The sequence below is a fragment of the Trachinotus anak genome, unplaced genomic scaffold (assembly GCF_046630095.1).
Source record: "Trachinotus anak isolate AG129_WGS33_773 ecotype Australia unplaced genomic scaffold, CSIRO_AGI_Tana_v1 ptg000032l, whole genome shotgun sequence".
In the NCBI taxonomy this organism is placed as follows: Eukaryota; Metazoa; Chordata; class Actinopteri; order Carangiformes; family Carangidae; genus Trachinotus; species Trachinotus anak.
The window spans coordinates 2793817-2854764 of NW_027273883.1; the positions used below are offsets into that span (position 1 = coordinate 2793817).

Consider the following 60948-nt stretch of genomic DNA (forward strand, 5'->3'; position numbering starts at 1 on the left):
CACCACATGTAAACAGGTCCAGACAAAGACGTTCGTTAGACGAGTGACCACTCACTCGTTCACTGTGGATGCATCCTCCGTGTTACTTTACTTGTTCGTTCATCCCTTCCTTTCTTTTTCCCCTTCGTCGCTTCTACTGTATCATCACACTCCTGCTTTAGCTCAGCAGGAACACACTCATACACACACTTACAGTATTTTGTCATTTTCACTCTCTGTCCCAGCCTGTGTTGTGTTGTGTTGTGTGTGTGTGTGTGTGTGTTTGCAGCTTCAGAGGGGGGGCACACTCATGACTTCCTCTTCATCACTAATCACTCTCATCTGTTGATCTGCTTGATCTCAGATCTGCTGTCTGATGCGCAGCAGAGCGCCACGGCCCCCTGAGACGCTTTAAGAGCAGGAGAGGGTGTGTGTGTGTGTGTGTGTGAGAGAGAGAGAGAGAGAGAGAGAGGGAGAAAGATTGTGGTTTCATGGAATCAGGCAGGACAGTAGGAGACTGAGTAGAGTTGGAGGGCATCGTTTGTGGTCTGAGCTGATGGTAAAAGTGTGTGTGTGTGTGTGTGTGTGTGTGTGTGTGTGTGTGTGTGTGTGTGTGTGTGTGTGTGTGACAAAGAATGGTTTCGCGGAATCTGCTGGAGATCAGTTGTCCGGTAAAGTTTTGTCTATTATTGGAACAAACAGAGTGTTTGCTGTTGGTATGGAGACGCAAACAAACTGATGAAAGAAACGTCCTGATGGGGATTCAATTCTTACACAAACTAAACAACTGTTGTTTCAGCCTGAATGACACATTCATTCGTTATTAGTGTTAGATTACAGGATAAGAGTGGTATTCTTTCATCTTTTTATTACAGTCAACAATTCCTCTAAAGAAAAATAAACAGAATTTTACCCTGATTAGTTGCTGTGAAGAGATGTGGTTTCCAGTGCAACAATAAAGATCTTATCTTTGTTTTTTTGATTTTAATAAAGTAAACTGGACAACATTAAATATTCATAACTGAATGTGAAGAAATAAAAGTTCAGAAGAAATATTATTGGTTGTTATTAAGAATTTGACCATCAAGCCTCTGTGTGGGCGGAGTTTAATCAGATTTGATTGACCGTGCAGAAACAATCTCCAGCTGTCATCACATTCTCCGTCCAGCTACTGGCTACTAGCGGGGTGCACGCTTGTCTGAGGAGGAAACCGGAGGACCTGGAGGGAACATGCAATCTCCACACATAAGGGCCCGGCAGGTTCGAACCCAGAGGCAACGGTGCTAACCACTGCACCACTGTGCCGCCTTAGCGAAGGTCCCATGGGATTAAGGAGGTGGAAGTTAGAAAATGGATGAAAAGATAAAAGACTGGTTCACAATATTTCAAGTCTGTCTTTAAACAACAGTCAGGTGACCAGATGAACATTTAAAACAGGTTTTGCTTGTAAGTGATGGGAGGAAAACAATGCACAGCCCCTCCCAGAGGAAAGTACAGTTGCAAATAAGGTTTTTCTTCTTTGTCTGGCCTATTCCTCATAAACATAACTGAGTTCAATTTAACATAAATATAAGATTTTATCCATTTTTTTCGTATTTCTTCATTTCAACTAATAAGAGACAACCTTCCTTGTGTCTCAGTGCAATTTAAGTTCAACTTAAAGTCTTTTTTTCTCATTGCTCTGAACTTCACTTGTCTGAAATAATGATCTCTTCAGACAACAGTAAGACTGTGATCAAATGAAGATCTCCTGCTTGTCGTGTGTTTCTCCTGTTATTCTCAAACTGGACAAGATCGATTTCTCACATCTTTATCGCTTCTTTTGCTCCTTATTTCTCCTAAAGGGGGGCGGGGGCTTTAGGAGAAATTCAGTCATCTCCAAATAAGAGCTGATTTATTTCTGTGTGGTCTGAGATTGACGAATTTCAAAAATGATGATCTTTTCCTCTTTATCTTCCCACAGACGCTGTGTCTGTGCTGAGCTGTGGTGGTGGGATGGTGACACTCGGAGGACGTGAAAAACAGGGAATGCGTCCTTTAATTAGGTGTAGGAAGCCTGGATAGAAAATTCTCAAGCATGGCAGAAAACATGCGAGAGGACGTGTTAGCTGTTTGCGGCTCTGTGCAGCTCTTTAGTCTCTGCGTTCGGTCTGAAACTGTGAAGGGGGACCACGAGTCCTGGGTTGATTCACAAAGACTGTGATGATGTGTTTTGACTAAAATCTTCACCCCAGCAGGACGAGGTCACCACAGACCTATGGTTTCCAAAAAAAAAAAAAAAACTGGTCAGTGTGAGTCTTGACAAACAAAACACAAAAAAACAAAGTTAACTTTTCCATGCTGATTCAGGTCAAAAAACTGCAGCCCTGCTAACAATTTACCTTCGCCTCATTCCATCCAAACACCTCACTCCCCTCTTCTTTTATTTCCCATGTCTCTCGCCCCCTCTCTCTCTCTCCTCAGGGTGTCGTACAGTATGGGGGTGGGACGGCGGCTCGGGAAATCCCATAAAAGTGTGTGTGTCAGCGAGATGACAGAGTGAGACAGACTCTTCATCACTGTGTCTAGGGCCGCAGTGTGTATACAAACACACACACACACGCACAAACAAACACGTACTATACCCCACGCCAAGGCCCGGGTTCTTGACTCAACACCATAAAATTACAGCCATCCCATCATGCTTGGCGGCGGCAGTGGCGATGAGGAAGCCTGATGTGATGACATGATGTATGACATCACTCACGCAACACACATAGAAGCTTTAAATTAGCAAACTGGCAAGAGACGAGTGTGTGTGAGAAAAGACAGGCAGAATTCCTGGGTGCCTTCACACACACACACAAACACACACACACACACACACACACACCTGTGCAGTGCTATAAATGATGTCTGTAATTATGTACACACACACACTCACAAATCACATACTTCACACTGTACAGTTCTGATTCTGTGAAACCAAGTGTCTCACATTGAGACCAGCACACACACACACACACACACACACAGTGACAGAGCAGCCTGAGGCCTGTCTGACAGGACAGTTTAGTGGTCTCATTAGCAGCGGGTGGAATGCCAACAGATAATTAACCAGGAGAGATGAAGAGAGGGAGGGAGGGCGAGTGCCAGCAGTAAAACACATAAGAGAGAGAGATGTTCTTTATGAGGTGGATAGAGAAAAGATGTTGAGGGAAGAGGAGCCGACTGTGTTTTTTTTTTTTGTGGTTTTTTTGTGCTTGAAGCAGCAGACAAGACAATCAAACACTTTCACTAACGGTTCTGATGGTTTTTGTCTTTTCACAAGGTTTGTCGACAATTAGAAAAATACAGAACGCCACCACCTTGGTCCTAATAGCTGGGGTCGCCTGTAAATGACCTGTAGTTAGCAGGAGTGATTACTGACCTCCACTGGCTACACATGCTCAGTCATTCAGGCTTCTGCTCCTTCTGGGCCGCTTCGTTCCTGGCACTGCCATCCCTGCACACAAGACAGTCTCAGTCCAGACTGCTCTGGTCTGGGGTTCCCGATGGTGGAACGAGCTACAGAACACTATCAGAGCAGGGGTGTCCCTCTCTATCTTCAACAATATCTTGAAGACTCATCTCCTCATCTCACCTTGAACACCCTACTGTGTCTAACTACCACTTACTATGCACTTTCGGTGCACTTCTTTACCACATCTATTGCACTTATGAACAGATTTAGTTCTTACACCAAGGTCTCCTACTGAAGCTTTAGTGTCGTCCCTCGCTGGAAAGCATCTTGGATTAAAGGGTCGGCTGAATGACTAAATGTTGGTACTGCAGATGTCAGTCCAGACACATGACATAAAAGGCTCAGTCAAGATTCTCTGTCTGGTTTATCTGGACCAAATGTTTCCTAATTTAAAGGTCAAATAGTTCCTCATGTCAACAGCAACATCTCCCTCCACAAACACATGTCCACATTACCCTCGGTGCGTCGTTGTGAGCTTGGTTGAACTACTTTGGGCCAAAAAAACAGTCTCTATGAAATCCTGCCCGAGCTAACTGAGAAAATGCTTTTGTTGTGATTTTTCTAACATGCGTCCTTTAAATTTGTGCAAAAATGATAAAATCTGCAGCTGTTTGTGTTAACAAACGTGCATAATTTTGCCAAAAGGGGAAAAAAAAAAGACTCAGCATAGGAGGCTACCAGAACAAGTATTGTTTTGGTATTGGTATTGAAACTCAGGTAACGTATTGTTATTGGTACCGAAAACCTTTAAATGACTCCCAGCTTTAATAAGTAAGGAAGGTGATAATTTCAATTTCATTTTCATCACCTTGCTGGAAAGTGAAGGTAACTGAGGTTGAGCTGACGGCACAATGGGTACATGAACATTTTAATTGAGAAATACAGGAAGAGCATCTGGAATGTAAAAAAAAAATATATACATTTTTACTTGAGGCCAGAGCATACAGTGATTCTGATGACCCAACCTTAACAGGTCTTAAAAGAGATCTGAAGAATCGATCAACTGATCAGACTCAGATGCAACTGATGTTTGATGTTGTGTTTAAAGCTGCCTCACCTTTTTCAGGGCAGTGCTACGAAATGTGCATGTTTAAGCACATATTGTGTAGTTTTTCCTCTTCACAATCAATAACTAGATTCTTTGACGATTAAATATTTAAATCAGCTCACTTTTATTTAAAGTCACTCTGGATAACAGTGTCAGCCGAATGCTTTAAGTATCAGTTTATTTCAGTATGAACAGATGTGTTAAAAAAAAAAAAAAAAAAAGACAGAGAAGACAAGATGCAAACTTTGCTTTAAAAAATGTGATTAATTATGGTCCAGCCAAGTAATCGGATCTAGGCGGCCCTCAGCCAAAGTCAGTGCTCTGTCAAAATTCATATCTGCTTTTTTCCCAGTTTTCAGGACATGTCAAACAACAGCTTGCACACTTAATGATAAATTCTCCTGATGTCTCTCCATCTAAGCTGAAAACAAACAAAACCAGATGCTTATTTAAGTTTGGCAGCAGACAAAGAGGCTTGAGCCAAATTTGACAAAAACAGACAGTAAAACAGTTTAACTGTGTTGTATGGATGGAGAGAAATCAACACCTGCTATTGAAAACACGTGTGAAGTTATTTCCCATGAACCCCCTGCAGAATAAACATGTTGCCTCATAAATAGCTTGATGACGCTCAAATGTTAGCCTTGTGAAAAACTCGTATCTCCATGTGTCTTGTGCAGAGATAGTGAAACGACAGAACAAGTCAAAAACAAAACACCAGGTCAATTTCAGTTCATCCATTTGGTTTTGATAGCTGCAGAATCCCAAAACCTCCTGAGGACCATCTAACCATCCCGATTATTTGAACTATGAAATTGAGAGGCTGTATGACGCTGGAATTGAACAATTAAAGCTGCAATTTAATGTTGATTTGCGGACAGTACCAGATGATGGCTCCTGGACAGTTTGTCTGCTTGCGATGATCAGTGATGATGCTCAGTCCACTGGAGTCAAATCAAGTGTGTCAGTCACTGTCCTCATCCTTTTCTTAGTCAAGCTCACTTTGTCAAATAAAGCCAAAAAAAAAGTTAATCCAAGCAAAGTAACCAACAGGAAATCGTCTGGAAAACGTTTCTCTAGGCTCTGATGTAAACTCAAGAGTGACTTTGTGTACATCCACACATTAATGCAGGAATGATGAGGATGCTGATGATGAAAATGCATAACTCAAGGCAGCTTCAGCAGGCCTGGACGCACCACTCCCCGAATCCCCCAACAAACGTGTCTCCCTGTCGACATGACAGTCTTTGTCTTGGACAAGTCAGGGAGAAAGGTGTACGCCAGGACGGATGAAATGAGGGATCTGTTCGCCTCCTCTCCTCCCATGGAGATGCTTGTTCATAGATGGCAGAAAATTAAAGGTCCTCTGCTCATTCAACCATTTCTTCACTTACAGAAGTCTTCTCCTCTTCTGAGACCAGAGGAGGAAGTGTTTACATCCTCGCATCCTAAAAACAAATTTTCTGCAGAGTAAAGAGGAGCAGTAGTGGTAATAGGAGTAGAAATATAAGTAAACAAGATGGACAAGGAGGTTTGTAAAACACCTCCTTCACGTCCTTTTTTTTCATCTTTATCTCCTTCTCATTAAAGAGTTTGTTACTTAAGAGTTTCCACCGTCAAGACGCTACCGTTTCCTGGGACATCCAGCCAACTGGGGGCTCAGCTTGTCGGTCGGTCGTCACGGTGCCAGTGGTGGTCGGGTGGCTGCGACCTCAGTCAGTGGGGGTGGGGATGACGCAGATGTGCAGGAAGTTGTCGGGGTGGCTGAGGTGCTCGCTGAGCCACTGCAGAGGAGTCTCCAGCAGCGGCTCGATGCCGTGGATCATCACCTGGTAACGCTTCTCCTCACCTGGGTGGAGAGAGAGATGGAGGGAGGGGAAAATAATTTAACAATGGTTCGTTAATAAGTAGTACCTTTTAAAATTTGTTCTTATTTTATTTATATGAGGAGGGGTAGAAAAAAGAAAGAAAATGAGACAGAAGAATGGACTGAGGAGAGAAAAAAAATAAATTCAATGACTGAGGACATAAGAGAAAGAGAAAAAGACGAGAAAAGACAAGGAAGGAAACAAGAAGAAATTATAGTAATAAGGAAAGGAGAGGTGAAAAATGAAGACTGGTAAAGAGAAGAGGAGGAAATGAGTAAGTTAAAAAAACAGCAGTGGGAAGAAAAGAATAAAAAGAGGAGAAAGCGTGAAAAGAGGAAAATATGTAGAGGGGAAGATAAAAAAAAAAGATAAAGACTGAGAGAGCAATGGTGGAGAGAGAAGAGATGGTAGCATGAGGTGAGACAGACCACATCAGAGACTACAGTAATACCACGGGTGTGGTGGGTGAGAGAGAGAGAGAGAGAGAGAGGGCGAGAGAGAGAGAGGGCGAGAGAGAGAGAGGGAGAGAAAGTACGAGTGTAAAAGTGAGTGTGAGTGTGTTCGGTTATGAAGCGGAGTGAAGTGACAGTTGATTGTTTGAGTGTTCGTCGTTGAGCAGATTCGAATTGTAAACTTTCACTCTGACAGGTTGTAGTTTCAGACTGTTTGTGAGGTGTGTGTGTGTGTGTGTGTGTCTCCGGCCCGATGGCCTCCTGCAATTGAGCCCGCCCGCTGCTGAAAGGCCACGACCGCAGATCAGCCGTTACGAGCAGCAACATTCTCAACCCTCTCGACCTTCCGGAGCCGTGTGATTTGCAGAGCAGATATCTGATGTGATTTCACTGTCGGTTACAGAGACTAAACGTTTGAGCTACAGCGCCTGTATTCAGGCCTTCATGCAACGCTTTCAAAGGTGCACACTGCCCGTTTTCCTCATGAGGATCATGTCACTGATCAGGAGGAGCAGGCTGTTGGCTGACGTCTCCGTGGCTCTGGAGCTTTGTCAAGTCTGAGACAATAGCATAAATCAACATAAAATGCGTGTTACAAGCAGGGTGTGAAGTCAGACTGACATGACTTATTTCCAGAGGAAACGTCAAATGAAAGACACTATTGAGCTGCATTATGGGAAATGTGAAATCCATCGCTCTGGAGCTTTACTCCCAACACTCAGGATATCACAGCCTCTTCTTCAGTTTCAGTCTTTGTGTGACCTTTTTAGCATCTCGCCCACCTTTGTTTCCTGTCAACTTTCCACTACTGCTCTCTAATGAAAATGCCAAAAATAAATGAATAATAAGTACCTACAAGTGTTAACATATTAATCTAACATGTTTAATCTGGTTCTAGAAGATTTTTTTTTTTTTAAATAAATTTATTATTTCTAAAGTTCTACATTATTATTTGAAAAGTCAGTTGATAGTTATTTAGAGCTCCCTCCCTCCACATACAGAAGTATCTCATGCTCAGATTCACATGATGACTTGACTGTTTTCTAACAGCTGAGGTCACAATAATTTCAGGATTTAAAAATAAGTCAAATTTTAAAAACTATTTACATTTTATATGACTAAGCTTAAGGTCTTGTGAGTGTTTCCCTCTTGTAGTTTAAATTCTATAAAAAATATTCATAAATGTCCTCCTTAATTTAAACAAGTCTGGATTAATTCAGTTATTATTTTTTTTGTTTATTTTATTTTATTTTTTAGCAAAAAATGTGCAGATGTATTCAGGTGGTTGAACTTGCCTCTAATGCATGTTGGTCTGTTTTAATACAAGTGACTGTTTTCTGTTGACGTTTCACTCTGGTTTCTTTAGAAACAGATAAAGCTTAGAAAACGCTCACCTGTTACAAATAAGAATTTAATCTCGCCTCTCGACTGATTCGTGTTTCAGTATAAATATTTTTGCAGTTTTGCAGCGAACAGGCCGGAAGGTGACACATGTTTTGATCAGCTGTAAAACAGAAACTGTGTTTAACAAGTGAATTAATGTGAAAACAGTTAATGCAGCTGTTTCCACTTTGGTTGGTCTCTGAGACAGATATTAAAGTTTATGCTTTAAGTTTCTATTTTGTTTTAAAATAATTATTTAAAATAGAAATTAATGTGTTAAATACTTTAGGATGTAGAAGTGACACTTCAGCTTTTAGCTTATAATTGCAATTCTTTCACACTGTCACTGTCAGGATGACTATATGTGCGTGAGAAAGGCAGACAGTAATGGGCCTTTTCCTGTCTACCACCCTTGACCTCACACACACAAAGCTTACCCTCATTCACGCACCTTGTACATGACATTTTCGTTCCACGTAATATCAGGAGGACGGTTGAGGCAGAGGGTTAACTGTCGGTCTGAGAAGCGACTCCGCCCTACACCTGCTGACTGGCTGGCAAACAGCAACATGCACGAAACTAATGTCAGGAAAACTGTGCAAGACATGTGCTCAGCAAAGGCCCTATGAAAATGTACAGATGTGCACATCTAGGCCAGAGGTGGGTGGAAGAGGTGCAGGATGGGAGGGCTGCCTTTGCTGGTGGCTGCTGGAATTAAAAAAAATGAAATAAATATTGCTAAAATACCAGCTATAATTGTTTTTTAATCTAGATTAAGACTAGGTAAAGGCTACAACAGAGTGACATCCCTCAGATAGTGACTGCTAGATCAAAAAACAAGCCACAATCTGTAATATCTTAACAGATAAACAGGTATATTTATTTGCAGGGGCAGAGAAAGACCACAGATGAGGCAGGACTCGTCTTTGCAGAAGACTTAAAAGGGAAACCGTTTTTATTTTACCACCTAATTTAACTGACTTTTGATTGATGCAGGAAAGTTGGTGAATGCAGGATGTATAAATGCAAGCAGAGGGTTAAAGGTCGCCTAATATCTGTTGCTGAATTAGAAAAATGAACCTTAAATGTTGGATTTTTAGCTGCTCAGGACAATTTCATAGGTCACTAGAGCAAAGTACAAGGCATTCAGGTGATGGGAGGAGAAAACCAGTTCATTCAAAAACAGAAAATATTCTGGATTTCATAAAATAATAAATTTCATGAAAATTTAGCGATGGTTTGGAAAAAAGAACAAAATTCTGTCACTTTAAGATGGTAAAATAAATGCATTTCTAAATTTGGAAACAACAAAGTTTAAGGGGTGAGGGTGGATTACTTATTTGCATCGTAGTCTTACTGCATTACTGCACTAAAACCACTGAACCACAAGCTTGAAAAAAAAAAAAAAAAAACGACTAATCAAGCGATTTCCTCTTGACTACAGGGGAGCTGAGGAGCAGCTGAAGAAGCATTAACTGTAAGAAGAGCAGGAGCATTACTGCACATGTAATCTGACAGAAGGAAAAGGTGAAATGACATGAGAAAAAATGATGAGGCGCTATAATGAATGAAAGGGTATTAGCTGAAATGAACCAAGAGGAGCTGGATTTTCAGATTAAGTGTAAGCACATAAAGAAGTTGAAGAGTAAGTTAAAGCATAATAAAAGATTTGACTGTTGGTTGGTAAGCACTGGAACACACTAAAAGGAGTTGAAATTTATCTGTTGCATGGTTTGAACGCTGAAATATGTGCACAAAAACTGCAGTCATCATAAATTTCACACTTTTTTTGGGTAAGTTTGTGAATTTTTTGGTATTTCAAATTTGGACATTTATAAAATTGTCAGGTATTTAATTTTTTTCAGCATTTAAAAATTTTTGGTACTTAAATATTTTTGGGGGTAATTTTTTAGTATTTATTTTTTGGTGTGAAAAAAAAAATCAATGATACAAATGCAAATTGACTTATACAAATACCACAAACAGTGCAAATACTATGCCATTTAAAGGTTTTTCATGTTCACTCTTTTCTTTTTCTCCCTGTTTTTTTTTTTTGTTGGTCTCTCAGAGCTTGTTTTCTTTTCATTTTGATCCATTAAAATAATAAAATCCAGGTTTTAAAAGAAAATGTGTTAAATTAATTTGGTAAAAGCTGAAAATAATTAGCCTCAATCAGTGTTTTTTTTTTTTGTTAAAACTACCATTTATTTTATTACTTAGTGGCACAGTAGGTGCTTTTACATGTTTTTTTTTAAATTGGTATTTATCTTATTCATTAATGTGTATTTGATTAAAAAAGTTGTTAACTGATGATAAATTCAAATGAGCTGATTAAGTCGGTACGTGCAATTTGATTGAAATCTTGACAAAATCTTTAGTTCAGAAGCACAGAAAGTAAAAGGTGTGATCCTGCCAATACAACAGCAATAGTGAGAACACACTTTCTCTGGTTCTCACACACACACACAGTCCATTTCTTAGTGGCGTTTCATACCCATCTCTAACCTTTAGCCCTAGTCTTGCCTGGCAACAGCGAGGCAGAGGTGGGCGGAGTAGGCGTGTTGTCACAATCTCACTATGAGAAAAGGGGGAAATTCACAATGGACCACGCCCCCAAACACTCACGCTCTCTCTCATACACACACACACACACACACACACACACACACACACACACACACACACACACACACAAACAGCCCACTCATATACATATTACTGTAGATCATCACGATGGCCACCCGTACCTCCATCACCCAGAAACACATGTACAGTCATGCTGACATCCACACGGATAAGTCAGTCTCGACTGTAACTGTGCATGGTTTATCGTACTTTGGTCATCATCCTCAGTGTGAATTCCTGCAATAAACACGTTGTTAACAGCCACGACATCAGAGCAGCTGAGACTTGTTAAGTCACAAAGCTGAGGCAGCAGAGAAAAATCCTTATTATTTATTTATTTTTTCATTTTTTCACAGATAGCGTGGCACAGAGGCAGTTCTTTCTTTTGTTTTATTTTGGAAGGAAACAAAGCTGCTCTTACCATTTCCAGTAATCTTAATGAGTGAACTTTTAAACTTTCAATCCACTCACATACTCAGACTATTACTGGCAGCTGAGAAACAAAACAGTCTACCAATAAGCTACTTTGTTAGCTGAGAGCTACAGGTGGTGCTCCTCTTAATTCTGACATTTCTGACACCGGATGGCAACAAACAGAAATGTGTAATTTCAAGGTGTAATCAGCTGACAAATGACCTGTAGTGATTTACTACTTCCCAACATTTTTACTCATCAAGTTCAGTCTGCATGTCATGACGACTTCCACTCAACCTCAGGAAAAACAAAACAAAAACAGTTCAACAGTCAGATGATGTCATAAGGGTTATTTTCACCTGGGCCTGGAGACTTAACAATGTCATGTAAAGTTTAACATAAACCCTGTGTGACACACTGAAGGTGTGGCGTTTTAGAGAAACTGGTGTTCACCAAGCAGGGAGGGTCTTACAAAAGTCTCACAAAAGACACAAAATGTAGGATCTATGAGTTTTGGAGCTGTGAAGTACTTTTTAAGGTATCTCTTGTCTAAGATATCTATAGGTGTCGACAATGAGCTGCAGCGTTTCACGTTGGGGTGGGGATGTTTGTTGCAAGTCATTCCCCTTTTCACTCACTGCTGTCAGCTGTCTATTAAAGGCATTTAATGCTCAAAAAATTAATTAATTAAGAGAAAAAAAATCCTTCCAGTAGCAAATAACTTGTCAGGCAGCAGTTTGATGAGAGCAGTGACCTCTTACTTTACAACGGTCATTACAGTGAGCGTGGACCCTGTGGCAAACGTACAGGTACAACAGCTGTCAGCAGATGTGTCACATAAAAGAAAACAATAATGAGGAATGTTATACAACAACGGAGGTTTACAGAGGTGTTTAGTTTAGTTCTGTGATTCATTAGGGTTTGACGGCGTTGACCATTAACAGCACAAACAATCAGATTTGAAGCAAATAAAGAAGTTTGAGTGTTTCCACTCATAATCACGTACTGATAACAGCTTCATATAAATTTCAATTGTGAAGTTTACAAGGATTAAATTACTGGTGTAAATTAAATAAACAGTCCACTGTTTCCATAAATCCTCAACCATGTGGTTCCATCTTTTGCTTTTCATACAATTATTAAGGTACAGCTGCTCAGTTTTGATGTCCACTTCTACTAGAGTCTCGAAAAACCGGCATCTCTGTCAGGCAAGATATGTATTTTAGGATGTTTAGGACCATTTCATGAAACACCAGACGAAGAGCCAGTGGTTTGAAAGCGTAAAGTGTTCAGTACATACAGCAGATTCAATGAACCTCCTCCCAACCACAAGTAAATCATTAATAACTGGTTTGTTTTGGAAAAGAGTAACTGAATAAAACTGGACTCCTTCATCCACTGACACACACACACACACACAGATACACACAGATACACACACCCTGTGGTTGAGTGGTGCACGACTGCTGGCCAAGACGACATGTTTTGTCAGCCGAGCGAAGCCAACCACTATTTAGGAAGACCACAATGCAGCGCTCTCCTCGAAGCCGAACACACAGTCTGACTGCACCACTAGTGGCTGGTCAGACTGACTGACTGGTTATACTGGCTGACTGAATCAACTGTTGACTGACAGGTGGGCTATAAAATGTTGAATTAGTGGGGAAAAAAAGCCCATTGCAGTTTCACAGAAACTGACATAACATCTTCCAATTGCTTGTTTTGTCCAACCAATAATAATTAATAAACTTTCAGCTCACATTTTGCATGCAACACTATTCTGAACGCGTCCACTACACCAGTGTTATAACTGGTTGAAAGCAACATTTGCAGTATTTCATTGATGTTGGGATGAAGAGAAGAGGTCCAAATTCTGTACAGAGCTGTCCAACAATCCACTTGGAAACTTCTGTTTCAACAAAATGGTAAGGAACACTAAAAAAACCCCACAGGAATGACACTCTGATTTAGGACCAACTGTAGATATAGAAATAAATTGAATGTTCAACAACTTAAATTTCATGTAGATTATACTTTAAGAAACCCACAACTGGTGCTGATAGTCAGAGAAAGCTTAAGGTTGAAACGCACTATTAATCTTTGGAGTATTTTATACAAATAGAGAGCAGATCATTTGTGAAATGTCTCTAAGTTGTGTGATGTGATACTTATACAGTTTTCCTTAAACCTATACTTATTTTTATTTATATTTTACTTAGTATTTTTTTTTTAATTTATATCACAGTTTCTATTCACCTAATATTGAATTTCTGTATCTTCATATTACAATTCTGCTTTAGTTACTTCTGTTCACTCTGTATATGAAACACCTATTGAATATCTGCACATCTTGGATCTATGGCTGAGTATTGTAAGGCTTTTTAAATTTATACTAGGACAATATGATGCTGAGTTTCAGTAGTGTTTTCTAGAGAACCTTTGACCTTTGACAAAACAAAGAAAGGTTCTTACATTTTAAATGTTGTCTAAACCACCACAGAAGAAAAAAAAAAAAAACTAGAATTACATCCTTGAGGTTGTATGACTCCATGGGCCAACCAGCCCATGATGATGTCACAGTGACGTTGACCTTGGACCTTTTGGATATAAAATGTCATCGCTTCATCAGTTTATCCAATCAGACATTTGTGTTAAATTGTGTCATAATTAGGATATTAATTCATAAGTTATGACCTTCAACCTTGACCTTTGACCACCAAATTCTAATGAGTTCATCCTTGAGTCCAAGTTATTGTTTGTACCCAATCTGAAGAAATTTCCTCATGGTGTTACAGAGATATCGCAGTCATGAGAAATAGACAGAGAATGACAACCAGAAAACATAATGCTTGTGTCCCTGTGGCATAAAGAAACCAAACTGTCAAAATTTGGGAATTTCTTGATTCAAACTATTTGATCAGAGAATAAGTAAATAAGATGATGAATCTGACCAGATAATCAAAGCCTTCTTTGGCAGTTTGGCAGCGTGTGATGCTGGGTGCTGCTGACACATTTCAGTAGGTGCCAAAATGTTATATGCCTGAACCTGCGTTACTATTTTTTGTGTTGTTTTTTCATAACCTGAAGTGAGGGTTCAAGGAGTACGAGTATAAAACCCTCTGAGACAAACTTGATTTGGGACAATGTTGGTAAAACTGACATTTCTAACATTTCCAATACTACAAGATAGTAATAATAATATTACTGATCTTCACAGATGTTGTTAGTGAGAATATCAACATGTTTTCCAAATGTTCCATTTTTGCAATTGTGCAAGAAACCTCTGCCCAAGTGTCTCCCCAAATTCCACCAAAACCTTCGCAGCCGTTTTACAGTAAAGCTGTTCGGATATAATTAGATAACATACGATCTCAGCTGACCACATTTTAATCAACAATAGAGCGAGTCATAGAGTGAGGCTTTCGAGCCACTCTGAATTCCCCTGTCTGGTAGACATGTCACACGCCCACGCACATGAACCATAACCCGCTATCTGCTGTATCAAAACAGCCACTGAAGCCTACACATCCCCCCTCAGTCTCTGAAGTGAGCCGACCCGTTTGATGAGTACAAGCTGTATTGGCTCCTGATGCAGCCAGTGAGGGGAAGCCTGCCAATAGTGAGTGGGCTGTACCACAGATGTGACTGAGATGGGGGGAGGGAGGGTGTAGGAGGAGGAGGAGGAAAAGGGGGTTGGATGCTCAAAGTATCATTGGATTTGTTACTCAAAGGGGAGGGAGGGGTCGGGGTGGGGTTGTAGTGGGGGGGTGGGGAGGGGTGGGGGGGTGGGGTGACATGGGTGGGGGGTTTCCTCTTATTATTCACAGACAATAGTCAATGTGGGTTTTTTCATAACTGGGCTAGCCTCCGATAAATCTTGAGAAAAGAAAAAAAAAGCTTTCCTTATGAGAACTGTCTGTCAATACACATATGTCATACGTGGGCAGCATCACCCTTCAGTCTGTGATTTATGCGGCGAACCTAAGACAAATTCCTGCCAATTCCTACCTTGCTCAATCACACACCTGGCTCAAAAGCACACGAGACAGCTTGAACAGACGTCAGTGCTGACCGCCGGTTACAGTAACATGCTGTTTTGGGTTTGTTTCCCGCAGTGCAGAGGGAACATCAGCCTCACGGAGACACAGACCTTTCAGCTATTCCTGCAGAATGATTTGGGAATCCCCTTCTTTTTTTCTTCTTAACTCTTTGTTTGCTGCGACTGGTTTTTGGGTCCCGCAGGGGTCAGCACCAATCCTATCTCAGATATAACAGAGGGGGAGGCTGTTTTGAAAAACCTTGTTATTTGATGTTTGAAAGATCAGAGAAGTGGAGCACCCCAGATTTTCTTTTTGTTATATGTTAGGGTCCCGACAGAAAAGAAAAAAAAAGTCCTCTGAACTCTTCAACAATCCAATCCCCCCCCCCCCCCCGCCCCGCCAACCACTGCTGCCCCGCCCAGTCCCTGAACACACGTCCCGGTCTCTCTAATCCAAACACGCCGCCATAATCCCCGGCTATCACCCGACTCATCTACCAGCCGAGGAAGAGGTGGAAACCAAACAAACGACAAGAGACAAAAGAGCCACTTTCACCTTGATCAGCCAGGCAGGCTGGCAGACTCCTCTGGGAGGGAGGAGAGCAGAGAAAAGCAGAGACTTAGCGTCAAAGACATGAAAGACATCTACAGCAGACAGGGAAGATGTAGAAGACTACACCTGAGAGAGAGAGATAGAGGATCAAAGAGGAGAAAAATAGCCTTAGATCAGGGAAAACGGAGAGAAAGAGGAAAAGAGGAAGAGACAGTAAGAGGATGTCTCTGTCTCAACCTAACAGTCACGCAAATTTTAAGCAAACCGTGAAATTTGTTGCTCGGAAAACCTTACATATAAACGTCAGCACAACAGCAGATTCTCATCAAGCAGAAAATGACAATTTTCATCATTTGATAAATAAGTTGTCTTTGGTATTTAGTTGTTGGTAGTTACAGCTGATCAGTGAGCCTGGAGGTTGGACCTGAGGGACATCTCTGGCTCTGTAGCTGCTGCTGTCTGGATGTTTTTAGCAGGGATGTTCCTACCAGGTTGTCTTGCCCCAAATTCATATATTGGTTTATTTAAAATAGAGACAGTGTACAATAAATGTATTGCACCAGCTATAGCACAATGGTAATTTCCATTTGTCCATTTGTTGTCCCTGGGCATTTACAATGCACATATAACAATTAAACTTGATAATAATATTATACACTCACACTCTCATTGTCACTGGCTTTTTAAGTGGGATGCTGCAGTGAAGGGCCTGGTCCAGGTGGACAAAACACAGTGAAAATGCAGTAATGAAAGGGTTGAATTTTGATTGGCATCATTTAACTGATGGCAGACCACTGAAAGACGACCATATAGGACGCCCATAGGATTGGCTCAGGGCATCTCTAGTTTTCTGAGCTTTGAACGGTGAGAGCGAATCAAGTTGTAGGTTGGAGAAACTCAATATAAAGCTCTAAACATTTTGCTCTTTGTGATATTTATTCAGCGGCATCTTTTTTTGACGACACATTTCTCTTATACTAACTGCTAAAAAGTATACAAATACATTCAGTATATAGAACATGTTCTGTGTTATATGAAACTGGGACATAGCTCACACTTAGTTTGCCCTGATCTGAATTAATCTAAAGAATGAAGAGATTTGTGATGTTTTGCATGAGTGTGAGTGTGAGAGCTGAACAGTCACCATCACTATGGTGACAAAATGAGAGTGAATGCTGGACATACAGGTAGGCAGGCAGACAGAGGAGGGGGGTGCTGATGGTTCTGTCTCCTCTGTGCAGGTGAGTCTCCTGCGGGTCCTCTGTCCTAACACACTATTGTCTCCTTATCTACTTCCTCTCTCCTCCTCTGCAGACACTGCCTGTTTAGACTGCCGCTTGCCCTCTCTCTCTCTCCTCTCATCTCTTCTTTCATTATCACCACACCTCTGCCACGGCAGCAACTAAACTATACGTCGTGAGTGCACACAAGGAAATTCTGCTGTCACACAGACATTAAAATGTCTAGCCTACATTTTAAACATAGACTAACTTGGATAAAATATATTATATATGTGAATTACCAATAAAATTATCTTTCAATCCACCAATATTTTGCAGTGCGTTGTTTTCTTCTGCACAATATTTTTTTTTACAACTAAAACAAATTGCCTGTTCATGTACTGGTCTTGGTGTCTGGTCATTTATTCAACTGATCTTATTTTGTTTATTCTTCCACAGAAGTATATCATCAAAGCCTACTTCAGTGTATGGAATAAAATGTTTATTTTGCATTGATTAGTTAGATGTTTCATTTAGGAATACAGGATATTAAGCTAGATTAATGTCCCATACATTGTTTTTACATCAGGGTGTATAAGCTTAAACATAATCCTAAAGTTTCTGGTGACAAGCTTGCTGTTGCAGTTTTTATAAAGACAGATAATTAAATAAAATAAAAGAATTCAAAATGGAAAATAAAAATTGAGCAAACATCTCAGAGACAGATATCTAAAAACCTGGACATAATAAAGTGCAGAAATCTCTGCTCATCTTTAAACCCCCTAAAACACTGTTTTAAACATAGGAAGGTATATGCTCTGCTTGTGCTTGTCTGACTATGAATGAGACATGACTGGTTTTGACTTGAAGTGGACCTGTTCTTGTAACTCACGTCAGTTATTATTGCATCGACCTGTTCAGACTGCAGCACTGTTCACCTCCGACTTTACGTCACATCTGCAATTTGCTATCATTCTCTTTTCCTCACCGTGCCTCTTTACTTTTTATCTCCTCTCCCCATCATCTCCTCTCCTCCTCCCACATCTTTGTTCACTTGTTCTGGCAATAGCCACTATTTTCCCTCATCTATATGCCCCCCTCCCCCAGGTGGGTGTATTATCTGAGAGAGTAGATCTCTGACATGCGTTGTGTGGCTGTGTAAATAAAATAAACCAGAGAGGAGAGGTGCTATTTTCTTCTCACTCTTCTGGAAGACGACAGGGCCCATATTTGATAAGGCAGCCAAAAATCAAACATGGCTGATAATGTGCTTCTTGCTGTCAGCTGCTGGTAATGTTTGGCATAATTGAGGCCTGTGTGTTAAGTGATACTTTCTTTTTATTCTTGATGACATTAATAAGATTTTTATTATCTGTGATCACTTATGTTGTTCAAAATTAAGTAATGGTGAAGTCAGAGTGCATTTCTGTGTGTGTGTGTGTGTGTGTGTGTGTGTGGCTGGGCGTATGGCTGTAAGTCAACAGACTTACCATCATTTGGTATGGCAGCCGGGTACATCTCTTTCAGCAAGTTGCCAAGGGTGTGTACGTTGCCTTCAGGTGAAATAGGGCGAAACAGTTTCTGGATGAACGGCCTGTCGCTCATCGTCTGCAATGAATTAGAGCACCGCAAATTAACAAGCACAGCAAACATATATACGAACATCCTGCATCCAGTACATAGTAAAGAAGGGTTTGGGTAGTGTATTGAAAAAAATACTGATTAGGTTACAAAGTGAGGACTTCTTGGACTTGGAGATGTTAAGTATCCACAAAATGGGCCAACTTATAAGTTAGGTGAAGAAGTTTAAGAAATTGTGTGATGATGTCGGACAACTGTGTACAGGAGCTCATGTTTACATCCTGTCAGTCTGCATTGCTTAATGCTGATGAAAACAAAGGAAACAGGAAGGAATAAAGAGGGAAATTCAGAATTAGAGCTGAGGATGATGCCATGTCTTCCAAAACGCATATGACAAAAAGATGAATTGAAGCATTGTGAGATACACATACAATTTGAAGTTTAGTTTAGTTAAGGCAACTAAAAAACCTTTATTAAAGTGATAGTTCAAGTTATTTGATGTGGGGTTGTGTGAGATACTTCATGTATTTTGTCATAATAAGCCTATGAATTCTAGTTCACAGTGGCTTTGACGTTTGACCACATTGAGTCCAACTCAATGTTTATGGCAAATTTGAAGAAATTCCATCAAGGTGTTCCTGAGATGCTGTGTTCATGAGGGACTGATGGACATAATTCCTCCGGCCAGGACTGTCACCAGTGCCGAGGCATAAAAAGTAGGCTGTTGACGGGTGTTGTGATGCATTCAAGCGGCGTCTTATTTGAGCCAGACAATTTTGTGTGGCTGTCCATTCCACCTGACCTCTTCCCTAACAGGTTTACGGAAAAGTCCACCTACTTTTTCTTTTTCCTCCTGAGAGAGGACAGTTATAATTTGCATGGCCATGAGAGATGTTTTTCTGATCAGGACAATATTAGGACAATTAGGACAACATTAACGCAGAAATTTACACTGCTAAGTTAGTAGTGAGAGGAAGTTCTCCTCTAATACCTGTACTTCAGCCTTCAGATACAGAACAGCTCAATTATTTTTAAATTCCATTGCTACAGATTTTACACAGCCAAACTTGGTTTGAACCCACGCGACAAAGTTGAGTTCTGAAAATTTTCAAACATACCAAAAGCTTTAGGCTGATTTACATCCATCAAAACATGCTGAGATTCCCATCGAAGCTAATAGAGCAGCAATAAAAAAAGGGCCATTGAGGATTTCAATATTTTACTCAGACATGATTTCAGTTCACGGAACTGCTGGAAAAAAAACAACTAACCAAATGTCCTGTAAATGGGACAGTTTCATGTTAGATCAGGGGATATTTTGAGGTGATTAACAAGAGTTCACAGGGTCATGAATAGAATCCACACCAAGTTGCACGCAAATCCTGTGAATGAACAGTGTGTTGACCTGAGCTGGGAATGTGGTGCTTTGATGAGCCTGACTGCTCAGAATGTGATATTTTGCAATTCACAACATTTCAACACATGTTACAAGTGACGCTGACATGTTTTCCTGATCAGGATCAGTCTGGAAGTCATTAACTTCTGCTTCAGTAGAGGTATGTTTGGCAGAAACGTCAGCTTCTTCACAGGCTTTCCTAGAGGTTCTCAGATACAGTAACACAAACTGTACAGAAACAGTTGAGCAAATCAAAATATTACATTGTTCCCTGAAAAGGAAATCCCCTTTTTCCCCTTTCACTGCTCCACAGAGAGGTTAGAGGTCATGGAGATGATAATGTTCAAGAGTTTTGTCCGAGGACACTTCAGCAAAGTGGATGTTTTTTTGCTCAAGGGTTTTCCTAACCAGTATGCTACCCTGCTGCTCCATAAGAGACCATCACCCTAAAAACTTGGTTAGAAAACAAAAAATAAAACATTTCATTGAAAAGATACAATATACATCTTTTGGGGAAAAAAAAGAAAAGCTGGCAACAAACTGGACTACCTCTACAGTCCTCTTGTAAAAATGCATTGCAGAGATGAATCCTATCTGCTCTTCCTCTCATTTTTTTTTTACCCACACCTTCCACAGTCAGAGGCATATTTGTCGCAATGATGTAGACCTGACCTGCAACCTCCTCACAATCAGATGTTTATCATGGTAGTGATCTAAGATGTTATCCTGCTGCTGACCACAATGGACTCTGGGTAGCAGTGACCGCTAAATGCCTAAAATCTAAACTGAACAAGTCATGATGGGAGAGCTAAACAAATGTGACGTATGCAGCAAACATCCTCATGACTGTGCTGTGATGGTAAACTCGGCAGCCACAAGATTCCATGAGTGAGAGGAAATTACCAGCAGACACCAGACAAAAAGTACGTCCAGTGCTGGTAATGGACTTTGACTCAAGGGTCTGAGGATAGAGGGTCTTGCATTATGTACAGACTGGTATCACCCTACACCTTCTGTGAAGGCTGGGTGTAAAGCTCCATCTGACAGTTGCCTCCAGAATATTATGGTTAGGGCTTCCACTCCTGCAGGAGGAAACATCACACAATGTGTCATGTGCAAGTAATACCTGCTTCTATCTATCTTTTTGACATGCTTTATGTTGTGCTGTAACCTCCTATAAATCCGGTTCCTGAATCTGATTCTGGTTTGTCGGCAGGTACGTTCTTTGTAAATGTCAAAAGTCTCACTGTCACTTCAGTGCCAAATTAAAAATTCACTGGTTCTAGTTACTGGGTGACCCGTGTCCTCAGGGCAGGAGAGAAGGCGCCAGGCGCTGGACATCGTCCATGTGTTGCCGTCAGGTGGGGACTTAAGTACGCTATCTGGTTAATCAAGCACCTTACTTCAGTAGATCTCAGCTATGTGCCATAGTGTCTCAAGAGCTTATATGTTTCACCAACTCATTTGACTAATTAGTTGTGTTTCTTTGACTGAAAGTGTAATAATTCACAGACTCAATAGGAGAAGTGTTTGACTGGAGTAAAAACCTAGAGGCTTTATTTGCCACATGCATTGGCTGAAATCAACATCACAATATTAATAACATCTGGTACTGAGACAATCTAGAAATTTAAGAAATGCAATAATCAATTAATTGTTTAAAACAATTTATTGAACAAAAAAGACAACTATTTGGATTTTGCAGCATTTCTCTTTCTTGTATCATTATAAACTGAATCCATTTGGGTTTTTCAACTGTTGTTCAGACACACTGGAAATTCAAAGATTTGACCTTAGACCTGGGAACATGCAAAGGGCATCTGTTCTTATTTCCTGATATTCTGTAGGGTAAGAAATCACTCATATCATTGTCATAATATTACCAAAAAAAAATCATTAGTCGTAGTCCTAATAACATTATTTTTCCAATGTCAGTGTATGTCACAAATCAAATGTTGAATACATTGAACTGAACGCAGTTGCATCATGCATTACGTGAGGCTAAAATATTCACAAATGCAAAACAACAAATCATCAATGAATTTTCATGATTCATGATTACAATTAGATTTATCGTCCTATCATTATAGTCCTATCAATCAATTTAATCGTATCACTACAATTCGATTCCACTCACAGCCAAAAAAGACTGCACTTTACTTTTATTAACAAATTGCTTTAAAGACAGAAAAAGGGGCAACAGCAATTAAAAACAAATGAAAAACAATCATAAAACAGAAATAAGTTACACGAAAATATAAATTGTTCGTTTAGTGGGAAAATAAAACACAACACATATCAATATTCATAAATGCTTTTGGATAAAAGAATGTTTTAAGAGTTTTAAAGGACACTAATGATGCTGGCTGTCTGATCTCAACAGGTCGACTGTTCCATAGTTTGGGGGCTCTAACAGCAAAGGCCTGGCCACCCTCAGTCACCAGTCAAGACCTTTGAATAACCAGCAGTGGGCTCAGTGGGATTCAAACTGAGGACAAGTAATGTCTTACTTTATCCAGCATAAAACAACGGGAGAAACTGTGGTATCAAAGGGAAATATGGTGCAGTCAGATACCCAACCTGGTGTCAAACGGAGGGTCTGACACACAATAGGGCCTAATCATGAGGCTTTGAAAAGGAAACCGGCGAGGGCAGGGATCGAGTAACTGAGCGGTAACTACACACCACAGGGCCAAGCGCGAAGAAGCAAGGGGAAGGTGACGGTGAAGGCGCGAAGCGAGCGCTCAGGTTACACAGAAACACTGAGTCACTGACAGGAAGCACAGTGTTTCGTGCGGGATCATCGCCGAGAGCCAGAGCAGAGAGAGTGTGCTAAGTGACAGCTACTTCGTTGCATTTTTAAATAGCGAGCCCTGAATAATTGAGCTGGTCACCATACAAAGAAGGGGCTATTGATCCCTAGGGAGAGAAGCGCGATACTGCTTGGATGAAGACACTTTCTTTTCAGGTGGCGTGACACCTTAGCTGGCACAGCGGCACATGGCGACACAAAGAGAGCGAGGTGTCATTAGGATTCAGGTGAAAAGAGATGGCTCGCTCTCACCGAGTGAAAAGAGCAGCGGAACTCAAGACGTCGGCTAATTGATGGAGGGGATTCAATCCGCCTAATTGATGGTAAAACAATGGTTGGAGGGGTACGGTACTGTCAATCAACGGGAGTTTCCACGAATCGTGAGGGGTCAGAGAAAGCATTTCCACTGAACTCTGAGACCATCCATTCGTAAATTAAAATTCCAACCTCGTTTTTAGCAGTCTTCATTTGCTCAGAGCTTGAAATGCACACCTGTGGAGGAGAAACGCCATCAAGGGACACTGAATTGAGTTCTAAATTATTCATTGCTAAGTGTTATGCTAGGTTGACCTGTGGTACTTCAACATTCACTGTCATATTTCAGTGCTGATCAGAATTTCTCAGCCACATTGGGGTAGCGTGAGGATTTGCATTTGCCTGTTCTTTTAAACTTGATAAACAAAAGCGCCATTTGTCACTTTACCGGAAAAAAGTATTGTGAAGCAACTTGAGTGAATTGTGCAACCACAATCAACAGTTTGCTTTCAATTCATTGCAGTTACTCAATGCATTGCAGATATTTCATGGTTTTCCGATTTTCTTATTGACTTAGCTGTACTGGTATTAAGCCAGACAGATACATTGCCATACGGAGTGTAAGAGAGAGAGAAAAATCTCTGTATCAATCTCTGTGTTTCTATGAAATTTTCTGACAGTTTATTCTGCATATTATCCAAGGTAATGCGGACATTGACTCTATTGCTCTTCATTTTTTTAGATGTTTTTTTTTAATGCTGTGACAGCCACAAACAATACTCCATTCACCTCGAGTACACATGGGTGGACATGTAAAAAAGCATCAGTGGTATCAGCAAACCTCATCTCACTCTGTATTATGATGTACAGATGTACCAGATGTGTTTGCCAACACCACACAATAAAAATCTAAAGACTTTTAGCCTTTTAGCTTCTTAGCAGCAGTGACTGATTGCAAAACCTTTTTGTCTGACACTGTCACATTTATTCTAGGAAGCCTTACTGTAAATGTGGCAACATATTCTTCCCCAGCACAACAGGCATATCACCTGTTGCCTATGGCATGATTACGCACAACTGTTTCCAGCATTCCCATGTTTTGTAATTGTCTGTGTAGTCACCACCACCCCCTCATCTCAGTCAGCCATTACAAGATATCTGGGAGGCAATAAAGCTGCATTCTTCGAATCAGGCTGCTTCCATAGTACCACAACACAGAGGTGGGTGAGGGCAGACTGCCTGCTCTTGCATTGGGGGTTTGTGAGTGGGAACTGAGTCACAGAGCGGTAACAGAGAGGTGTACCTGTAGAGCAACATTGTAAGCAGTAGTAAGATAGTAATTTTCACTTTCCGCACAGCAAGACCGTTGACTCCTTCTGGCTCTTTGAATCACAGAGCAGCATGATGTACCAGGAGCCAAACAAGCCCCCACCGCTGGACAGAGCCAAGGGTGCGCCAGGCCATGCACAAACATGCACAATAACACACTTAAAATGGGCAACGGGATACAGAAGCTAGGCCAGAAAAATGTATGTGTGCACACGGAAACACACATGCAAGAGCGCATATAAGGAGAGGTATGCAACAATCGCCTCCAAAAAACTTGTATGTGGATACATACAAACATCCAATATGTGTATTCCTCACATCTGAGTAAAATAAAACAATATTTGCACTGTCACAGATATCTGTATATTATGTATAAAATAAAAAAATATAGTTGTCAATTCGAGGTAACGAGGATATAAAATGAATTGATATCTAAGATTTATGGCAAGTCAAGAAAGGAGGTCAAAGTTTTTTAACCTTCAGGATATGAGGCAGACACACACACTACACAAACATTCAAATGTGTCGTCCATGCCCATGAGGTGTCCTCGTCTCCATAAGGAGCGCAGGCCAGACGGAAATGAGCCCTCTGTTATTTGGACTGAGTGTTGTCATTAATTCTGTCTGCATCAAACACAGCACATGTTATTTACACTAAAGACCACAATCTGGCTTTGAAGGACTCTGAGCGTGTGTGTTATGTGTTTGTGTGGGAGGGGGGATCTTTTCCCCTGTATCAGGCAGTCTCCTGTTAAATCATCCACAGTGACTTCTTAGTATCAAACGGTTTTGTTCTTCTCAGTGTTTCTGCACCGTTTCTACAGTCTCCTGTCTTTTTTTAGCCAAAAAAAACAAAAACAAAAAAAAACACTGGATTTTATTCTTAGCAATAAAATAAACTCTGGACAGTTCCTACACAACTTGAACAGAACAGATTTTAGTTCTTCTGCTAGTTTTGGTTTTTTAATGTCATGTGTAGATCTTTGATTAAAGTCCAGCTTATTACAACCTGGGTCCCTTTTGCTTGGTTCCAGCCATCATTCCTATGACTAATATTAAGACTGTAGCCACTAAGCTAAAGTCTGAGTATGTGGTGACGTCTCAAAAAACAAGAACCACAACCTAATGATCAGACAGGTGGTAAACAAATGGGCAAAACCCAACAATGGGAAACGCTTCAAAAATAAGAAGAACAGAATGAATCAGAATAATCTTTTCACTGATGCCAATACAGTAAAAATACTTGTCTCAAGTAAAAAAGTTGAGTAATGCATGTGTAAAGTTTTTTGCAAACATTTGTGCAAATCTTAAACTTCTGTGAAGCCTAAAAAGGCTCTTTTGGACAGTGGATTCTGTTGCAAAGTGCCAGAGAAAACTGCCACTACAGGTACTTTTAAGATCATAGTGAGCAGATTGAGTTTCCACGCTCCTCCAGACTCCCCAAGCCTTCTCTGGCTGTAAATATTTAGCAGTTTGTAAGATGAAAACCACACCATCTCCGTAGTGATCCAGACTTTTCAAGAGTTATGCTTTTTTTTCCTCTAATGTGTTTGTAAATTGCACAGTGAGGTTGCCACAGGCTTTGATGCTTCAATTGTCATGGAACCAACTCAGCTCATAAATGTCCATGGAAACTTTCAATTCAGCCATGAAAAACACTCAAAACTAGAACGCTCTGGGTTTCTTTCTACCCGCCAGCACTTCCATGGTTTTACAGCTGCAACAAGTGCATGTCTGAGAGGGCGGCTCGTGCTGGTTGGACTGCGTGTTTCAGTCCGCCACTTTAAAGGGTTATGTTTTACTGCTTGACACAAGAATGTTTTTGTTGAAGTGTAAAATGGTTTATTTACACGCTGAAGATGTGAAAGTAAAAACAAAAGCATTTATGAGCTTTTTCGATTTCATGCAAAACAATCAGCGTCGACAGTGACAGACAGCTGTTCCTCCGCCCTCGCTGTTGTGCAAAAATGTAAATGCAGCCATATGTGGAGACCTGCAGGTCTTATTAAAAACTTTACGCATTCAATAATAATTCATCACAGTGGGAAATTACCAGCAGACACAGCAGATATGATTACGGAAAGATGTGCTTGGTAGGAAAGTTCTGAAGTCCTGTTCTTTTCTGAACATCCACAACATCTCTTTCTGTTTCATAACATGAAAAACTCTTCTCAGTCATCTGAAGCCAGATCTATCTTCTGTTCTGTTCCTATATTTCCTAACATGTCTTGACAGGCCCTAAAGTTTAATTCCTTTACAGGACTGACAGCGAGGGGCCTTTCTGTTTGCTGTGATTTGAGATCAAGGCTAGATGCATGCACATTCAGCCACTACAATCAAAGCAGACTGTCAACATGTTTTTATTGTGAAGATCCAGATGTTTTCCAAATCTGTATTTCCTTAACTGGATTGGATGAGACTCTTAAGTGTCCAGTAAGATTATAAAGACTTTAAATTACATTTAATCACACTGTTGCTTCACATTATTGCCTTAAAATGCCAGGTTTTATATTAAATGAATCTCTTTTGTCATTTTGTGCAATCCCTGAACCATTCCAGTTGTCAAATAATTCTCCACACTTTTCCAGCCTTTCCTGATCAGCGCAGGAACCCCCCAACATTTGACTCAAAGCATGGCACATCCCACTGTCTGGCTCGCCGCATGCTAATGTTTTCCAGGCAGGGATCAGCCGCTTATTCATCCTCTCTTATTTCTTTTTTATGCTGCAAAGGGAATTTTCACCTGAGTCAGGATAAATTTGCAGAGGATTGGCGGAAACACCCGACGTGAGGCCACTTGTCTGCCAATGTCTCCTGATCTTGAACTGAACCCTGACGCTCGCCCACTGGCTCCTCTTGGTTCAATGGAATTGCACACAAACTGGGTAGAGTCATGGATATCACAATTACAGGAAAAAATGAATTACCTCCTCAAAGAAAGTACCCAGGCATAGCAGGCTCTTTGTGACTTGGATGCTGATTATTGTCAGAGGTCACAAAACAGTGAATTCCCAACCAGTATTCACATGCTAATATACATAAGTGATGTTTTTCTTAATCCTTCACTTGAACATGAGAAAATTATAAGAATGGCACCGGAAAAGCAGGTTTGATTGGTTATTAAGCTACAGGTTAATCAATGGCTGTCACTGTGTGTAGACATATATGCATCACATCAGGAAAAAAAGGAAAATAAAAAAACACTCAGACACTTACTCATGTTGTTTGAAGACGGGTATTATGTCAGACATGAATGCACAGTTGGTTGGTTTTTTGGATTACAAACTCAGATAAAACAAGAGAGTATTATTGTATTTGTTTTTTCTGAGTGATGAACAGATCAAGAGAAGGTCATGCACTCTTCGGTTGTGTTACATTATGAAATGCTGGCAGGTGTGGCGATGTTTTGTAATGGATCCTCAGACTGACTGCAGGTGTGTCAGTGTCAAGCTGACGCAAGACTTAAGATGAGCAGAAATGATTACCTGGAGTTCTTTCCATCACTTCCTAACCACAAACTTCATGTGTTGAATAGAGCATGAGAGTGAAATATCTTATCAGAGCCAGTGTCCAGGTGACTTCCCTGTTAAGGCAACACCGGATCTACACAGAGGGTTTTTTACACGGCTATCTGGCTCCATCTACTGGGCTGACAGGGCAAACTCCAGCTCAACCCCAAGACTCAAAATCTATTGCTGAAACTAAAAGTGCCATTGTAAGGCCGTTGCTGTCAGAGGCTGTGCTGATGTGTGTTACCTGGTATATCCTGAAGGGGATGTATCTGAAGCCTCCCTCCTCAGTGGGGTATTCCATCAGCTTCCTGTTCATGGCCCAGAACTGGTCAAACTTATCTGTAACAACACAAACACACACAGTTCATTCATTGTAAAATATTCCAAGACATGTTGTTTTCATATAATTGTCATCATCCCTCTCCACCATGCATCCAATGGACGATATAAATACCAAGAATATATCACCCTTGAGTCCATTATGTTCTTGTAACAGTTAAGGATGAACCCTGTGGCTTCCTGGACACAACTGCATTTTAACACAGTCATCTGCAGGACTTGGATTCAGTATATACTCAACATTAGCTCCTCATTGTTCTTTTCATGATAATGTGTGTGAGATGCAATTTAGACTAACACAAAATTAAAATCTCATGTTCTCTCATTTATGTGTTCTATGGAATAATACCCCTACAGGTTTTTGACGTGGGGGTAATGCACGTCAAGTGAGCAGTGGTCATCTGTTCCTGCCAAGACCAGGAAGAAATTGTGTGAGGAGAAATGTCCTTTATAGAGCATGTTCTGCTTGGAATATGGTCCCATCTATATCAGACAGACCAGAAGTAGATTTTCTTTCGCTAAAACAAAATTTGATGAATATCGTACAGATGTTATTGTGGTTTCTGTACCTTTGACTGTTTTCATTTTCTTCTTGTTTTGTGTGTTTGTGGCAAATCTTAATTTGTTTTCATTCTAACTTGCTGTTATTTACTGTCTTACATGTATAGTTATTTTAATTATTTTCCTTGGTTCCTTGGTTCCTTGGCTTGTTTTGTTATTCTGCTTTATTGATACAGTTTGAATTGTTTGTTTAATTTGTGTTGTTTTTGTGTGTGGACACCAGGAAGTATAAAAAAATAAAGTTGTAGAAGACTAATAATGACTGATGAGCAATATTGAAGTTTTCTGTCATTATACTGTTTATGATCTTTTTTATTTTTTATTTTTTTTACTGACTAACCATCTGTACTGGAGGACTTGGTCTGAGGGGACCTCTGCAGACAGCAGTAAACAATAACCTGGTTAAGGTGTTCTCTAAGGCTGGATTTCAAGCCTAAAACCTTTCTGGTACAAATTGAAAAGAGCTGAGTATCGAAAACTGTCACAAAAATATTTGCAGTCTTGTTTACTTATTCTTTGATCAGATATTTCATAATTTTAATCAAAAATTCCAATTTTGGAAAACTTTTTATATTTATTAAAAAAAATAAAGGTTGTATTTCTCAAAGTAATAATCATTGTGGTATCACTATTGAAAACTGGGTGTCTAAAAATTCTATTAAAAAAATTCTATCATTAAGTTATGGAGGCAAATTCAGGATCAGGGATTACCCACATTTCTTAATATGGCATCAGGATAAAATGACGTTTACAAGTGCAAAAGTGTGAATGAGATACAAAAACATGATTACAAGCAGAATACCAGTGTAGGTGTGAACATATTCATTCCTGATACATGTTGAAAAGAGGTGAGAACCAATGTGTGAGAAAGAGGAAGAAAATTAATTACAAGGCAAACATACTTCATAGTACCACTGGACTTAAAACCACTCATTTCTGTGCGTCTCCGCCCGTTCACATGGAGGTCAGAGGTCAGGGTAAGGGATGGAGATGCACCTCTAAAACACTGATGAGTGTCTTTTATTGGGGACAGTATACCAGTCCAAGTCCATACTAATGTCTGCAGCTTCAACCTAGCAACCTGCATGTGCTGGTTTCAAACCCTCCACCTCCCCTCGCCTCTCACTTTCACATGAACCCTCTGAAAATCTTCTGTTTTCTCTCTCTCCTGGAGGAAAGTTTGAACCATCTCTGTTTCTCTGTTTCTGGTCTCTTTTGGATGTGAAAGTTTTGGTTTAGATGAGGTTTCATCTCTCACTTTCATGTGTGGCAGGTAAGACTCAGCTCCTTCTATATGGATTAGTTGAGTATTAAGTATCGTCTGTTTCTGTTTTAATGTAGTAACAAACAGTTTCAGGGAAAAACGGCACGAACCACACCCTGAGCTTTTTCAAAACAGGTCATTGCATCATCTGTCAGCCTATGTGTCCTCAAGACGGTCTAACAGACTCAGGACTTTTTTCTTTCTTTCTTGTGTCACGATGTGACATCTCTCTTTCTGTCTCACCTACTCTCATGGGAAAGTGGAGGACCGATAAGCAGCTGGAGTTTCGTGGGTTTTTCATAAAACCTGCTAAAAACATCCTCACTGCCACAGGCACACTGCACAATTTTGACAGTTACATGACAATAAATAATAAATAAAGTACTACACAAATAACATCCATTAAAAACAAGAACTGCATTTCTTGAATGCATCAATAATTTGCATAATGTGCTGCTACTGCTGTTCATGCAAAACTTCCTCCATCTGTTTCACATTTATGCCTTACAACTGCTCAGAGGGTTTAATCATTTTACCTTCCTGTCATGTTATTAACATAATTAATATAATAATTTGTGTTTAAAAGAATTATAGTACAAATATTATTTTCTGTCCTTATTTGAGGCCCAAAGTAGAGGTTTCTGGCACAACTTCACCCACTTCTAAGGCGCATGGACACTTACACTTATTTGGATTTGCAGTGATTTGTTTGTATTAATGTATTTCTATATTTTTGTGATGTAGTTTTCATGTTGCATCTTGTAACTTTTCATTTGTTAACACTTTATAATGTTTAGATTTAAGTGTTTTTGTGGTGGGTTTATGCCACATCAAATCAACACAGTTTGGGGCGAAGTCTCTTTTGTGCAAACTTAAGTGCCACCCTTTAGGTGCACTTTTCCTGGCTTTGAACTAAATATGGCATCACCCATGACCGCTATTGGACATTCCACTTACATTTCTACCAGCCCAAGACAAAGATTGGCCAAAATTCACACAACCATTTACCCAACCCATATTTGTAGAAGCCATATTGAAAAATATGTATGTGTTTGTATATGATTGGTTGTTTTATATTTTTCTCCCAATTTAAATGTAACTTGTAATGTGTTTTGTGATGACCCTGATGAAGGCCACAAACCAAAATGTCGGTCGAATAAAGGTTTTATTTCCCAGAAGCACATAATACTACTGTACTATGTACATTTATATTTTTAATTTTTTTAATTGACTTAAGAAGTAAAATTATAGATAATGCTGATATTATCAAGAAGGAGCAGTTTCACCCTGACAAACTCATTACCCAGCACCATCTGTTCATTAGCGTCTCTCACAGCAGTAAATGGTTTCAGTATCTGACTACACTCCACCATACAGACAGATACGGTATACAATATATTGAGTTATATACTAAAGCCAACTTCAGGCATTCGGGTATGTATCTGTTGACATTATAATAAAAAGCCATTACCTGTTACAGGCTTGTTCATAGGGCAGGTCTCATTTTATATATTTATAATTAAATAATTAGTTGATAAATCACTTATTTAATTCACAAAAAATAATCTACGACAAAAGCAATGTTTGCAGCTTCCAGCTTCTCAAATTATTTGATGCTTTTTTCCATTTTATATCAGTTTCCTACTGTTATTCAGACAAAACAAGACATTTGAAGATGTTCTAGAGGGATTTCAGAACTGGTGAGCATGGATATTTTTTACAGTTTTGAAATTTCATAGAGTTAATGAGCCCTGTGATAGACTGGCCTCCTGTCCAGGGAGTACCACCCTCGCCCAGTGTCAGGTGGGATTGGCGGCTCCGCAACCCTGTGCGGGTTAGCATAATAGAATATGGATGGATGGATGGATAGACTGAAAAAAGTAATGAACAGATTCATTGATAATGACAACAAACATTAGTTGCAGCCCTATTTATAACAATTTGATACTGATATGTTAAAAATAGTATATATTTATATCTTCTATCTTCTAGCTATATATCTATGTTAATCTGGTACAGAAAAAAGTTATTGCCTGCTAATAATTACTAATTTAAAAGAAGGAGGGCTGCTACAATTATAGATTAGGACCAGCTGTTACTGAGCTCCAGGGGGGAGCTACGTAACTGGTCGTCAATGTGTTTATTGTTGCCTTGTTTGATCAACTTGACCCACAGTGATCTCAGGAATCTGACGCTGCCTGCTGGGTTTTGTTTCTCAAAGAAGCGCACGAGTTTCACACTAAACCCAAACTTAGAAATCCATCCCGTCTGCCTCACTGTCTACCCCCACACCACAAGCTTCCAGTGCATCAGCCCCATAATTTCACCTACACAAAAAAAAAAAAAACACAATAAAAACCAACAGCGATCAGGAAATAACCTGTCTGGACAGACAGGCAAAAGCAGGGAAGGAAGCTTGTGGGCGTTTGGGTGGGAGAGGTTTTGGAAGTGGTTACGTCAAAGACCACTATCAGACTACAGAGAGATTTGTAAAAGTGTGTGTGTCTGTGTGTGCGTGTATATGTGTGTGTGCATTTTTTGTGTCTGTGAAAACACTACTACAAATGAGTGAATCTTTTGGAAACAAGTATAAAAATATGTGTGCTTACTGTGTGTGTGTGTGTTTGTGTGTGTGTGTCTAAGTGTGTGTCAATCTGCATGTAGTTGTGTGAGCAGTGTGTGCTTGTGTGCATTGGTATTGCTAATGAGTGAATGTGTGACTGTATGATTGTGTCACTTCCCCCAACAGGTGCTTGTGGTCTGTTCTCTTTGAATTCTATGAGTGTGTGTGTGTGTGTGTGTGTGTGTGTGTGTGTGTGTGCATGTGTGTGTGTGTCTGTGTGTGTGTGTGTATGTCTCACCATTCTGCAGGCCCATCCACAGCTGCTTGTGGTCTTTCTTCTGCATGTCGTTAACAACTTGGCTCTTGTGCTTGAGGGCGTCGGCCTCCTTGATGCTGGACATGAAGTGAGCCTCGATCACAGAGTTGGACGGGCAGTGGAGCAGGTCACGATCTGGAAAATTCTGACGCATTCACAAGACTAAAGTTTTATTTAAAGCTACATTATTTATTTACTGCATTTATTTTTACTACTAACATATTATCAAACAATTCCCTAGTTACACTGCAAAACTTTCTGGCTGTTTAGCTGCTTAATATTCCACTTCCTTCACCAGATAGTTTGGCTGTGGGCAGGTACTGTACAGGGGATTTATCAGAGCCTGTTTGCTGAAAGCAGCCACCTGCTGCTGCTGGAAACAGTGTTAATGAGAATGCTGAGAATGAAAGATACAGTAACCGCACCATACAACGACATTAGTGAGCTAAAAGAGGCTAAAAGGCTCCATAGAGCTGCAGAAATATAGATAATTATCCGTGGGTTCATCCCATTTCATACTACAAGCGTAATTTGATTCATTGATTATAAAAAATATTCAAAACTGGAGCTTTGTTGTATTTAGAATACAGCAACGCAAAGTGTGCACAGAATTTATAGATAAAAAATAAAGTGAAACACATCATTGTGGAGACTGGCTCTTACCTTAAAGTGCACAGTGATGCTCCAGGGTAAGACAGTGTTGGAGGCATGAAGGTCAAAAAGAACTCCAATTGGATAGTGCCTGCAACCATTAGATGCAACAAAGAAAATAATGTTACTTGTGTAAACCCTGTCTGACACATCAGCATCATAGCTGCTGTTCCCAGCGTGTTTGTATTTCCATTACTAGATGCTGAGCCAGGCCAGTAAACTAGTGTTTCACTTCTAAACACTGCAGTGAAATGTTATCATTATTAATAAGTGTTTTAAAGACACAGATAGATTTGAGCAGACAGCCGAACCTACTTGTTAGAATAAAAGGTCTTAAAGTAACTGATCATTTCAGCTCTAAGTAACAATGTGATTCTAATTGCCGACAAAAAGAACTTGTGCTAGTGTTTCATTTTCTTCTTATGTTGTTGAGTACAGCTTTCTCTGCATGTGGTGTGTGAACTTCAGGAAACAGTTTATGTTTCACTGCAACGTTTCTATTTGTCACTTCTCATGTTTACAAAGGGTGGGGACCCACCATGTTTCAACCCACTGAGGTTAGATGCTTTTCTTAAATCACAGCCTCAAATCAGAAGAGTATTTTTTTTCAAGGTTTTCTAATGATCAATCACACACACACACACACACACACACCGACCATGAGAGCACTGTCTCTGAGGATTAGTTCTAGTTCTCATGAGGACAACAAGCTAAACTATACAGGCTACCAAACCCTAAAGTGATGTATCTACAATTGTGTCGTTTGTCAAATATTAATTGATTTGTATTTACAATGACTTTGAAATTTACAATAAGAAGAGAAAAGCTACAGAACAGCATGTCTGAGACTCTGAAGTTAGCACACACTTTGACGTGATAACAAATAAATAAACATCGGCACTGACATCTGTTCGTTTTCTGTGCTGTGTTTTACTGGAATAACTGGGACTTAGATGCCACTGTAAAGTTGGCTCTTCATTGTCCGTTGTGATACTGACACCTTGTGGCTGAACTTTGTCTGCATCTGCCAGCTGAGGCTTCTCTGCTGGCAGAGAATGAAGTGACTGCTGGTGGTGTAAACACACTGTTATAGTTCTGACTGTGAAAGGCTTTTGTTGAAGAAAGCAGATGTTCACATGAAGCAGAACAACTAGGCTAAAAAACAAGGAGGAGATTATTCAAAGTCCATGGAATCAAATCAGTTCGGAGAAATAGAGACAACATTTATTTTCATTCAAAAAAAAAGTGCCACCCATGTGCCAACTCACAGTGCACTCACACATACCCAACCTCATTTTCCCTGATAGAAACTAATAACATCAGTTCATCTAACAATTGTTTCTCACCATTTAAGCGGAGTTCCTTCATACTCGAACCACATCTCCTCCACATCCTCAGCCTTCATCACTTTGAGGAAGTGTTTTTTCACCTTGTCAGTAACCAGAGTCAGGTAGCTCACCCTGGGTAACAGCAGCTGGGGGAGCCAAGAGGAGAAGAGGAAGAGATGCCTTATAAAACAGTACAGTCTGTTACTGTGCGCTGCACTGGCATTTGGGACTAAATTTAGTGTGTCTGTGAGCCACATTTGGGACCTTAACATGGTCTTGATTCTTGCTGTATTCAGCTCTAAAGCCTTGGTTCTGGGTAATGAAGCAACAAGAACAAGGGAGGAAAGGCCCCCATATGGTTGCTGCTTTTCTCAACATCAGGCTACAAGACAAATGGTTAAAATGAGCACAGTTACAGGTATCAGCTGAGGCACATCAGCCTAACTGTGACCACTGGTTAATCCCTTCAGTAGAATGAACCATACTTGAGACTACCCTTCTTCTTTATATTGAGAATACATTTAAAAGCATGTCTTGAGATTTTAAGCAGAATGGGTTGGTAGGGGTTGTAACCCAGAGTAAACACCATGTCTTGGGTGAAAAGCCATTAATCTTCCAGCCACAAATAAAAATGAGCAGTAATGTGATAAATGAATGAACATCACTAAGGACATGTCTTGTATTATTTATTACTAATAAGTGACCCCACCAAAGTCACAGACAAACTCAGAGAACTGTCTGTTGTCCCCACACCTCTTGTTGTTGCTTTTTAAAAGCCTCATTCAATCACTTCTTTTTCACCACGTTAACGATCTCCAACAAAAACAAACTTAACAGCATCACACACCTAGAACTCATAAGAGCAAATGACATTGATCACCTCCTCAGTCAACACGTCCTACATCACTGACCAAAGCCATTTGGTCAGTGATGCAGGACGTTAAAATGGTGATTAGCGTTTGCCATAGCAGCCCTAAAAACACAAACTGACTTGCTTACGTTGTTGTATAGATCTGAATATGTTAATGCCACAGTGCATACATGAGTGTGATCTGTGATACAGAAGAGTGTATTATTTCATGTATCGAGTATATTTATTTTACTGCGTGAACATCTGTTATGGAATACGCTCTGACTGTAAAACAACAAAGGTTATCTATTTACTATTATATTTTCTTTTTCTATCCTTGCAGAAGTCAAACAAAGCTGTAGGCTCAGAGGGGAGAAGCATGGGGGTTGGACTCTTAGCACTGGTCTGGCCTCAGGTTTTGTAGTCATGTGAAGTCAGTGAGGAAATACACTTACATAGTAGGGCTCGGCCTCTCTCTCAGTAACCTCATCCTGGTTCAGTGTGAAGCAGGTGGGGATCCGGCCGAACCAAACGTCTCTCAACACGTCCTTGTCATCTGCCATGCTGCTTCTGCTCCCGGTGGCACATAAAGAACAAGCTCCCCAAACACAGACCCCGAAGTCCAAAGGCAGAAACCTTCCTGTTGTCAACAACACGGAAGAGCAAACGGGCAAACGTTAAGGAAACTTTCAGCAGCACAAGAACACAACGAAGTAGGCAGTGCAACATGAACTAGTGCCACCTAGAAGTAATTCATCATGGTAAACCAGGTATGCCTTCATCACAGGGGAGGAGTTATTACTAAGTTATAGTCCAGTAGAAGTGACCTGCTCACCTGCTCGACCTCAAAACTAACTCCAAGCTGTCAAACTACGCAGCTGGAAAGCAAAAGCAGGCGCTAGCTTGAAGGCTAGGTAAGCTAACTTAGCCAGTGGAGACAAACCAAAGAAGTGTAAACAAACGCGACTGCCTCCTGTGTGTGGTCACGGTTGTCCGCATACAGTAGCTGCCTGTGTGCGGGGAGGAGACGGTGATATGGGGGGAAAACCTTACTTTTTGTCGATGTTTTGCAGTCAGCTTGAATGGAAGAGAGGCCGTGGCTGTCGATGCTGTCATACCCCTGCTGTCACCGGAAAAACAGCTAAAAACCCCAACCACCGCAGAACAGCGCCCCCTAGCGACCCTTCAAGAAACACGTTAAAGCGGCTATACTTTTTAAATTATTGACACATATTTATCAAAGGCAGCGTTTAGTTTAATATCGTTTTAAAAGATTGTAGGTTAAAAAAAAATCACAAAAAAAATAATAAATGTATTTGTGAACCTATTGCTGGCGCGTCATCATACGCGACGCCGCCTCCTGTTAATTGCGTCTGTGAAGAGGCTGTTTAGCTGCTGTTGTGTTCACTGGCAGAATAAAGAATGGAGAAGAAATTGGAGACAGATAACCTGGAAATGCGCCTTCAGGAGCTGGAGAGTCGTATATACGGCGAGAGAAGAAACAAAAGTGGAAAACCCGTCAAGGTTTGCCTTGAATAATGCAAATTCTGGCGAGGGGGGGGGGTGTAAAGAAGCTACCTAGCTGCTAGCCTAGCAGAGCTAACGATAATGAGTGAACGCCCTTTGTAGTTTGTGCACAACAACTGCTTAATATCATTTATCAGAGGCTGAGCCAACTGTAAGAGTATAACTACTGAAACGGGTCATTTGCCAGCTACACAGCCGCTACGCCAGCTCTTTATAGCATCCTTCAGTTATTAGCGGTGTCATTGTTTGTTAACCTCCCTGTCATCAACAATGCTATGTCTCAGATATGGGGCGAGTCTTGGCCCATTTACTTCAAATCAAATAACGTGTTTTGTTGCTGCTGAATACGTCAGTAGTGATACAAAAGTTAGAAATTAAGTTAAAAATTAAAAATGGGCATTGATACTTTCTAAAAGTAGAAGCACAGTCGATGTTAACTGTGATTTATCAATAACTCAATCAAGTTTTTCGTCTCACTGAAATGAACTAAAGCCATTTGCAACCTGCAACTCTGTTTTAGTAATAATCATTGTGCATATTTAGTAGCAGTTGAGCTAAGAAAATTGAATGGTCCTCATGAACCACCGAGTGGGACTTCCCATCAGAGCATCATATGATGAGAAAAACACTTTTGGCTCACAAAGGGGCATTGAAGTGGATTTGTTGTGTGGTATTAGTATTTCCAGGGATGGAATGATGTGCCAGTAGTGTTTTTTATGTTTCTGAAAGCTGACTGAAGTTTAGTTAAAATTACAATCATATATGTATTGTTGACCAAGAAACATAATCATTCTTGTTGTACTCAGAATGAGACCAAAGATGAAGATGTGTAAGTATGCAAAAGTAAATGTTTGCCATGTTGGTCCTGGATACAGCAAACTCTCATGTTCCTTTGAGGGTCCTCAAGGGGATAACACAGTGTAAATCAAAGAAGAAAGTACACATTGTGTTGCTAAATACTGTACTCCTCTTCTACTTGAATTTGAGCGTTTGTGTTTTTGTACTATGTTAGACATAGTATCATGTACTGCACAAAAATGCTTCTAAGACACAAGAATGAAATAGATTCTAATGACTTTTCTGTATCTCTGGTAAACACTAATATTAAATCTTATCTTTGTCCTCTGTCCTGCAGTGTGCAGAGCCTTTGGCCAGAATTCAGGCAGGTCTGACCAACATGGCCAACAAAAGAGAACGAGTAAAGATCCTGCACAAGAAGAGTGAGTTGCATGCTGTGTTGCATCTGCCGAGACAGCCTTAAATATAGGCTTAGTCTAACTAGATATACTTGTTTATTATGTTATCATGTATAGGATAGTTCTTCACAGTTTTATGTGTAATGTGTAAGGCTGCCAAAAGTGCTGCGAAGTGCAAGTTTGAAATTCAACATGTTATGACAGTGCAGGAGGTTTTCTGTAGTCAGATTTAGGCCATGTGTACTGAGTCTGTGATCATAGTTATTGTTGCTGTGGTGCAGTTGAGGACCTTCTGAAGTACCTGGACCCCCAGTTCACCGACCACATCACTGTACCTGACGCTATGAAGCTGGAGTTCATCCTCGCTGGTAAGAGGCAGGAGAAATTTGGAATCATATACAGCAACTGTTCAATCAAATCAATCACATTTGTCTCATAGAGATTGTTTATTGTGAACTTTTATAAATTATTAATTGTACACAGCGCTAAATAGTATTTCTCATGTTTAATGTTACACATGTAAAGTTCAGTGTTGCTATATTGTATGATATGTAAGTTATCACATAAACAAGCAGTTTTGTAGAAGATGTAACAAGCAATTTGCATCTTATTAAGTCATCATTGTGATGCTGTTGTGTGTTTGTGTGCACAGAGGAGGACTTTCTGCTCTCCCAGGCTGCTTTGCTGGAGCAGGTCAGCAGTCTGCAGCCACTGTTGGACAGCAACTACATCAGAGGTGAGTTTACCCATGACAGCAAAGTCAGAATGGAGCTTATTCACCCAGGGGTCTTTAGGTGTCTAAAAAGTAAGTAAAAATGAAATCTGCTGGATAGATTAGCTTTTTTTTTTTTAAAGCTAAATTTATTCAGTGGTGTGTTCCTTTCCTGGTACGAAAGCTTGAATTACCTAAAAGCTAAAAGATGTATTTATGTAAAAGTTATTTAAAAGTGTGAAATTTGCAAAAGTTTACTGCTAAAAGGATTTGAGCTCTGCTGAATGAAATTTTGCAGGGCAAATTGCACTCAGTTCATCTTAGGAACTGAAATGTTATTTGTCAGCAACTACTAACACTGATACTTTTTAACCTCTTAAACAACCATGGTGCTGTTAAGGCCATTTCTCAAAATGCGATTTGCATCATTTCCACTTCCATCCCTGTTCTGCTCCTGGTGCACGTGACAGTGTTCAGCTATGGTCCAAATGTCAGTTGTAAACATTGTTGCAGTATTTTATCGTGCTTCACGGGAGAAATGAATGTAATTTTAGTCAGTGTTGTGTTTTGTGGCGGTGTTGTGTAGCTTCTGGATGAATAGAGGGGAAACTACATCACTGTATGTTTACTCCCATCAGGGATGTGTTACATGTGTTTCTGTTGTTCATAGATGTACCAGAACATGCTACTAAGTTGCAGCGGCTGTCACAGATCCACATCAAAGAGCAGGTAACCACCCACCTCCTCTCTCTCTCTCTGTCTGCCTCTTTGTCTCTCTTTTTCTTTTTTCATCTGTTGTTTTCCATGTTTTTTTTTCCAGGACCAAACTGAGACTCAGTCCCAGGAAGTGAAGAAGCTTTTTGAAGAATACAACAAAATGGTAATCTTCTTCTCTTTGAGTCAAAATATAACACACACAGCTGCTGAAGATCCTACATTTAATTTCATTACAAACTTTTGTTGCACTCTTTGGGGATAAAAGAGACGGAACAATAGTATGTAAAATGCTTGAATAATCAGTTTTGCAGTGAACCAGTTTCTTTTCTGTTCTAAATCTAAACTTGTAAACTGTTGAAATCTTGGATCCAGCAGCCACTGTGGCAAATCACAGAGAAATTTAGACACTGATCTACTGGGATTCAGTAGATCAACTACATCTAGGAGAAAGCTCCAGCCACTGACCCTTGAAATCTGATTGGCAGATGTTCCTGCTGTCCAAGCAGTTCACTCAGTGGGATGAGACCCTGAGGAAGATGGAGGAGGCCAAGGGCATCCGGCCTGTGGAGTAGTTCCTGTCAACACGCGGTGGTGGGAGCTTTGGACCTGACAAGTGCTCCTTAAGTAACTTGTTCTTCCCCAATAAGTCAGCACAAAATGAGACTAAAGAAATCCAACATTTCACTCCATTGTTTTTAACTGCTAATCAGTGTTGATACAACCTCGGTACCCTAACTGCTTCATCCCATGAGATTGTTGGTTTTAGGTTTTCTGACCTAGGCAAATTATCTCACTTAGAACACAGTTGTTTCAAATGAAAAATCTGGGAGTTCAGTATAAATCCAAATGTCATGTAAAACAGATATTAATGTACTGTTGGAAAACCTTCATGTGTGGATTTACCAGGTCCAAAAAAAGTTTTGGAAATTAACAAAACAATTTTTTGCTGCATGTCTGTTGTCATAGTTACAGACTGATGTGATCATCAGTCCTTTACCACTCATACAAACCCAGTCATACAGTATAACTGGAATATAAGGAGTGGTAGAAACATGAAATGTAGATGAACTCAGTCTCTTGTCAGTCTTGAATCACCTGAAGGAACTCGCTCCCATCACATGACGTGTGGCTCAGACAGCTTGGAGACGCTGCTGTTATTTATTTTCAGACAATAGAGCTTATTTTATGCTTGTATATTGACTTCACTTGTAATATATTCCAGCTCTACTTCCCTACTGCAAACCGCTCACAAGACTCATCTTGCCCTTGACTCATTCACACTCATCCTCTTCAAGTCTTTAGTTTTTTGACTCCTGACAAGATAAATTGCAGAAACATAAAAAAAAAAACAACTTAATGATTCTTGCCAGAGCTCTGGTTTTAAAAATGTTATAAATGTCCCATGTTATAAATGTCACAGATGATACAATAAATATTAATACTTGTTTCCTTGAGTGCTCCAGTGTGTGATTATCTGTCAGGAAGGTTATGTTTCTACACGCCAAGGTGTCCCTGAGCAAGACTTTCTCTCCTTGCTCAATGCAACATTAATTTAGAAAGCTTCATAAATGTCTAGGATAAAGGAGTGACTGTTTTAAGCTTTGGTCAGATAAAAAGAATATCAGTGTTGATAAATTTATATGTATATTTATCTCTATGACTTTTTTCAGGGCAGTCTGGTGTATTGCTTTATTTACAACTGTTTTATTTGCTGTGATATAACTATCGACTCATTCCATATTTGTGATGTGAATGTCATGTCAAAATAGATTTGATGGACAAGCAATGCTACAATGTTGTGTTTACATTTCTTCACACAGTGTGGGTGTTTCATACACCAACAGAGACAATGAAACAACCACAGCACTTGCTAATTGTTTTTAATTTCAGAGGCTCATAACACATAAGGGAAGAGCACAAGAGAGCAAGACAATCAAGAGGGTTTCAAATTTACATCTTAGTAGCCGTAACCACTGGGGGGTCTGGGGCACGATGTAGTACTCTTTACGTACTCCACCATCATTTTAGACTTGTGGCTTATGCAGAATGACTGGCCAGTCATGTTGAACTATAAAAAAAAAAAAAACAAAGTGCTCATCATTATTCATTTTGGCCTTATTCACAAGTAAACATATTATTATCACATAGGAATAAATAGCAGGCATGGTTAAAATCAGTGTATATATCATATACAGAAACCAGAACTTTGGTCTGTCTCAAAGTAAGAAAACCTTCAGTAAATCAATCACATTGAGATTTGTAATAACACGAATAGCTATAAATATTTGGGAACAGCTTTAGAACAAAAGTATGTGTAGTGTGTCTTGACAAGGGTGGCACATATACACTCACCAGCCACTTTATTAGGTACAGAGGTTACTTCCACAGTGTACCCACCAGAAGATAGGTACACTGTGGAAGTAATAAGGTCATAAAGGGATGGACATGGTCAGCAACAATACTCAGGTAGGCTGTGGCGTTCAAACGATGCTCAGTTGGTACTAAGTGTGCCAAGAAAATATCCCCCACACCATTACACCACCACCACCAGCCTGAACCGTTGATGCAAGGCAGGATGGATCCATGCTTTCATGTTGATGATACCAAATTCTGACCCTATCATGTTGTAGCAGAAATCAAGACTCATGAGACCAGGCGACATTTTTCCAAACTTCTATTGTTCAATTTAGATGAGCCTGTTTGAACTGTAGCCTCAAATGCTGTTGCTACTGAATTGATTATGCTGTAGTGCAAGGGTGAAAAGGCAAGGCAGTGGCAAAAATAGTGTTGAATCAGACACATACCTGCAGTGATACCTTCTCTCCGTAACGCACATAAGTAGCAAGGTGTTCACAGTTGTTATGGAGAACCAAGTATAGTTGACAATTTCCATGCCTTTCTTTGATGCGTTCTTCTATTTTTTCATCAGTGTCTTTCTTGTATTCCTTTCCTTTGCCATCCTTGTACCCATCAAGGTAATTGTTCACCTCAGGCTTATCATTCTTGTAGAGTGTATCGAAAATACAGGTTGGCTCTACAGATGGACTTTCTATGAGCAAGAGAATAAACTGTTAGAGTTCCTTTATGAAAACATGAACTATAAATGTAAACTTCTTTATTTGCCCTTTTTTAAAAAACAGAACCAGGAGTGTTAGCAGCTCTGTGATGTTGTAAGCCAAATGCAGCATACTAAATTGTTCTCTGTGACAAAGCTAACATGCACAATTTTCTGTGGAGGCTGCTGGGAATAATGTTAGTTATGCAGGTATTTAGACATAAACCAAAGTATTGGACAAATTAAAATTAAAATCACTCTTGCCACTTCCATCTTTTCTATGGAACTGATTATCTGTATCCAAAATATAACTGGGAATTTCCTGCCTCCCAGTAGGCACCTCCACCCTGCAACTTTATTCAAACAACACAGACATGCCAACTTCTGATAATCTACTCAACTGCTGGGTGTTTCAGTGTGAAGGATTGTCATTATTCCAAGTTGTGGAGGTAGCTGGTACCTCTGAGCAAAGCGTGACAAAAGCAAATCAGTAAATGTGTACCACATCATATGTGTACTATGCAGTATGTTTAAGTTTCCCAAATTTCTAATGGGATTTTTCAGTGCAATGTTGTTGGTGATGGTTTCAGAGCTGTAGTTTGGTAGTTTAGTGTTTAGTTATTCTTAGTAAGAAATAATAATGTAATTTATAAGTACACATACTTAAGCGATGAAATATGTTTTGCCCAGGTTGTTTGCCAGGAATCTCTCTGTCACCTACATAAACAGCAAAATGCTTGAGGACAACTGGTCCCTCACACGTAGTTGGGAAAGAAATGATATCACCGAACTTCATCTGGGAATGGAAGAAATTGAAACAGAGGAGTAATAAATACTGAAACACCACAATCAAACTGAAAACCGAAAACAATGTGAATAAAATAATGATAATAAACATACATTGGTAGAATAAATGAATTAAATAAAGTGAAACAAACTTCTTTTCCATTAATGTCACGGTCAACTGTGATCGCCAGATGAAGGATCATAGCCACCAAGATCAAGTTCCTCATACTTCCAGCCGTCAACTGTAATGAACATGCAACAGTGAATTTTGTAATATTATTTGTATAGGACATTATCATTCACAGAGGTCATTCACTGTGCTCACATTAATAAAAGAAGCATGAAAAGTATGAAAAAAGTGAGATATTATGAAACTACTCTTTGAATAAATCATTAGTCAATCATTAGTTTAATCATTAGATTTTAAAGAGATGCCATGCACCAGGTAGCAAATATTCTAGATAAGAGCTACAGGTAAAATAAAGTAAACATTAAAGACTCAAAATGTTTAGATGCCAAGCAGAATGTAAGAATTCAAGCAATGAGACTGAGGAAAAAGACAATGTAGACAGAAAGATAAATTCATTACTTACCATGATGTTTATAGAAGGAGAAAAAGCTTCAATCAAGCTTCTTGGCACCCTAGAACTTCACACACACACACACACACACACACACACATACACATAAAGGAACAAAAAAAAAAAAAACACTGATGTCTGGCTTGCTGGCATAATCCATATAAAAGTAAATGGGCACTAAAGGGTTATTTCCCTGCGCATTATTGTTTTGACCCTGTGGGCACCTGTAGGGACCAGTGAGCGTGGATCATTATGAGACTTCTAACCTTGGTCTTATGATACATCCATGAGAGAGAGGAAGAGAGGATTGGCACGGAAGTAACCTGTGTGAAAAACGTGGAGCTATCCCTGATAGGAAGTAACAAAACTGGAGAAAGGGTTGCAGAAATGATGCGGAGAGTCTGTTAACAAGTGTTGCCTCTCTGGAAACTCCGGGGAGTGAATTCACGATGCTAATTAAGATAATAATGTCGCGATCTGCGAGCTGGATGCTGTCCATCAGACTTGAATGAAATGAAAAAAATAACAAAAACAGTCGGAGTAATTTGTAAAATAATGTGTGTTTGGAAAAATACTGTGTTCATATGTTCAGATGTGTTTATTTGTTAATTCATTGTGTGTTACAAGCACTGTTAAAAAATCTTTATGGGTTAATTCATTACTCATCTCTAGTATAATTATTACAATTTTATGGCAAAAGAGAGATGTGAGGAATTCAGGTCTGAATTAAACTAAAGTGGAATAATTCATGTTTAAATAGAACACTGAACACACAAAAAGCAGAGATAGCCTCTATTTACATTCAGGTTTAAAATGGGTTAATGAAGGAATTTATGAGATCTCATTTGTACGGACAGTATTTAAATTAATTTGATTGTCCTGCACTATATGGGCAGACTGGTTTTTTTGATCCTAGATTTGAGCATGAAGAAGTTCTTTCAACTTGATGGCATGCTAGACCCAGCAAGAGCTTTCTGAGGGACTCCTGAAGTGGTGTGGCCCGCTGCTTCAGATGCACTCAGTGGATTCACGGCTGGACTTAATGGGATTCCCAGATAATGAATAACCCTCACATATTCATTTAGCCTACCTGGGTAGGAATTTGAGAAACAAGAGGACTTAAGTGAAACATAGAACATTGAGCTGATTTCAGAAGGACTAAAGGGAATTTACATAAAAGACACTTTTTTGGTTTTATGTCATTTTGTTTTCACCACATAAGGAATCTATTTTTATTTTGGGGTTTATATCTATAGTAACAGCATTAGTTGTTTTTGCCACTTCACTGAATAAATCTGCCAGCTGTTTGCAATGTTCAGTCAAAATTTTGATTCATTGTTACTCCTCAGAATCTAGTTTATTCTTTATTTTCACTACAGTTTAACCATTATTATTATTATTTTTATTATTATTATTATTATTATTATTATTTTGAAATTGAGCAAAGATCAGAATTTGAATCCAAAACAACAATCTCTCAAACAAATCCAGCTATGTTTCTTTAAACAATTTCTACTTTGTATCATTATAATAAACTGTTCACTGAAAGGTCACAAAATTCGCAGCTAGGAAATCACCTCTAAGCTTTTAACCTATGCCTGTTATAAAACTGTATTTTACTGATTTTAGAAATCCTTAAAGAAAGTCAAGGAAGTTGCCTCAAAACTCTTACCTTCTTCAGTGAGATGGTGGAAGCCTAGTTGAAGCAGAGGAAGGCATTTCCTTATATACAATCCAGAACAATACAACTGATGATATTCCATCTATGTCCAACCCATACATACCATGGCTGTTTCCCAGACTCATCTGAATGCTTCAACCTACAGTTGGAGGATAACACTCAACAACGCTTTCATTTGCTTTTTTGCATTTTTTATGACCAATAAATTCCCATTAATACAGTTTACAGCCAATAGTTGCCCAGTAAACTTTACTGGTTACCATTTTCTGGTCATAAGCCAGTTCCTTAGAGGGAAAGCAAAATTTGGTTAATACCGTGCATCGTATTTGATGCATTCTGCATGGTTTATGCTTTTGGGACACTTTTATGCTTCTGACCTGATAAGTCTTGAGTTTTTGGAAGAGCATGCTATCAGCACCTAATGTTGAAGCAAGTAGAAGTCTGAGGAATTAAACCCTGTGTATCACTGTGAATTTACTCTACTGTTCAATAGCAGAACACTTGTTTAGCACACACTTAAAACTACCCTGAACAGAAATATAGATGCTATAAATAAAACACTCTCATTTTTACTCCCATTTTTCATGAGTTGAAATTAAAGATATGAAACGTTCTCTAACCTCACAAAAGACATCTTTCTTCAGATTCTCACAAATGTGTTTAGGTCATAGTAAGTGAGCACTTCTCATTTGCAAAGATTGCAACAGGTGTCTGCATCAAGATGCTGGTTACACAGCATGATTATTGCACAGATAATGCCTCAGGCTGATCACAATAAAAGTCCTATTTAAAATGTGCAGTTTTATTTGGATAAAACATTTATTAGGTACTGAACTGCACGACTTGAGAAACAGATGTGTATTTTATTTTATTTTTTGGGGGGCGAGGGTCATGGATCAAGAAGCAAGTCAGTATCTGGTGTGACCACCATTTGAATTCTGGACAACTCCTCTTCAATGGCTGTGCAAAGTTTCTGTATATTTGCAGGAACTGGAACATGCTGTTGCCTCTCAAACATGCTCAGTTGTTATGCTCATAGATAAGCTCAACATATCTGGTGACTATGCAGGCCATGCAAGAACTGGGGTGGTTTTAAATTCAAGGAATCATGAACATCATGCTGCAACATGAATCGATAGCCTTAGATGAATGGCACAACAATGGCCTCTTGTCACAGTAAATCTCTGTGTGTATCTTTTGTGTTTATAGAAAAAGTCTTATATACCCATAGAAAATAGGAGTAAAAGCAAAAGTGTTATATTTTATGTGTTTGCTCAGTATATAAAGAGACCTTCTTTTGAGCTTGCACTGACAGTCTGCTTCATTCTGCTCACAGTACAAGATGATGTGGATCCTCATGGCCTGCCAGTGGTCACAGTAAGGATGAAGTGCTAATCAGGGTGAGGGTGCAGCATGAGGCAGGCTCTAGATGCAATCTTGCAAAAACCCAAATGTGATGTTACCCTTCCAAAGGCAAGTGTAATGATTAACTGCAACGTCTGACAGAAAGACTTTCAAAGGTCCATTATGAGTGATTTGAATATTCTCACTCTAAATCTCTTTCAGTGTGGAGGCCATTGTGTTAAAAACAAATGTACCTTTCAGCACACAGTTGTTAAAGATATTTTCTCTAACTGACAGGGGTCATTGCATTGGAAATGCAAAAGCCTTGTACTCCACTATCCAAAAGCTGATGCATAACAGTCAAAGCACTGCTCAAATAAAGTTCCAGCTAAACCTCCCTTTGGATTCAAATTGTATTCTATGGGACTGTAAACTGCATCTGCAAGGTTTTTATCCAACATCCTGAAATGTTCTTTTAAAATGAAGTGAAATGGAGCAACCTTCACACAGTCTTGCAGTACACAAGTGCTTGAACCTTGAAATAAGTGACAATGTCTTGGAAAAACTGAAAAATTTAACAATGTCTGTAGACACTGCTGCTGGGGACAGGGACGTCTGGACTACTTTGCTTGACCTGCTGCCACCATGACCTGACCTCAGATAAGCAGAGGAAAATGGATGGACAGTGGTTGAACATGATGAACATAAGAATGAACTTAAAACTTAGAACTTATAAAGTCTTTATTGTCCCAAAGGGCAATTTGGTTTGCAACAGTAGTGAATACAACCAGTGCACGTCATAAATAAAGTCATACAATAAATAGAAACATAAAAGCATCTAGATTAATCATAATAAATGAGAGTAAGATATGAAACACCAAGAGTCCATCAGTATTTGTTAATTGCAGTGACAACTAAGCCAACAGCCTGTTTACAAACCCAACAACTTATGGGACAAATGATCTCAAATATCTGTTTGATTTAGCCCTTCTAGGGAAAGTATACCTTCTTCCTGATGGCAGGAGTTGAAAGTCTGCATGGAGAGGGTGTTGGGGATCTGCCAGAATTACCTTTATCTGAGTGGATCTGACTTGATAAACATGACCAAGTTCAATCAAGTTAGTATCAATGATCTTTTGGCAAAGTTTCACAATATATCCCAGCCTGATTTTGTTAGCCACGCTGAGGATCCCAAACCAGTGGGTCATTGAAAAAGTTAAAACTGACTCAACAAAGGATGAGTAAAACATTTTTAAGAGTGATCTGTCAAGTGAAGTCAGTGTTGGCCTCAAACGTCATGTTATCATCCAGAATAGTGCCCAAGTACTTAACCGGCCCACTGTCTCTATAGCTATACCATTAATAAACAACAGTGCATCAATTTCATCAATCTGAATCTGACTACCCTATGAAATGACCCTAAATTTGACCAGTACATCAGTAAAATCATGTGAATCAAATCTCACATAAAATTGGTTTGACTCCTCTGCCAGGATGGAGACTTATTAGGGTTAAACACCTCTTTTTTCTTGTCCTGTATTCCCACCAAAGATTTAATTCCCTTCCAAACACAGCGAGAATTACTATTCACTGTTCACCCTCAACCTTGTTTTTAAACTGCATTTTAGCCTGTTTTATTTCTATTTTCATCAACTTTTGAGCATCTCTTTGTTGGTTAGTGCATCCATGGAGAAAAACTACCTTCTTTCTAACTGAGGGTATTCTTAAGGGATTTACTGACCCAGGGCTTATTATCTGGGTACAATATAAATGTTTTTCTGGAGATAATCATCTGTTCACAGAAGGTAGGGACACGGTGGAAGTCAGTTGATATAGATACAAGAGTTTTTAAAAACATCCCAGTTAGAACTATGAAAATGGCAGTTCAGTTCACAAATGGCATCCTCTGTCCACACAGCAATGTCTTTGCATTCCACTTCCCCTTTTTTAACAGCCGGTTGATAGACCAGGGGTAAAAAGATGGTTATGGTTATGGTCAGAGGAACCTAGTTGTGCCATTGCATAAGATTTGTATGCTCCCTTTATGTTGCCATATCACTTGTCCAACACTTCATCATATCTCTTTGGGTAATTCACATACTGGTAAAGGTGACCAAGGAGCTTTCTAAGACTATAAGTGTTTAAAATCACTGAGAATATAATGTGGGGCATCAGGGAAAATGCTTTGCAAATGGTGCACAAGTTTAATGATGGTGGATGCTGCATCTGTCATGTTGGCTTTAGGATGAAAACCATGGTCATAAACACTTGTGGAATTTTTCGTGGCGAGTAGAAGGGATGCAGTGAAATAGAAAAACCTCAATGTGAGAGCTGCAAGTAGACTGCCTTACTATGACTATGAAGTCTTGCATCAGCGGGTGTTAACATACAAGCACATGCCCCTTCCCTTTGCTTTGCTGGTCAGCTGTGCATTACGGTCAAGCTGGCCAAAGCCTTAAATAACGCAATCTTGGCTTTGGTCACCATTCAATTCAATTCAATTCAGTTTTATTTGTATAGCGCCAAATCATAATATGCATTATCTCAAGGCACTTTACAGGGTAAGGCCGAGACCTTACTTTGTTATAGAGAAAAACCCAGCAGAGAGCAAGCGCTTGGTGACAGGGGGGAGGAAAAACTCCCTTTTAACAGGAAGAAACCTCCAACAGAACTGGACTCAGGGTGGGCCGCCATTTGCCTGGACTGGTTGGGTTAAAGAGCGGATGGGGGTGGGGGAGAGAGACCAGGAACAGCTGTATAGGTAATGGTGTCACGATCTTTAAGCCAAGGCTCAGTCAATGCAATCACACATGCGTTCTTTTACTCCGTTATATACTTCATCTTCCCCTGAAGTTCGTTGACTTAATTTCTCAGTGAATACGTGTTTTTGAGCATGATGGAGGAAAGTGGCAAGCAGAGCAACCCGAGTTTGCTTAGCCTCAGTGCCACACTTCTCTGTCCACGCTTGCTCACTTGCTCCACTGCCTGCTGCTCTCTGCCGCCCACTGTGTGTTCTCTCTGCTGCCCTCCTTCTCTCCCATCATGCCTTCTCACTTGTGCCGCTGTCCGTCACTCCGAATGAGTAACTCCACGTTTACAGACCTCTGGTGGAATGCCATTGGGTAAAGTCCCAGCAACTGAATTGCAGCATTTAATGGCTATATTTGATTCTGTGAAACCGTTGCTTTGTTGAAAGTTCATGATAGTCCCAAGAGCGACTAAGCTCATAAGCAAGGCACTCATAAAATCCATGATGACTCCACATTGTTAAAGATGTTCAGGAGAAACACCATTCACACAACAGATGGATGAAAACCTCATAAAAAGACCAAAAGGAAACAGATCAAACATACACAAATACTGCTGCGCAATGTTCAATGTATATTAGTAAAATGTTAGAAAAATAGGCTACTCTATCAAAATAAAATGTAACCATAAAACTGATTAAAGGGTGAGTTAACATTTTAAGTGTGTGTGAAAACAGCTCTGACATGCCCATAGGTGGGCCTAGATTGCAACAGTTTTGGGTTACTGAGTCATCTCCATGTCAGCTCTGAAGAGATCCCTTCTTAACAAGATTCCAATGTACATAAGTGATGTGGAACAAAATTCACAGAAAACTGTGTTTAGACGCTGATACACTGCTCAGATAAAGCTGAAGCTGTGCATTATATCTGCAGGTTTCAGGCAGCAGGGGAGTGTGAATGAATTTTTTGTTTTTTTTTATTGTTCCCCAACCCTACAACAAAACACTGATTGGAATGCTAGCAAATTCAGTAATAAAATGAATGCAGCTTTGGGAGAAACGCACTGACTTGATCATGTCAGTCTGCTGTAACGTAAATTTTTTCATTGCCAGTATGGTGACTAAAAACTGTTGCATACAACTGATATATGGGAAGGTTGCTACAGATTTAAGAAAAGAAAAATGTAAAACTATCCTCTATGGACTTTTGATTTAACTTGTATATTTTGTAGTTTTTATGGAGTTTTGGTGGGTTTTTAAACTACAGCTAATCTACTTAACTGCTGTTAAAAATGCACAAAGCAGGTTATGAAAACTGCAGCAGAACAGCACATTTTGTGTATATGGAAATGTAGAAATTTAAATTTTTCCTGTGTGGGCAGATAAAACGATGAAACTTGGGTGTTGTTAAACTACACCACCAAGTAAACCTAACCAAGCCAAACCAAGTTAATATAGGCCCTGTTGAGACCTGGTATTAGAAATAGTGAAACTGTGAGAAACTTATGAAATTGTCAAATGACCTTAATCTGTGCTAAGCTCTGAAACAAGTGATCTTGCTGGAGGTCACGGTGCCCTGAGAGGAGTGGATGGAGAAGGTGGTTGGGAGGAAGAAGGGGTAATACACAGAACTCATGAAAGAATGCCACAGACCGCCACCCCTGTCTGTGTCATTCCTCAATATGCTCGAGTACAGTGCATGCCCATAGAAGTGGGAGGGGCTCTGCAGGGAAATCGCTTTGCATAGCCTACAGTCTCCTGAGCATCACTAGGGCATGCAAAAGACAAGTCATCAGTGAAGCTTCAGAGGCTGCAGAAAAGGCCGAAGGTGGCTGTGGATCACAAGGGACAAGCGGTGGTCTAGTGCTTCTTGGACACAGGCTGGGAACTTATCACTCCCGATTAGGTAGCCTGGGAGACGGGGTCAGAAGTTTAAACCCTCAATAACCCAGGGTACTCACTGATGATGTTTCCAAGTGCATGGCTGGATGTATGTAATTGCTGTAAAATATTTTCAGTTCATTATGAAATTATGTTGGGACTAATTAAGTGTCATTCCAGGTTAATGACCCTGAAGTGGGAGTCCCATCTATCTTCAACAGCCTGCTCTGTGCATGGACTTTGTTGATATATAATACATTACCAGGCTTCCACCTTTGCTCCTGTCATAATTACTATGACCACTAGATGTCACCTGTAACAAAATGGAACTTTGGGTCATAATAATCTGCTGCACAGATGATCTAATGGCTCCTTTGAAGTTAACCAGTACATTGGGATTGGGAGCCACAACAGTATGAGTGAAGTGTGAGTTTGTTTGGGTTCATGTATTCATCACCAGCTCAGCCCGTCTGAGAGAGCGTGTAGGGTCTCTCTGCTACCATCTAGTGGTGGCATGGTAGACTTGTTAGTACAATAAACAAATATCATGACACTACAGCTTGTGTTTCTGAGGAGTTACTGCATAAATAGCTGCTGTTATATAATTTAAGATGCTTCATATTGAGTTTATGTAGACTGCACTGTGTGCTGACGGTCTGAGGGCTGCTTTTAATCTTAAATGTTTCTATGTGTGTTAATGAACAGAAAGTCTCTCCTGTCTGGCTCTGTGACCCTGTCACACGTCAGAACTGCAGTTTGAGTCAAGCTGTGCATTAAGATGTAGCTGTAATCAGTTTCACCTCCCTGTCTGCTGGAAATTTTTATCTTTTTAGACATTTTTAGAGTGAAACATTGGTATGCCCAGTGTCTCGGAGGACAGCCTTCAAATGCTGATGTTTCTCTTTATGAGTCTTAGAGGGATAAAGAAGAAACCTGTATCTTAGTATTTGGTATCTAACGCCTTCAACTGAAAACTGGGTCTAGCAGTTATTCTAATGGTTGCAATATATACTACAATCTATAGTAACAAATCTACCCTGCCACAACTACATGGTAGCAGAGAGACACTACACACTGAAGGAGTTTCTCCATCCCAGTGTATTGTGTAATAATAATCATAATAATAATAATAATAACCACAAAGGTTTTACAAACTCTGCTGCTCTAATTTCTACAATAGCAACACAATCAACTAAAGATAATGACAAGGTCGCAAAGATATCATTGACCAGAAATACAGAGGTGAGAATTATGGTGATAGGTGATGTGGTGTTTTGAACTGTGGTGTTTTTAGATAGACTTGGGGAGATAAAGACAGATTTACTTCTTTGTAGCTTTTCACTTTAAGTGCTACAAATTGGGTTAGGGTTAGGGCAGACATCTTGCATATGTGTCATTAAAAAAAAGTTTGAAGACATTACTGAGCAGTCTGGGAAATCAGGATAACATCTTTATTGAGAGGATGCCCTCTGGACAAAAGAAATAAAATTGTGGAATTGGTTCATCAGCGGTGCCTCTTTTAGCAACATTACAAAGTGATTCAAGTTACAACCAAAACCTTTACATCTTTAACATAATGAACAACGTTTCTATGTAAGTGTTGTCAAGAAATGTTTATTGATTAACCATAAAATGGCACATTTTCACTTTCTGCTCTGCTTTTCAAACTCATCTACCATTTGTTTGCAAGCCATACTCAGTGTACCAAGCAGAATGAAAAACTCTGCGAAGTTCATTTTGCTATCCCCGTCTGCATCCAGTTCAGCCATAAGCTTGTCAACCACTTCATCCTCGCTCTAAAAGAGAAGAATCATTATGTAAATCAAACCAAACAGAAATTTGTTTCACCAGATTGAATCCTGATGGCCATATAACATTGTTGCCTGGGCAACTGCATTACCGTAATGCTTATGTGATAAAATCCAAGTCAGGTGACTCATGGGGAACCAGAAGATTAACTTGCTTTGTTATGAGGGACCTTTGTTTCTGTGGGGAGGGGTCAGTCTGCAGACTGTGAGAGAGGGACTTAATGCCAAGAGGCAAAGTGTAAAGTATTGCATGTTGCAGACAGATTTGGATAAGAGGAGAAGGTTCTGCCCATCAGCCTGCCACCCACTTTCAGCAGTGGCGGCTACAGTCAGGTAAGATAATAATCAAGCAATGTCACATGAGAGGGAGTGATGCTGTACTGAATATTTGCACAGCTGTGATTCCGTTATAGGTTATATATAAATTATGATTTGTTTGTTTATTTCATTCTACATTTGGCTACACCAGTGCAAATAGTTCTGCATCTGGACTGGTACTGGACTTTTGCTAAGCAACACAGTCCCAGCGCCGTTGTACTCTATATCATCACTCATAGAATGCTTCTCGTCCAATCAAATCACTTGGTCGGAACTAACTGCTACATAATCCAACATGAACATGCTGCATTTCCTGGGTATATTCAGTGCCTAAAGGATGAATCACCTGAAATGGAAGCTTCTTGTGTGTTTGAATCTGAGTGGCCAATTGACAAGTGGCCATTTTTATTTCAGAAAACATGGCTTCACCTGACTAATGCTTAGTAGGCATTGTTGCTTCTGTTGACCTCAGAGGGGAAAAAGTCTTGTGATGCTCTATACTTAATGTCAATGAAGCTCATGAAAAGACCCAAAGCAACAATAAAAGTATCCTACTGACAAGTGTTGTGTGTATCCAAAGCCTGACAAACACACACACACACATACACACACACACACACACACACACACACACACACTGTGGTTTACTTTGAATCAGTCTCATACTCACTAGCACATCACATCTGAAAATAGTCCCTAAATGCAACATTGTTTCCGATTTAGGTTCCATCAAGAAAGAATCTGTGATACATTTTAATTGAGAGAAACACAGGCTGGTGAAGGATTGTGGTCTTTCCATGGAATTTGTTAGTAATGTCAAAAAAAATCTTTTTCAGCCTTACCATTTAAAAACATTGATAAACACCTCTGTGTAAAAATATTAAAGAAAAAACTGTGACGTGCAGTTTATCATTAACTTAACTATAGTTTGTAGGGAATGACAAAATTTTAAAAAAGGAAACTCACGGAAAGGAAGCTGGGGAATTCTTCCTTGATCAGAGTCTTCACCTCATTTTTACTCAGGTGATTCTTGTCTCCATCTTTTGAAGAATATTGGTAGAACAGTGAGATGATTCCTAACACATGGGCTTCCCCCAGGGTTGGATTCATTTTTTTTAGTCTTGCAATCACAGCCTGGAAAGACAATTCAATTCAACAAGCACAACTTGTTATGAAAATGGCATTTCATTGTTCACTGGAGCAGAAGAAGGACAAACCCTCCACCTCTGTTGAATGAATACATGAATGAATATATCAAATGAAACCTTGGAAAAACCTGGTGACTCAGCTTAAGGTTGACTATAATGAATGCACACAAAAAAATAGTCAAGAATGTCAGCAAAAGTTAAAACATTTTGAACATCTAACCTAACTCTTAACTTTAAACAGCCTGCTCTTTTTGTTTTGTGAGCAAATTTGAGCTGTACATGGTGTTACTTCTTATTCTTATTCTTGTTGAACAGACATTATGCAGAGCAGGTTGCACGTCAAATAGATTTTAAATCATGGCTTGTGTTGCTTTACATAAGTGCTATAGTGTCTCTGTGGCTTAACTAAAAACACCCTAATATTTTTTTTTCTGTTATTGTAATCATATTTCAACTCTCACTGGGCAGATCTGACACTTTAATCATTAAAGGTTCTGAACCCAACGCAATTAAATAGAAAACAAAGAGCAGCAACTCACCAGAACAAGCGGATGGAAAAAGAAGTGGCTTCAGTTCTTGTCTCGTTGGTTATATGGGCTCATCTCACTATTGAGGGAAGAAGGTCCTCCCTCTTTGCACGCAAGGTGACTCACCTGTTATGCAAAAGACAGCCACAGCCCAACAGACCAGAAAAATTAAGGTGTGTAAGGTAAGCTAGTGAGCCGACTAACACTACCATATTTAGCATCGCCCCTCTCAAACTGCAGTTGTAGCTGCAGTCCAATTGCAAAAATACTGAACATGAGCAATAATTCCACAGTTTCTGGAAACATAACCATTTAAAGCAGAGGTGCTTGATTTTGTGAGTATAAAAACAGTGACATGTAAAACTACTCTTCTATATTTAGTTCACCCAAAATGGACCGGTAGTAAAATTAACATTAGCTACAGAGCAGATACAGCTCTGCATCAGTACTAGCCCACACCTTGCAGGTCATCTGTGGGCCAGTAGTTTCTTTGGTGAACTGTCTCTTGGAACAGCTGATTTGCAACGTATATTGCAGCCAGAGTGTGCCACCATTATAATATGAATATTATTTGTCAAGGAGCAGTTTGCAAATATTACTGGTCCTACACAGGCTGAATGCATGAGCATAAGATATGTTCAACATGAGGTAAACATGGTGTTTCAGTCAGAGGTTAGTTTGTGTTTTAACAAACATTTAGAGTGACAAGGCTGATTTTCAAAATGAAATATTTAGAAACTTAATTTGACAATTAAAATTAAGGATCTGCAGTGTGTTAGAAAACAACTGGGTGGGTAGGCTTGTCCCACCCTACTCTGCCTCTGATTGGCATACCCTGATATTCTGATCCTAATAAGCAGTTACACACTTTATATGTGCATATACCCTGCACTACACCACTGACTAAAAAGGTTAGTTCCATCTCTTTCTTTCTTACCTCCATATGTAACCACAATGAGGTTTCGAGATATTCATGTATTTAAACTTGCACAAATTGCACAAATTTAAAAGTTAGAGAAGCGAGCCTGCGGTTGGAAGGTTGGGGGTTTGATCTTTGACCTTGGCAGGATTAAATTTGGCTGGGAAAAGTAAAAGAATGGCACTCATCCAACTCTTATCAACACCACCTTGATACCCTTGAGCAAGGCCCTTAGCTCCAATGGCCAGCAGGTCAGATTGTGGTATTGCTGTACTGGGAATCTTCTAAGTGTGAATGTGCGAAAGTGTGTGAGCGTGTGAGCGTGATCAGGACGTTCTCTCTGTGAAACTACTCTGAATAAATAAAGTTTAAAAACATATATGCCTACAAATTTACATGTATGCGATGGTTCCATCTCTCCAGTGAGCTGATCAGTCAGTTACAAAGCAGGTTTAACTGTTGGATTCCTTTACCACACCCGTGTTTGATGGCATCTCTGTATAAGGGTGGTGGATTGTGGTTCAGAGTTGTTTTGTCTCTTCTTGCATTCTCTAAAATATGCTCCAGGCATTGATCAAACCAGTAGGTCAGGATCAGAGTTGGGGTTGGTAATCCAGTCTACCTGACATGAGAAAAACACCTCTGCTTACAGAGCACTGGTCACCTCCCACCTGTTTTTCTCTGTGAGCCGAGAGAAAAAACAAGAACAGAAATCTCATCAAATCTCATGTGAAATAATCCAAAGAGTTCTGACCTTGGTAGAAACTGGTGTGTTTATTTAGGAGCATTACTTTAAGAGGTAAGACTTACAGTTGACTTTTATTTTTGAAATCACTGACAGGCAGGATGAGGGCCTGCCCATTAGACATTTCACTGCTTGATGTGTGTTGTTAGAGCATGAATGTTCTCATTGTTTGATGTTATTGCCTAAGTTTTGGTTTCAAGCAGGACAAACCTGCTCTGCTGGGAAAAACGCAAACATGGTGATGAGTCAGTGAAGAGTAACTCAGTTGACTCCAACTCTTTTCACTTGAGAACACAATTGAGAATTGAGAACACAAAGTTCTGGGGAAAAACAGTTCTCCCTACCTCCCTTCTTTTTTTACATGATAGATTTGACCAGAAAAGTGGGTGTTGTGTTAAAAACCAGAGAACACTACATGAGCAAATGTACTCCAGGCCTGAAGGGGGCAGACAAAGGGACAAGTATCAATGGAACCTGTAACAGCAGCCAGTGCTTATAGGGGGACTGATTTCACCTGCACACCTGCTTGGAGAACATGGGAAAAATGTTTGGTGCATGGTCAGTCCATGGATGTATTATAAGACTTATAATAAGAAGAAGTCTTATAATACATCCATGGGCCAGTCACTTGGATTCACTCCTGGCAAGAAGGCAAGAGAGGCACAGCTCATTGTCAGCACTAAAGAAGCAACTGGTAGGAGGAAATCAATGTCCGACTGTGCATTTAATTTCAAGTCCTTTAATCGTGTTTATTAACGCTAAATGCAATTAGTTAATTTTGTGCAATAGTAAAATTGTACCTTTTTTATTTCCAGGCATTGCACTGAGTTTAAGTTTAAACGATGCATGGATGATGTTATATAATATACATTATCTCAAGGCACTTTACAGGGTAAGGTCGAGACCTTACTTTGTTACAGAGAAAAACCCAACAGCTCCCACAAAGAGCAAGCGCTTGGCGACAGGGGGGAGGAAAAACTCCCTTTTAACAGGAAGAAACCTCCAACAGAACCAGGCTCAGGGAGGGCGGCCGTCTGCCTCGACCGATTGGGTTTAGAAGGAGAAAAAAATAAATAAATTAGACATTAGGGTTAGGGTTACATTACCTGTACAGGTAATGATGTTATCAATAATAATGACAGAGAACAGTGGTTAATAGTAATGATGAGAGAGAGAGAGAGCGAGAGAGCGAGAGCGAGCGAGAGCGAGAGCGAGCCCAGTGCATCATGGGAATCCCCCAGCAGTCTAGCTCTATAGCAGCATAACTAAGGGATGGGTCAGGACATACCCGAGCCAGCCCTAACTATAAGCTTTACTAAACAGGACAGTTGATCTGATCTTAAAGGTAGAGAGGGGGTCTGCCTCCTGAACCCACACTGGGAGCTGGTTCCACAGGAGAGGAGCCTGATAGCTGAAGGCTCTGCCCCCCATTCTACTCTTACAAACTCTGGGAACCACAAGTAGACCTGCATTTAGAGAGTGAAGTGTCCTATTGGGAAAATAGGGAACTACAAGCTCTCCAAGGTACAATGGTGCCTGACCATTAATGGCTTTGTAGGTGAGGAGGAGGATTTTAAATTCTATCCTGGAATTTACAGGGAGTCAATGCAGAGAAGCTAACACAGGAGAGATGTGATCTCGTTTCCTAGTTCCTGTCAGTACTCGTGCTGCAGCATTTTGGATCAATTGGAGGCTTTTTACTGAATTTCTGGGACATCCTGACAATAAAGAATTACATATTTATATAATAAAGAAAGTTGTCCCTGAACTCAGATACGAACTCGGAGTAAGGGGCAGGTGGATGATATACAGTAACTAGTAGGACTGGTTTTTGTGTTTTCCAGTTAGGGTGTGACAGACTAAGAATAAGGCTTTCAAATGAATCATGATTAACCTTAGGCTTAGGATTTATTAATAAACTGGAGTGATAAATGGCTGCCACCCCTCCTCCTCGGCCTGTGCTTGGAGGGATATGAACGTTAACATGAGTAGGGGGTGTTGATTCATTCAGACTAACATATTCATCCTGCTGCAGCCAGGTTTCAGTCAGACAGAACAGATCTACATGATGATCAGTTATCAGATCATTGACTAGTAGAGATTTAGATGAGAGTGATCTGATATTCAATAATCCACATTTAATTTTCCTATTATTTGGTTCTGGAATAACAGTTGTGTTAATTTTTATTAGGTTTTCACGTCTAACTGCTCCTCTGTTCACTTTCGATTTATTACATTTAATTTTAGGTGGTCGGGGGACAGACAGTTTTTAGGGGGTGAATGGCAGGCGACTGCTCTAAGAGGCGCAGAGAAGAGTGTAAGACTGCGACTCTGCCTCCTGGTCTCAACTCTGGATTGTCATGGCTTTGGCTAATAAAAGAAAAGGAATTGAGTTGTCCCTGAATCTTTTGTGCTGAACAAGCCGTTTCAAGTTTGGGCAGAGCTGGAGCAACTTAACACCCTCACAACTTGGCAGTGGGCATTTTGAGAATGTATCTGAACAATGGATAAAACTGAGAGTCCTTCAGCGTGTGCAATGTCTCTCTGCTACCATCTAGTGGTGGCAGGGTAGACTTGTAGATGTTACACACTGGCTGCAGTGTCATGACACCAGACCTTGTTTCTGAGCAGTTTCTGCATAATTAGCTGCCAGACAAGCTGCTGTTGCATAACTGAAAATGCTTCACGACTTTGTAAGGGCACATATTGAGTTTCTCCAGACTGCATTGTGTGCGGTCCTATTCAAGGCTGCTTCTCACGTTAAAAGCTCCTTCACCCTAGATGTGTCAGTGAAGGCGAAGAATGTAAGGCAGCCTCTGTCTGACACCCTGTCACAAGTCTGAGTAAAGTTGTGCATTTCTAAGGCTAAGTGCCTGCATTGTTATCACTTTTTAGATGGTTTTGGAGTGAAATTTGAAACCCATGTTATCAAGACTTTGTTGTGAAGACTCAGTTTCTTGTATTGTAAGGATGTAACTGAAAACTGGGTTGTTTACTTTGAAAACTGGTCGGATTTCTTCTTGACTTGTGTATTCTGTTCATTTAAATGTTCTATTAAAGGTCCTATGTTACACTTTTCTGTTTTATTTAAAGTGTTGATCTCCATCAGAAGATATATTTGGTTTTAAGAACCAAAAACCATCTCAGTGTAGTTTTACATCTCCTCTCTCAGGCTTCTCTGGAGCTCTAGTAATAAGAACCAATCAGAAGAGAGGCTCAGAGACTCTCTGCTGACTGTTTTCTGAGTGACTGTATAAAAATATAGCGGGTTTGAGGTAAACACTCAAAGAAACCAAATCCTGCAAGGCTGGATGGTGGGTCCAGGTGGGGGTCCAGTGACTGCTTTGTTGTGACATCACAAAGTTCCAGAAGTCCTTATGGTTCATTTTAAGGCTCAGTTTCTGAAGACAGGCTTTA

At 39.9% G+C, this 60948-nt stretch overlaps 2 protein-coding genes and 1 long non-coding RNA gene across 5 annotated transcripts; 1 reads left to right on the plus strand and 2 right to left on the minus strand.

Moving 5' to 3' along the window:
* Positions 1 to 4681: 4681 nt before the first annotated feature.
* Positions 4682 to 37039, minus strand: atg5 (ATG5 autophagy related 5 homolog (S. cerevisiae)). 2 transcript variants are annotated; one of them, XM_071468719.1, is made up of 8 exons: positions 36894 to 37039; positions 36296 to 36480; positions 35009 to 35136; positions 33675 to 33753; positions 32994 to 33156; positions 28213 to 28307; positions 18574 to 18691; positions 4682 to 6378 (listed from the first exon to the last, which is right to left on the minus strand). In XM_071468719.1, exons 2-8 carry the CDS (start codon positions 36401 to 36403, stop codon positions 6242 to 6244), a joined length of 828 nt encoding a protein of 275 aa, XP_071324820.1. In that variant the 5' UTR covers positions 36404 to 36480; positions 36894 to 37039; the 3' UTR covers positions 4682 to 6241. The 2 variants fall into 2 exon arrangements, with proteins under 2 accessions (XP_071324820.1, XP_071324821.1); XM_071468720.1 differs by lacking the exons at positions 4682 to 6378; positions 18574 to 18691 and adding an exon at positions 24216 to 27337.
* A 148-nt stretch (positions 37040 to 37187) lies between these two features.
* On the plus strand, positions 37188 to 41446 carry dctn3 (dynactin 3 (p22)). The gene is made up of 7 exons (XM_071468721.1): positions 37188 to 37364; positions 38503 to 38587; positions 38845 to 38931; positions 39216 to 39299; positions 39946 to 40004; positions 40096 to 40155; positions 40478 to 41446. The coding sequence occupies exons 1-7, from the start codon at positions 37263 to 37265 to the stop codon at positions 40562 to 40564; spliced, it is 564 nt and encodes a 187-aa protein (XP_071324822.1). The 5' UTR covers positions 37188 to 37262; the 3' UTR covers positions 40565 to 41446.
* Positions 41447 to 41857: 411 nt separating this feature from the next.
* LOC139612766 (uncharacterized) lies at positions 41858 to 46117 on the minus strand. Of its 2 annotated transcripts, none has more exons than XR_011686636.1 (6): positions 46087 to 46117; positions 44427 to 44481; positions 43986 to 44075; positions 43711 to 43843; positions 42797 to 43041; positions 41858 to 42060 (listed from the first exon to the last, which is right to left on the minus strand). It is a non-coding gene; the product is annotated as an uncharacterized lncRNA (long non-coding RNA). The 2 variants fall into 2 exon arrangements; XR_011686635.1 differs by lacking the exon at positions 46087 to 46117 and adding an exon at positions 44681 to 45707.
* Positions 46118 to 60948: the final 14831 nt, after the last annotated feature.

What these genes read in the sequence shown, in the direction of transcription:
- atg5 (XM_071468719.1), bottom strand. Translation starts at nt 36,403, where the DNA reads ATGGCAGATGACAAGGACGTGTTGAGAGACGTTTGGTTCGGCCGGATC. An exon ending in GAAGGAACTCCGCTTAAATG is followed by an intron (nt 33,754 to 35,008) that starts GTGAGAAACAAT and finishes TAATGGTTGCAG; the next exon opens with GCACTATCCAATTGGAGTTC. An exon ending in TCCCCTTCAGGATATACCAG is followed by an intron (nt 18,692 to 28,212) that starts GTAACACACATC and finishes AATTCATTGCAG; the next exon opens with ACGATGAGCGACAGGCCGTT.
- dctn3 (XM_071468721.1), top strand. Translation starts at nt 37,263, where the DNA reads ATGGAGAAGAAATTGGAGACAGATAACCTGGAAATGCGCCTTCAGGAG. An exon ending in AAAGATCCTGCACAAGAAGA is followed by an intron (nt 38,588 to 38,844) that starts GTGAGTTGCATG and finishes GCTGTGGTGCAG; the next exon opens with TTGAGGACCTTCTGAAGTAC. An exon ending in TTGAAGAATACAACAAAATG is followed by an intron (nt 40,156 to 40,477) that starts GTAATCTTCTTC and finishes TCTGATTGGCAG; the next exon opens with ATGTTCCTGCTGTCCAAGCA.